This window comes from Mytilus californianus, unplaced genomic scaffold, assembly GCF_021869535.1.
Source record: "Mytilus californianus isolate M0D057914Y unplaced genomic scaffold, xbMytCali1.0.p SCAF_10, whole genome shotgun sequence".
Classification (NCBI taxonomy): domain Eukaryota; kingdom Metazoa; phylum Mollusca; class Bivalvia; order Mytilida; family Mytilidae; genus Mytilus; species Mytilus californianus.
The window spans coordinates 50,861,363-50,933,451 of record NW_026262582.1 but is presented as its reverse complement, the minus strand read 5'-3'; the positions used below and the strand labels follow the sequence as shown (position 1 = coordinate 50,933,451).

The window sequence follows — 72,089 nt, the reverse complement described above, 5'->3', positions numbered from 1 at the left end:
CCGACATAGCTAGATAATACTATTAATTATCTAATTACTACCACATGTTATATTAATTAGTATTGTAATTTTCATTGTTATTAATAAATGCTATATGAGTATTATAAACCAAATCTTGACTTCTATCCTAATTCTATCCTATTTTGGGAAAGTTTCAGAAATTCACATGTGACGTCACCCTTTTTTTGCGTTGATCTCTTTGGCTAACTCGGCTGTGAATTTTTATGTGCTGGTTTATGTTGTTTTATGTAATCGTTTTTATTCTGTAGTTAGTCACCACTTCGGTGTTATCATGTATATCTATTAAATAGTCATTTTTATAAATTTACTGTTTGCAAAAGTATGAATTATTCTAAATACTAAGGATTTTCTTATCCCAGACATATAACCTTGACACAACTTTTTGGAACTTTTGGTCCTCAATGCTCTTCAACTTTGTACTTGTGTTGGCTTTCGAACTTTTTTGATCTGAGCGTCACTGGTTAGTCTTGTGTGGACGAAACGCGCGTCTTGCTTATTAAATTTTAAACCTGGTACCTTTTGTTAGCTATTATTCGTATGTTTCTCTGTCCTATATTTTCTCCCATTTATTTTTATTATAGTCCTGTCATGTAATGTTGTCATTTTAATGTTATATTTAACATTGCCATAAAAGCTGGAGGTTTGGCTAGCCAAAAAACCAGGTTCAACCCACCATTTATTTCTTAAAATGTCCTGTACCAAGTCAGAAAAATGGCCATTGTTATATTATAATTCTAATAATTAATGTTGTGTTTCTGTTGTGTCGTAGTTCTCCTCTTATATTTGATGTGTTTCCCTCAGTTTAAGTTTGTAACCCGGCTTTGTTTTTTTCTCAATCGATTTATGAATTTCGAACAGCGGTATACTACTGTTGACTTTACATTCACGTGAAATTTCAAACTTGTAAAACAAATATAACAATGATATTGTTTTGATTAGTGAAATTTCCATTCTCTTAATTGAGAAATCACGCTTTGATTACTATACAAATATATTAGGATCTTATGAATAAACCAAACAATGTCGACGTAATTTCATTCCGAATACTAAAATCTAAACAATGACATAAATTTCAAACCATCATAATTGAATTTAAATCCTATTATACCTCTTTCCATGTGTGTTTGAACAAATTATTGATAATTGTACATGTTTGTTATTCAGTATGATATTTTTACTGTGTTACGGCCAGAAATCACCTTTTAATTGTAGCCAACAAAAGACAAAAATCAATATAAATTTAACAAGATTTATTATATTTTTTTTCCTCTAAACTGCTAACACATCTGAATGTCCGCTCCTATAGTCTTTTGTATACCGTAACAGAATCCAACGGAATATTTATATGTCAAATAAGTTCACAAAGTAATATGATGTTGTTAACGGAAATACAAGTATTAATTCAACAACTCAAGAGATCTTCCGAGGATATTTGAATAGTTTTGAATATTAGTACAATTCATCGTCTGTACACATAAATGTAGTTACCACGTAAACTTCTGGAACAAGTAGAAAGAAATCCTCTTGAAAAGATTAGATTACAGAACACTCTAGAAGTTTAAATTACGCAACGGAGATTATGATTGCAAGCCAAATAGAAAGTTTTGAATCATTTCATCAGTAACTACGAATTATTGGTCCAGTGATGTTTAATGTGCACAATAACAGTATGTTGTAAACCCAATAATGTAAACATCTTATAAGGCCCTACAAAACAAATCATAATAGTTAGATTCCCATACCTGTAACATAATGCTTGTATATCATTTAAACAGTACAATTAACACACAAATATTAAAGTCATAAGATACTTCAAATTTAAAAAAAGTTGAATATGTTTTAAATACTTGAATAGCTAAGTTTCGCCATTCAACAAGTGTACGTAATCATGTTATCTGATTAAAATATGCAGATATTTCATTGTTTTAAATTTTTGTCTATCTGTACACTAATTCGCCGAAATGTTTCCGTATGCAGTTACCTTATCTGCAACACCTTTCGTTATATCTCTGGCCATTGCACAGCACAAATGCGGGGAAACTATGATGAAAGAAGTTAACAAACATGCAATGGAAGGTATATAGTAATAATTAATTCTTAAAGAACAAGTTAAATAAAAAAAATAAAATGGGAACACATTGAAAGTATAATATAAAATAAACATAGCTCTATCAATTGACTTATTTTTTACGTACTCCAAGGTTCTATGTTGAGAGTTTATCAAATCCACACTCAGGTAAACTTCAGCAACAATCTCAAAAGTTAGTTTGCTTGCGATCAACAATTTATGAATGAAACATAAGTCTTTAATTCGTAATAAATTTAAAAAAAAAATGTGCGTAAATGTATATATTGACTTAACAAGTAGCCGTTGGGTTACCATTTAAAGCAATACTGATTCAACCAAAATGATTCAATACACGTGAATTTCCTCAAATTTGAATTCAGTTTTTTTATTTTGCTTTTCGGCGTCTTACTATCTGCATTCATGTCGGCCGATAGAATCATTGAACATACATTTCGAACGTGATCATCTTAAGTCTTTTATCGATTTCATGAAAACTAAGGAACAGTATTAAAAAATCAAAAATATTTGATTTAAACACAAATATTCTACTAAAATAGAACTTCCCGCAAAAAAGCAAAACAATTTCAGTAACAAAAACCTTAATCCGCAATTGTACTTTTTCCCATTGACAATAACATTTAAAGTGAATACAATATCCAATTGAAAAATTAAATAACACATGACTGCATGCGTCCGATCCCTTACCTGTATTTACCTACATCCGGAACGCTCAAAGCTGATTATTTGAAAGCCAAGTACATACATGTATAAGAATCGAAACAATTGAAGAGGTGTTTTGCCGAAAGGGATAGTAAAATAGCAAAATCCATCTAACGTCAAATTTGCCTGAGGGAATTGAAACCTAATGTTTTTTTTTATCATTTATAAACGGGCTTTTTTAGATAATTGATTGTAGGTTGCCTAACATCCAGTGGCAAATATTTCATGCATGTTCAGGACGATAACAAATTAACAATACACACAATAGGTAGGTCCTGTAATAGAGTCTGTTCAAGGTGAAGGTCGGCACAATTCAAATCGCCACTGGAAAATGAGAGTATTGTAGCGAGTCAGGGGTGACTAACCCAACAGAAAACAAAATTCAAATCTCTGTATTCCAACCACTTGGAAAAGTATAAACTCTAGACTTACTGACAAGGCTGAATATTCTACTAAATAAATAAGTTGTTCTCTTGCTTTAATAAAAATCCGGACAATCAGATTATGAATTCAGCTAATGTATATTCTGCTAATGTATATATCCTGGTGAAAAGAACACCAAATAAGTTATTGAAGTTTCCATTTTTTTATTATGTATTTAGTTCACATACTAGTACATCAAATATGTATTTCACAGTTTGTATAGCAATTATATTATACCGAAATTTTTTAGCACCTCTCTAATCCTCTCTAAACCAGTTCCGGAGTTCCAAATAAAAAATGTAGGAACTCTATCTTTTGAAAATATGTCACAGTTTCAAAATTGGTACACAAAATACATTATTAATTGTCTTAAAATTCATGGAAAATAGGAGGTTGTAATCTCAGTTTCATATAATACTCGATGTAGTACTATATAAGGAAATGTACTGATATATATACGAACTTTTACACGTTTGAGTCTTGCTATATGATTTACTAATTTAAACTAACATTTCTATATATATATAAAGTTTTAATAATTTCTATAGAAGGTAATCAGAAACCTTTTCTGATTAAGATAATTTAAGTTTAGAAAACTGATTCCTTATCAGTTCAAAATATGTAGTTTTAATTACTGTCAGGCCCTTCCTGATACAGTTAAAAATATTTTTTAAAAAAATACTGTCAGGTCCTTCCTTACACAGTATTCCAAAAAAAGATCAAGGCAACTGCCAGGTCCTTCTTGAAACAGTACCTATTTAAGATATCAGTTAGATCCTTTCTAACTGATATCGAATTTAATATGGTTTCCACACCTTATGGAAACCATAATACCTATTTCCAAATATTTCCTATTTATTCCTATTTAAATTTAAGTGTGTTTAAAATACAAACATCAACTAAATAACTATTTAACAGATTAACTTCAAGAAAACTAGAACTATTACAACTGAAGCATTTGCCTGCAAAATCTATAAAAATTAACTGAATACGGTTTGAAAGTTTTTGCGACAGTTTCCTAAATTTAACTTAACATGACTGATATGAACAAAATATCAAAATCTTAAGAGCCCGGCTCCTAAAAGTCCGCATAAATAAAGTTCTACATTTAAAACTAAGAAAACATTGTTCTTACCTTTCTAATAATTTCTCGTACTAATAAAATTTAGTTTAAAGTAAAGAAAATTTCGTAATTTGCCAAAAAATTTACGTAAGCCAAAATTTCTGCCTTAACTGGCCAAAATTTTAAGCAAGACTAACGTTTCAGCGTTGTTTTTACGTCACTCGTTGGATTTTGTGGGAAGTTGGAACGTTAGAAATTCCCGCGGAAGTTTAAAGAAAAATAATTATTTATAAAAATAATTCGTAAATTCAAATAAAAGATATTTTTCATCTTATCTTTATATTAGAACTTCTACTATGTTATTTAATTCAATTCTCCATGGCAACAATAAATACAGTTACGACTGCCCCACAGGAAATAGCGGCTAGTTTTGGGAGAACAAAACATGTGTGTGTTAGCGGCTGACACAAATCACAGAATTCGCCGCTAAAACAACTTGACAACTTATAAAAACTAAATGAATACTTTATATTCAACTCAAGGATCTACGAATTGCCGGTGAGTACGACTGTGAAAGCGTTAGATTAAAAATCGAACTAATAATCATCAACGATTAGCTTGACATGGTATAACTACTGCGCATGAACAGGAATTTACACATTCATTCATAAAGATCAACACTCAGAACAGGTGCTCGTAATTTACATTTCATAGTCTACAATGGAAAACTTCATATAACAACGATTCAATCAAGTGGACTGATATCAGGAATAACATTTCTTCATACAACAAACACAGTTTATTTACACTTAAAAAAAAATAGCGTATTTCTTACAGTTACACTATATGGATTGACACCAGCACATGTTTAAAAATGCAAATTAAGTTTGGAACGAGGCAGCAGACGACACTTTAGCCTTATGGAACAAGATGAAGATGGACAAAAGTTTCAACAATTTCAAATGAATTAACATAGAAGCTATATGGATACATAGAGTTTGTGATATATTACAGATGTTCTGGGAAGTATGTCATCCCAATTTATTTAAGCTATGAAAAGTTTCAAAGATTTAAACTGTGAAAAGTGAAAACTTTATGTGCAATTAATATTTCAAAAATGATAATATTACAGTGATGAAATTTCTAGTCAATAATAAAATTGAATAAAATATGTTCTATTTCTGTTATGTCACTGTTTGTGTTCTAAAATGAACAATTAAAATATGACTGAAAATACTTAAAGCTGCTTGTCAAAACAACACATTTCATATGGTGAACATTCAAATAAATAACATCATAAATCTATGCACAATTCAAACACTGTACTTGTCATATAACACACACACAATAATTTCAACAACAAAATTCTTATACATGTATGAGTAGGGGCTTGTGCCTTACATCTTACCCCCCAATAAATCATTTAGAAAATCATCGCAAATGTTTATAATTAAAAAAAAAAAAAAATGCATATGTTAATTTAATGTTTCAATATTTCAGGTTGAAAGTTACAGATAAACAGTTTAACTGCAGTCCATTAGAAACCAGATAAAAAGCGTTTTAAAGAGCATAGCAATACTACACTTATTATTGACAACCATGTGTCGTGAACGATTTGAAAATTACTCATGGAATTTAGGAATCTCTAAAATGGCAGACTTAAACTTTAAATATTTCAAAAAAATTACACCACAAACAATCTTACCGACCAACGAAAAGAACATAATTTCTAGCTTGACAATTTCACTTAGCAAATTTGTCTTTACAATACCAAATTCAAATGTCAAATAAGTTAAGTTCTATTAATACATTTTGTCATTAACTTTTGATACTAAAACAAATTAGTCAAAATTTTTACTAATTAACAATTACTGAATGTAGGCCAAAATTTAAAAGTTCTAGAGATAAGCAAATACAATAAAAACTAAAGCGAAGGTTAATTACTGTTTTCTTTACTGTCGGCATTCTTCTTTTCCACAACAGATTTCAATTTAGGTTGGTCTATTCAGGTTGTTTCCATATGGTTTCCTTCTAATAGGCTTGAATGGACGGTTGGACAGGTTAGACCTGGTTAGCTGCTGGTATTACTGCTGGGGTAGGGATGTCAATAAATGAAGATGGCACTTCAGGGCTGACTGGTGTGGTAAGGTGGTGTAGAAAGGTGGCGTTCATATAAACTGGGGATCCCAACCTAGACTGCAGGGATGGCTATGGTCTAGCATTAGTAACATGGTAGCTGCTGTTAGTTGGGTAAGGGTGAGTGGCTGGTAGAGCCGCTGCCCTTACTGGAGCCTTGGTCTGAATATGGTGAGTGGCTGGTAGAGCCGCTACCCTTACTCGAGCCTGGGTCTGATTAGATGAGTGGCTGGTAGAGCCGCTGTCCTTACTGGACTGGCCAGAGGTCTTGCACGGACCTTAGAAGCCCAATGCCTCTGGGAATCCATAGCCAGTAAGACCTCATAGTCAGAAGAGTCTTGTAAAGCATTAAAAACATGAGGTTGAGAACTGATGAACAAGTATTCAGAGTCTCCCCTGAATCCGTTCTCTGTGATGCATAAATTTCTTTGGTTTACATGTGGCATGAATGTGTCCAAATGTTTGTGTAGGGTTTTCAAGGATTCACATCTGTACATGCACAGGGTACAGAAGAATGGAGCCACTTCTAGGGCTAGGTGCCTCTTGTAGATATGGGCCTACATACGTGTTTTCTCAGCCACGTTGGCTTCCTCTGTGGGGGACATCTCAAGCATCTGTAGGCCAAGCCTCTTTTTGTCATACGGATTTGTGAAGACATCTAAAAAAATAAGGGCGGATAAAAGTCTCCTGTTTAACACAAGGACTCACTCGTAGTAAAAGTTCCTATATATTAGTTTGCCCCCCCCAAAAAAAGGTCACAACCATCCTAGTAAATGACCTATTATCCTGGTTATTTTATTTTTAGAACACATGACCTTTGTGGCAATTGTGTTAAATTCTGGAAACCCTATTTGATATTTTATGATTAAAATTTTAGTAAAGAAAACAATGGAAAAGTTGGCATAAAAGAAATTAGACTTTAGTCTAATTATAAAACAATGATCAAAGTACATACGACTTTGCAAGGTTTAAAGTTGACATACTTTAAAAGTACATGTGACCTCCCAAGGTCAAATATATAGCAATAATAATAACAAAATACACTGACTTAAATCCAAGTCAAACTTATTGTCAAGGACAATAGTTACACATGTAGGACATATATATAAGGATTTCAACAAACACATTTTCTTTAATTTGTGTGTGATGTGAACACACATTTTTAAATGGCAAAACTAATAACACTGTTTTGACTCTTCAAAAGAAGTCAGCCTTTAAACTTTTTAATCCATTTGGGGAGGGATTGACCATTATAGGGTTTCAGTTTGTCATGATTGACAACTTTCCTTTTGCTATGTGCATCAATTTGAATTTCATAATTCAGGTCATTAAGTTTCTTGGTCACTAGACAAGGACCAATAAAAAGGGGTTGTAATTTGGGACATATTCCTTCCCTTTTAATCTCATTACGGTACCACACCTTATCTGAGGCTTTATATTCATATAAATTGGTTTTATTGTCATAGTAGTCTTTTCGCCTTTTACAGTTTACTTCCAAATGTTTTCGTGCTACACAGTGTGCACGTTGCATTCTTTCTTTTATTTTTTAGGCATGATTGCCCCATGAAGTATCACCTTCATTTGTGTCCAGGGGGTTCCCTTTATTTAATAATTTAAATGGAAGTCTAACTTCCTTTCCCAACATAAGTATATTTGGGGTCAGGCATGTAGACTCATTCGGACTAGCTCTGTATGCACCTGCTAAACAGCCCAAGTTCATGTCCCAATTGGTCTGTTCTCCCCTAAGGTAGGATTTATCATGGATATTATACTACGGTTAAATCTTTCCGTTTGTCCATTACATTTTGGATTTCTAGGACTTGTTCAAGTTTTCCTTATTTCCCGAATTTTACATAATTCCTGAAAAATTTGACTTTCATAAGCACGGCCTTGATCAGAATGAATAGCAAAGGGACTGCCAAAACGACATATGACTTCATTTAAGATCAACTGTGCACATACAACATCAGTCTGGTCTTTAACAGGAAAAACCTCAACCCACTTTGTAAAATTGTCGGTCACAGTTAAAATATATTGATTGCCTCTAGGTGTGGTGGGTAAGGGACCTAGAAAATCAGTGGCTAATCTATCAAGTGGTGCATCAACAGGCATGGTTCCTAGTGAAGCTCTTGAGGACTTATTAGGGGGTTTATTTGCACAACATATGTCACATTGGCTAATCCAGATATCTATATCCTCCCTCACTTCATACCAGAAGTATCTCTGGGATAATTTGGCTTTTGTTTTCTTTTTGCCTAAATGGCCTGACAATATAGAATTATGCATCTTTTCTAAAATTTCCCTTTTGAGTAGGAATGGGACTAAAAAGTGGGTATGGTCCTCTACACCATCCCTTCTACTAAACTGTTTATATAACAATTCATTTTTCATTACAATGGAATCCCATATGTGCCAGTAATGTCGAGTCGCAGCACTGTTTTGCTGTATATCAGAATTTGTGGGTATGTGACCACTTTCCTTCCATTTACGGAGTGGTCCTAAATCGGGGTCAATTTCTTGCATTTTATGCAAGTCAGTTTCAGAATGTCCACCCTCCCAAGGTGTCCAAATATTTTGGTCCTTCTCCTGTTGTCTGGTTTTAACCATACATATGGGGGATGTAATGATTTCATTACTAGGGACTGGGTCATCTTTATTTTGACCTGTTATTGTCTGGTTTAGCATCTCTGACAAATTATCCAGAGAGCTATCCATATCAATTGCCCTTTTGTGGCATTTCTAACAGGGGCCACATTTTAGAAAATCCAAGTTATCAACTTGGGAACAGTCACATTCACGGGGATTATGGCATCTGGACATATCGTCCGCATTGCCATGTTTTATACCGGGACGATACTCTACCGAAAAATTAAATAGTGAAAGTATCTCTAACCATCTGGCAACTCTGCCTTTTGGTTCTTTTAAACTAAATAGCCAAATTAAGGCTTGGTGGTCTGTTCTGACACAGAATTTCCGTCCCTATAAATATTGTCGATAGTATTAAACAAAATGTCGGACAGCTTACAGCTCCTTGTCCGTTACGCAGTAATTTTTCTCTGCTTTATTGATGGTACGACTCCCATAAGAGATAACTTTTAATTGACCGTCTTGCATTTGGCTTAAAACAGCACCGATTGCTATGTCAGATGCATCAGTGTCAAGATAAAATTCACCCTCATCTTTTGGAAATGCCATTATTTCTGTACTTGTAAATACACTTTTTAATTTGTCAAAGGCAACTTTGGAGTCTTGTGTCTAATTGAACCCTTTGATTTTCTTGGTTAGTTCTGTAAGTGGTTTTACTAGGGATGAGAAATCTTTTACAAATCTCCTATAATAACTTCCCATGCCTAAAACTTGCCTTACTTCAGTGACAGTTTTGGGAGTAGGCCAAGTTAAAATTTGATAGACATTGTCAGGATTTGGTTGAATTCCTTTATTTGAAATAACGTGGCCAAGAAAAGTAACTTCAGATTAACATTAGTCACATTTTTCTTGTTTTAACTTTAAACCAGCTTTAGAAATTCTATTTAAAATATTATCTAGCCTCTCCATATGTTCTTCAAAGTTTTTACCAAATACAATAATATCATCTAAGTATATGAGACATATTTGCCATTGGAGACCATTTAAAACTAGCTCCATGAGCCTTTGACATGTGGCAGGGCCATTACAAACACCAAATGGCATAGTTTTGAAGTCATAGAGTCCATACTTTGTTGTAAAAGCTGTTTTGGGTCTATCTTCAAGTTTAACAGGAATTTGATGGAATCCACTTATAAGGTTGAAAACGGAGAATAAGTTGGCGCCTGACACAGCATCAAGACAATCTTGTATCCGTGGCAAAGGGTAGGCATCACAAACAGTCTTAGAATCAATTTTTCGGTAATCAATCGCTGGTCGTATTTTATCGTTTTTCTTCCTTATAAGAAGTAAAGGGCTGGCCCATAGCGAACTGGAATTTTCTATAACCCCCTGGTCAAGCATTTGGGTAACAATTTTCCTTTCTTCCTCTGCAAAGGCCAGAGGTACTCGCCTGGGTGCTTGTTTTATAGGTCTGTCTCATGAGCAGAAAAAGCAGTTGCATATTTATGTAAAAGATTGGCAATGGCTTACTGTTCTTTTTCAGAGCGACCTTCAGAAGCCTCAGTAAATAAATTTATTAAATGTGGAGGAACAACTCCACTTTTCCCCCCGTCCGTAGTACCTTTTTTGTGATATTACGGATTATGCCTTCATTGGCTTGCCAAGTTACTGGATTTGACTCAAATTGGATACGTCTTACACTATCAATATTTATTGAGTCTTTAGTGTTTTCTGATGAAAACAAAAGAATGGGTTGTTCTTCAACCTTTTCGGCTAATCCAACTACAGTATCTTGATTAATTTGAACCTCTTGATCAAAAGGGTTGATTAATCGGACTTTGTTTATTACATCATGGCATAAATCAACGAGACTAGATGCCATCATCACAGGATTATTTTCAATAAATTGGGAACTGGGTTCTATCAAATAATCTTGGGGTGGGGATATTGGATCATTTTCTGTTTTATCTACAAAAACATCAATGAGTATTTCACTCTGAGGGGGAATAGTAAAATTGTCAGCAGCTCTGACTTTTCTAACAGGTTCAGGTTGTCCTATCCGAATACATGGAATAGTTACTCCATTTAGCAATATAACTCCTTCAGTTAATTTAAGATCTGCAGGTCCCATCGCATCCTTCATTAAAATATCTAATCCCAACAAAACCTCATCTTCTATTTCAGCTACTACTAATTCTTTTGCTAGGGACAAATTTCCCAATTCAAGATTAAAAACAGCTTTTCCCTTTTCAACTAAGGGTTGGCCATTGACACTAGCCAAGGTACTTGACTTTTCCAGTTAAGGTCTATCAGATTGAAGATTTGTTTGAAAAAACGAGTAGAAATTACAGTTCGAGCAGCACCTGTGTCTGCTGTAAAAGTCACTTTGACTCCTTGAATACTGCCTTCTATATATACACCGTCGCAACGTACGACTTGTCGACCAATGTCCAATTTGTTTGATTGAGGAGTTTCATCTTTAACTTTAGATGAAACTTCCATTTCCTAATCAATTTCAGGTACAAGAGACTTTTCATTAGTAACATCTAATGATTTTTCTTCCTCCTGACTACATTTTTTTTAACTAAGGACCTATCATCTGTCACATCAGATGAATCATTGCCCCTTTTAAATTTAACTTCATCATTAACTACTTTAGGAGTTCTCTTGTCAATAGGAATACTTTCCTCTACCAAATTTTGACCTTTTAATTCAACCTTTGAGGTCTTCTCCCGGTCACCAGAGTCGACCCTACCTAGTTTAGTCTTGTGCTGGGGGACCATTATAAGAATAAGCCCCTCTCTGATCATAGTTGGGTCTGTTTTGAGCCCAAGAAGAATTAAATGGTGGTGGTTTCATTTCCATTTTGTCTTTTGTTTTGGGGTTACCAGTACAATTTCTGGCCATGTGGCCAGGCTGACCACAACGGAAACATATACGTGAACTCCTGGGGCCATTATTATGGTTATTATAACCAGGATGTGGAATTTGACTAGGGTTTGGCTTTGGAAATTGTTTATTTGGTAATTCAGACTGTTTAGATTCAAACATTTTATCAAATAAGGATATCAGTTCATCTTCTTTTATAGTCAAAGTTTTTGACTTTTGTTCAGTAACTTCTGTATTACTTGAATTTGGAATAGGATTTTGTTTGCAATCATCAGTGGTCAGTTTACCATTTAGTTGTCCAAAATTTTTCTTAACTTGCCTAACTGTCTTTTTATTATTTTCATCTGGATTTGGGTTTTTCAATGTTTCGGAATAGGTTATAACCTCATGAACAGCCTATTCTATTGTCTGGGGGTCTTTGTTCAATTCAATGTGTATACGGGCTTTGTAGTCTTGCAAGCCCAAAAAGAAACCTTTGAAGCAGGTCCTATTTTTGTAAGCCTTGTCATAGAGGTGCTTTAGTTCAGATGCAAACTTTTCAGGTGTTTCGCCTGAAAATTACCTGCGTCTACTGAATTTTAATTTGTAGGTTCTGCTGGATTCAATGACCCCAAATCTGTTTCTTAATTCCTTAATTAATTTTGTGTATTTGTCTAAAGTTTTACTAGGCAGTTGATCAAAGGCAAAATCACCTGCCTCGCCCTGTAATCTTGGAATAAGCTCACGAAGCTTTTCATTATCAGTCATTGAGTCTAGCAACAGCCTGAAACCTATTTAGCCAAACTTCCCATTTCTCTTTGCCTGTAAAGGCAGGAAGTTTAACGTTTTGTCCTGACTTTGGCCTAGACCTTGACTTAAAAATTTGACTGGTGGCTATACTGCCAGTGTCTGAGAGTGAGGACTCACTGTCAGAGTTTTCAATAGATTGGTCAGTATCTGGGGTTATGTATCTTCTTATTTTGGACCGTCTAGATTTTATCTGACGATTTTGTATTTTAGGGGTCATATCTGTGGGAGTTTTGGCCTTATGACTTGCATTCCCCTTGAGAGCAGTCAGAACAGCTGAAACTATCTGTGTGGTCATGTCTACAAAAGCATGGTTGTTTAATTCACCCAATTCTATTGAATCACCTTGATTCATTTGCTGACCAGGCATGTCAGTTTCATGAGCTTTATTTAGTTGCCTTTTTTGGAGTAAGCGTAAGCTCTTTCTTTGAGTTTGTTGGACTGGTTTAGAGGTCTTTACAGCAGTACTTGTGCTAGGTTTTGGTCTTAAGATGACAGTTTCATCTTCATGTTCATAATCTGATTGACCTGATGTGACATCATATTCTGTGTCACATTGCTCAGTTATAAATTCTTCAAATTCATCAGAATATTCAGTGTCAGTGGCAGGAGCCTGAGTTTTTCTCCGTACCATATTTCCTTTTAGTCAAGAGTACGTATCACTGGATTCTCTAATTTAAATGAATCCCACCGTGGATGCCAAAATCTGTAGCGAGCCAGGGGTGACTAACCCAACAGAAAACAAAATTCAAATCTCTGTATTCCAACCACTTGGAAAAGTATAAACTCTAGACTTACTGACATGACTGAATATTCTACTAAATAAATGATAAGTTGTTCTCTTGCTTTAATAAAAAACCGGACAATCAGATTATGAATTCAGCTAATGTATATTCAGCTAATGTATATATCCTGGTGAAAAGAACACCAAACAAGTTATTGAAGTTTCCATTTTTTTATTATGTATGTAGTTCACATACTAGTACATCAAATATGTATTTCACAGTTTGTACAGCAATAATATTATACCGAAAATTTTTAGCACCTCTCTTATCCTCTCTTAACCAGTTCCGGAGTTCCAAAAAAAAAATGTAGGAACTCTATCCTTTGAAAATATGTCACAGTTTCAAAATTGGTACTCAAAATACATTATTAATTGTCTTAAAATTCATGGAAAATAGGAGGTTGTAATCTCAGTCCCATATAATACTCGATGTAGTACTATATAAGGAAATGTACTGATATATATACGAACTTTTACACGTTTGAGTCTTGCTATATGATTTACTAATTTAAACTAACATTTCTATATATATATAAAGTTTTAATAATTTCTATAGAAGGTAATCAGAAACCTTTTCTGATTAAGATAATTTAAGTTTAGAAAACTGATTCCTTATCAGTTCAAAATATGTAGTTTTAATTACTGTCAGGCCCTTCCTGATACAGTTAAAAATGTTTTTTAAAGAAATACTGTCAGGTCCTTCCTTACACAGTATTCCAAAAAAATATCAAGGCAACTGCCAGGTCCTTCCTGAAACAGTACCTATTTTAGATATCAGTAAGATCCTTTCTAACTGATATCGAGTTTAGATATGGTTTCCACACCTTATGGAAACCATAATACCTATTTTCAAATATTTCCTATTTATTCCTATTTAAATTTATGTGTGTTTAAAATACAAACATCAACTAAATAACTATTTAACAGATTTAACTTCAAGAAAACTAGAACTATTACAACTATCTATAAAAATTAACTGAATACGGTTTGAAAATTTTTGCTACAGTTTCCTCAAATTAACTTAACATGACTGATATGAACAAAAGATCAAAATCTTAAGAGCCCGGCTCCTAAAAGTCCGCTAAATAAAAGTTCTACTTTTAAAACTAAGAAAACATAGTTTTTACGTTTCTAATAATTTCTCGTACTAATAAAATTTAGTTTAAAGTAAAGAAAATTTCGTAATTTGCCTAAAAAATTTACGTAAGCCAAAATTTCTGCCCTAACTGGCCAAGGTTTTAAGCAAGACTAACGTTTCAGCGTTGTTTTTACGTCACTCGTTGGAATTTGTGGGATGTTGGGTTGTTGGATTGTTGGATGTTGGAACGTTAGAAATTCCCGTGGAAGTTTAAAGAAAAATAGTTATTTATAAAAATAATTCGTTAATTCAAATAAAAGATATTTTTCATCTTATTTTTATATTAGAACTTCTACTATGTTATTTAATTCAATTCTCCATAGCAACAATAAATAAAGTTACAACTGCGCCACAGGAAATAGCGGCTAGTTTTGGGAGAACAAAACATGTGTGTGTTAGCGGCTGACAAAAATCACAAAATCGTCGCTAAAACAACTTGACAACTTATAAAAACTATATGAATACTTTATATTCAACTCATGGATCTACGAAATGCCTGTGAGTACGACTGTGAAAGCGTTATATTAAAAATCGAACTTATAATCATCAACGATTAGCTTGACATGTTATAACTACTGCGCATGAGCAGGAATTTACACATTTATTCATAAAGATCAACACTCAGAACAGGTGCTCGTAATTTACATTTCATAGTTTACAATTGAAAACTTCATATAACAACGATTAAATCAAGTGGACTGATATCAGGAATAATATTTCTTCATACAACAAACACAGTTTATTTACAACACGCAAAAAAATAGCGTATTTCTTACAGTTACACTATATGGATTGACACCAGCACATGTTTAAAAATGCAAACTGAGTTTGGAACGAGGCAGCAAACGACACTTTAGCCTTATGGAACAAGATGAAGATGGACAAAAGTTTCAACAATTTCAAATGAATTAACATAGAGCTATATGGTTACACAAGAGTTTGTGATATATAACAGATGTTCTGGGAAGTATGTCATCCCCATTTTATTTAGCTATGAAAAGTTTAAAAGATTTAAACTGTGAAAAATGAAAACTTTATGTGCAATTAATATTTCAAAAATGATAATATTACAGTGATGAAATTTCTAGTCAATAATAAAATTGAATAAAATATGTTCTATTTCTGTTATGTCACTGTTTGTGTTTTAAAATGAACAATAAAAATATGACTGAAAATACTTAAAGATGCTTGTCAAAACAACACATTTCATATGGTGAACATTCAAAAAATAAATTACATCATAAATCTATGCACAATTCAAACACTGTACTTGTCATATAACACACACACAATAATTTCAACAACAAAATTCTTATACATGTATGAGTAGGGGCTTGTACCTTACAGTATATTGGATAGGGACAGAAATTTTGCTTTGTAACAGGAAACCAGGGCCTCCCATCATAATGGAGCTACATATGTGATAAATGCATATACTTTTTACAAACATAATTTCAAACGTTGGCTAATTAGGCCCCCTTTTTCAAAAATCCTGGATCCGCACCTGAAAAAATGTACCGTTAGTTAAGCCCCTTGATGAAGTCAAATATACAGACATATACTATTAATAATCACAATTAAAGCAGTTATCACAGAGTCAACAAGTGATTTCAGCATATTGTCAATTTATTTAGAGAATTACAATGTGTCAAAATCAGGTCTTACTAATTAGTTTTTCGATTTAAAAAAACTTATTTCTCAGTTTCACCCTATAGATCAAACAAGTTAGCCTCTTGTTTTATGTTATATTTAGTTTTTCACAACATATTGTTTTCGTTTTGTTTTGTTTGGTTGATTTCATTTCGTTTTGTTCCGTTTTTATTCCGTTTTGCACTTTTAACAGGTACCCACTTTTGAGTCTTTTTCCCTTTTCTATATTTTAATCAAAAATAAAAAAGTGATAAAAACTGCACGTCATGTTTAATATTTATCAAATTTGAATAAATATCTAAACAATTAAATTTTAAAGCGAATTTTAGAAATTTAGAATTTCAATTATTTGGTGAAAATTACCAAAAAATTCAAAAATTTAGAATAGTGATATTTTAAAACTTTGTCCAAAAATAAAAAAAAAAAGGAAAACTTTTAAAAATTTTGAATTGGTTGGTGTAACATGGATCGAAATATGTATTATAATCAGCAATAGTCCAATATTTTGATTTTTGACAGTGTATTTAAGACGATTTGTAGACACCATAGTAGACAAAAAGATATCGTTCTTTTTTTTAACCTTCTTTTAAATTGTAAAAATGTTGTTAAAAGATGCTTTCATATATCGACTATCAAAGACACGTGTTTGGTTTTCGAACTTGTAATATGGGTAAATGGTTATCACAACATATTCAGCAATATTTTGCTTATATTTATCCATTTCTAAAATGATGAATATATCCATGACTATAAGTGTTTTTGTCAAATTCTATTGTCCATACTATACGTCAAAGTGTTTGTACAAATCGTATGTGGAAATTTAGCACTTGAACGTGATGACATATATTAACGGAATTTCCTTATCGTGAATACGGAAATGAAATATGATAGCATTACAATTGTTTGGAGTGTATTAAACAAAGCAAATTTGTACTTTGATTCCGGAAAATAGTGAAACGTACAGGGAAGTTGAAAATAATAATATTTTCTGTTTTTCAATGTTCATGAATGGTTAATTTGAGTAGTGAGTCTTTTTACATATTACACAGAAAAAAGACAATGAGTTCCGTGCTCTTGACAATAATATTATCAATGTCATTTTTACGTAAGTATTTAGATTTTTCAAGCTGGTCATATTCTTTCATTGATTTTTGTATCAAAGATTTATTTTTTGGTGTCGACTAAAGTAATAAAAATATCTCTTGTCAAATCAGTGTTTATGATGAATACGTGTGTATACTCATATCAACGTACAAATGAAAAAGAAATAAAGAAAATGTCATATCTAATACTTAGACGAATTAAAGATATTTCATATTTAGGATCAACAGTAGAAATAAACCTGCAATTATTTGGAGATAGATTTGCAAATCCAAATGGCAGTATTCATCTTAACTGCTCATCCGATACTGTGCCCGTTGGAATGGCTGCCAACCTGCAGGTAAACGAAGAGTCGTACAGTACTACTAGACTGATAGAGGGCGAATGTTTTTCAAGCGTCTTCGGTAGGAAATGCTCACTCGATATATGCAGGTGTTCAAAGAACGGATTATGGTATAGTCATATTTATAAAACTGCGCAAGAGGAGGGTAGTATCATCACAATTTCTTGTTCGATGACGTTCAAACAGCGGTCATTGTCAGACAGTATTCAAGTGAAAATAGTTGGTAAGCATATAATTGTTTATTCTGACACTTTAAGGTGGGAAGGATACACGTGTAGTTAATGTACACACTTACCCTTGTTCATAAATTAGCTCACCTCTCATTATGTGTCAATTACCCTTCTGGTAACGTATTTTTATATTCATAATGAAAGTGCCCAATGTTTGTGTATGCCCTATAATTAAAAATTTTGTCCTACACAATTCTGATAGTGTCAGGAATATGCCAGTTGGTATCCTTTCGTTTGATGTGTTTGAGCTTTTGATTTCGCCATTTGATTAGTGACTATCCGTTTTGAATTTTCTTCGGAGTTCGGTATTTTTGTTATCTTAATATTTTCTCATAGCCTACTATAGTATTTGACTCCTGTTAGCAAAAAACAAGTTTAACGGGCATTGATGTAGTTAGTTAGTTTATATCTACAAAATCAGAAAGTATTTTTGAGACAATTCGATGTATAATCAATAACAAAAAACTCATTACCAGACCGTACCGATACTTGAAACTTACTTGATTTTAAATTGAAATGATGTATTATACATTTATATTTTTGAATTTAAAATTGAACAGTCAAACATATCTGTATGTGTACAAAAAAAAATACTGTCACTGGAAATATATATGTATAAAAAAGAGTACTTTACGAGTTATGTACGTCCGAGGCAAAAAATTGAAACTTTAAGATAACAAGTATATGCAATAAGCCTTTATGCATGATAAGCTGGATGAAAAAAAAAAACCCAACCACATCGACGTTTTGATAACAGACTACAATATGTATATACTTCAATCATCATTATCATTGACCTCCTGTTATTTTTGACAAAACATTGCATATGGTTCTGCCGTTGGTAATTGATCTCAATATTAACTTAAGCAGACTTCGAAATAGAAAAGCGTTTATACAATAAATTTTAAATTAAGACTAAAACAAAGGCGATTGTTTTTTTTATTTTCTACTCCTCAAGATTAACAGAAGACAAATTTACAGTTTTGATTAACACCAATATAACAGTAATAGGAATTTTACGCATTTCTTGGTTTTTTGTAAGAAAAAAATAGTCACAAGAAGTTTCCGTATTTGGTAGCGAAAATATCAATTGAATTTCGCTTATTGGTGTTGACAAGTCAAAATGAACTCTTGAAAGTTCCTAGTAAAAAGCATACATTTTGACAACAGAAAACATTTATACGGTTTGGAATATACGTATCTAGACTTTTACAGTCACAAATATCAGTTATGTTTGTGTCAAGACAATACCAGACAGCTTTTAGACTGTAAAAAATGGTATTGAAACAAAAATTCAGACGGGTTTAAAACTGTTTTGTAACGAGTTCAGACTGTTGTTATACATGTTATTCATTGAGATACATTCAGACATACTTGTCCAAGACGATAAAAAAAAAACAACACCAAAAAACAACATGATGTCGATAATGTCGACACAACATCGATGATGACTTAAGAGAATCAAATCAAAATAAGACATATCTAGGTGATCGAATGAAGACCGAATAGAAAGATTTGTATAGGGTAGCTAATGGCTGAAATTTAATTAATCAATATTTCCCATTGTATTTAAATTACCACATCTACAATTACATTTGGTTATATAAAGTTGGCATGTTAAGTAACAACTAGGTAAAATATGGTTACATACAAAGACCGTAAAAATACAGACATGGCAACTATCATGTGACTGACCCTTCTCATGACATCTTTCATTGAATGATTGTTGATTGTTGTTGTCTGTCATACTTTTTTGTGTATCATGTATACATAAATCAGAATATTTGTTTTCCCATTGGAATTATTTGACATTTTGTTATGCCGGTAGCAGTGTTGCTCCTTGTTGTTAACATCCCAATCTTTTTTTGTGTCGGATGGTTTGTTGTTTCATTGGAAAAATCTTCTTTTCATGACGTTTAAATAAGGAATATCAAATAAACTAAATGAAATGAAAAGAGAAAAAAATATGAAGACAATATTTAAATATTGATATGAAATTTAAATTGCCGATACCGTCGAAATCGACATTTTAAACAGACGAATCAGGAGAAACTACATGTAAATTGTTTATATGTAACTATAACAGATAGACATTTGGAAAATACTTTTGTCAATATCGATCTTTTGTCTTCCTTTGTCTTCTATATCGTCGATATCGACAACCAATTGTATCGGGTGTTTCTAGTGTGAACTCATCGAAAGAACGAACCAGTTGTAGAAAATTTAACTGGAAATCGAACAACATATCACTATTTTTATATGGCTAAATTGCAAAATTTAATGAGGAACATACATGTAAACGAAAACTAAATGAAAAGAATAAAGATTATTATAGAGAAGTCTTTTAAATGTCAATTTGGAATCGGTTTGGTATCAGTATCGTCAATATTGTCATTCAAAACAGATTACACTACCTGCCTGCCTATCGTCCCTGATGGATTATAATCATAACAAGTTGCTTCCACTTCTCCCTATCCTTTTTTTGCTTTTGCTTTTTTGGCACGTACCCAGCCATGTATATTGTCATTGTTTCATCTCTGTTGTTATTTTGTTTGTTTTCCTGATTTTGAGTAGTTTTTCGTTGTAGTCTTTTCATACCAACATGTTTCATGTAGTCTTCTCAGACAGCTGTTTATGAAAGCATTAACCTTTTTGTAGCTCAGAAACTACAATTTTCTAGCAATCAGATTTTTAAAAGAAAAAGAATCTTGAAAAATTTCTTTATGGGCAACTGTATCAGTAAAACATTTGTTACATGAAAGTCAGACGAACGAAAAGCTGGCGATAGGAAATCAATGTCGACATTTATATTTGTTTTTAATGCACACAGCGTTGTCCACCGACATCGACAGCATAACTAGGTGATTTAGGCGAAGAGAAGATTGTCGATATCGACAACTTAAACAATGTATCAGAAAGAACCTTGCAAGATATAAGATTTGGGTTGCAACATCTAATCGATATCGACAGCCAATGTTGTGTTTGCTGCGACACACATAGCTAAACTTGCATCATAATAATATCGGCTCCAATATCGTCTTTGTCGTCTACTGTTTCAATTCAGACAATGTTAACACGTTTTAGAATATGTGGAGACATACTAAGACAGTTTTAAGACATATAGAAGATGAATTCTACATAATATGTACAAAATGATATATTCGCTATTCTGGTTATGTTTCGTTCGTTTATAAAGATCTTCTGGTGTGTACCTTTTTATCGGGTTTGGAATAACTTTTAGAAAACAAATGGATATGCACCAGATACGTATTTCAACAATGACTGTATCTTCAGTTATGCTCGAGGCTGAAATTTCGAACATCGTCAAACCCAATTAAAACGTCCGAAGAGATGATCAAATCAAAAATGATCAACAGAATAAAAAATCTGGACAAGTAGTCAGAGCTTTGCAGGAGATAGATATGTTCTTTAATTTAAAATAACAATTTTATAACAACAAATTTCAATCGACAACATCAGTATTTTCATGTCAGTTCCGACATAATGGCTACTAAGCTGGTAATACCACATATGACTTATAGTTCAACAGCACAGGTATTCTCCCAGTAGTAGTAATATCATTAACGGTATCTTATGGTATTGACCGTTCATATAAAAGTTTAAAATACAATTGGGCTTCGGACTCACCAAAATTATGAAGTGTTATTTCCGTATTCTACATAGCACATACTATTATGAAATTGGAAAAAAACGTTTCTAGTATGTCTTCAGAATCAGTGTTGAGGTTTTGAATTTAGTTTCACGGTCTATGTAGTTTTTGTCTCTATAAATTTTTGTTTACAGCAAAAACAGAATGGAATGAATGGACAAATTGGACTCTCTGTTCCGTACTTTGTGGAGGAGGGTCACAAAATCGGTCAAGGTTTTGCAAAAATCCTGTAACAGACTACGTTTGGGGCAATTGTGTTGGAGATGATATAGAAATCAATAATTGCAATACTAACCAATGTCAAAGTAAGTAATTTCCAAAAAATCGTATTGATATTGATAAATTCGATACAGTTGTAGATCGGAAAGGTTGACATATTTCGATTTAAAAGATTGTAAGAAAGGTCACACAGTCATGTTACACATGCGACTTTTCTCTATCGATCGCACAAAGATGCGAACTTCCAAAAGAGGTATAATTGTCTCTTTGAAATCGAAAGGTAAGGGAAAATAATAAGGGTAAGAGTTTTAACATAATATTTATTTCATAGGTTGTAAATTGGGCTAAAACATTGAAAGTTTTGACATTTAAGTAAATGTATTTGTTTGGCGTTTTAAAGTAATGAAATGAAAACTAAAATACTATGTTGATAATGACATAATAATAAAAACATGAAATCAAATGAATAAATCTTTTTTGAAAAAAAAGGTTTAATGTTTTGTAACAACGAAGGTTTAAATATTTGTCCATTTATGATGAAAATTTTGTTATCTCAAAGATAAAAGTTAAAGCTTTTTAATCATTTAAAGATCATGCAAAATAATATACGATACAAACGCAAAGACTGTAAATAAATTAATAAAATTGGCATTGGAGAGCTTTTAAACATATGCATGTAACGCATTTAAAATATCAAATACTGTCGATCCGTTTAGATGAAATAAAAAACAAATTAAGATATTTCAACAGTCTGATTTTTTCTGTCAAACTCATCCACACATACACATACATAAAATTGAGAATGAAAACGGAGAATGTGTTAAAGAGACAACAATCCGATGAATGAATGAGTGAAAAGGCCACCAATTGGTATTCAAGGCAGCAAGAAAATACCGCAACTGAAAGCGTGCATCAACTGGCCCTTAAACAAAAAGGTGAACTAGTTCAGTGATAATGGAGGCCATACTAAACTCCAAAACATATAAATGAACTACAATTAAAAATCAAACAAGACTAACAAAGGCAAGAGCCTCCTTACTTGGGACAGAAGCAAAAATACGGCGCGGTTAAACATGTTTTGTGAGATCTCAAACCTCCCCCCTATACCTCTAGCCAGTGTAGAAAAAAAACAAACTCACAGTAATATGTAAAGTCAAACACAGTTAAAAGAAGTCCGAGTCCGATGTCAGAATGGGTAACAAAACTAAAGAAAAGAAAAAAACAATGACAAAAGATCCATACATTAACAAAGGACTACTAACAGTTACTGACATGCCAGATTCAGACCTCAATTAAACTGATTAAACTATTATGTCTTCATCATATGAACATTAAACGCAATCCCCCTGATATGAGTATCATACCATCATAAAATATATGAAAAGAACATAACCTGTATCATGTATGTCAATAAATGTTCATAAACTTCATATACGTATATATTTAATTTACATTCACTTATGGAAAGAAAGTTTTCAAACTGGACTTATCGTTACATAAACTTATTTTTGATGAAAATATGTCCTCATTCTGATTGGCTGAGTTTCTACTGTATTCAACCTGTCTATCTGTCCTTCTGTCCGTCCATCCCAACATGAAGTTTACTCCGGAACTACAAATCAAGGATCTTTTATATCTTGTAGCAATTTCTCTGTTAGTATTCCATACCGTAGATTTATATCCATCGGTTTTCATCAACTGCCTCTGTACCGAAAGATTACTTATTCCTATACATGATGGTCACAACAAAATCAAACAAACACAAACGACATCAATTTTTTTTAATATTACCTTTCAAGTCATATTCAACTGCAACAAAAGAACTCCAATAACAATGATATAACATAAACAGGCAATCTATATAACTAGAATTATCTTTCATTTGATATAAAATATTGTTTTCGATGAAGACATTTCCTTATTTGTTCCTTCTTTTTTGTATGTTATACTGTTATTTAGACCATATAAATCGTTATATATAATTTCGTACGGAAAAAGTAATTTTATATAAAGAATTTCAAATTGTTTTTTTCAATATTAAAAAAAAGGAAATGCCGTTAACATCAATTTTAAAATAACCTACGATAGTCGTTTTACCACCTTGCTAAGAAACTTTAGCTTTGTATGTCTTTATGTGGTTGCATAAACGATAAGAATGTATCATAAAAAGTAAAAATAACAAAAATACCGAACTAAATACCGTAATCAAATAGCAAAATCAAAACTCAAACGAATTGATAACAACTGTCATATTCCTGACTAGGTAGAGGCATTTTTTTATGTAGAAAAAAATGGTGGATTAAACCTGGTTTAATAGCTAGTAAGACCTTTCACTTGTATGACAATCGTATGAAAAATCCAATATATTGACAACGATGTGTGAACAAAACAGACAGACATAATAGGTGAAAATGTTAAAAATAGGATAATTCATATAGATATCATTTATAAAGACTTGTCGTTTATACTCTTAAAAACAAAGCCCGTGATCAATCCCTAATACTGTCTTCTAACTTAGTAAGAAAACAAGACAATTGAATTTTTAGAGTAAAAATAATGATACAATGTACATGTACATTCATATCTATTTATTTACAGCCTCTGAAAGTAGGTATTGTTTATTCAAAATATTTATTAGATAGCAGAATGTGATTTTGTTTTACACATAAATGATGTCAATTAATATATGCAATGATTGAATAATCCATTGCTTAATTCTTTTATTTATCGGAAGTAAACGGGTATGTGTGTATGCGTAATGTGTTTTGAGTGTTAAAATGAAGAGAACAACTACAGTAAATGTATCATTCTTTCTAAGAAACTTTTAACAATCTTTCTGTAAGTATTTGATACCATGTGACTCGGTTTACATCAAAACGTTTTAATCAATTCATTTGTACCGACAAATTATTTATTGTTACACATGATGGTCATGAAAAAAAATAAACGTGGTAAAATTTGTCATATAACCTTTTCAAACCACAAACAACTGCAACAGAAGACCTTCAATAACTTGATATTACATGAACAGGCAAATTATCTAACAAAAAATATATTTTATTTATAAAATCATTGCTATTGATGAAGACATTTCCTTAATTGTTCCATCTTTGTTGTATATTATACTGTTATTAAGAGTACGGAAATCGTAATTGTAAATAAAGTATAATAAAATGTTATATCAATATATAAAAAAGGAAATGATGTCAACATCTGTTTTATAATAACCTATGATAGTCGTTTATCCACCCTGATCAATGCTGATAATACACATCAGCTTTCTACTTTATTTGTGCATTAAGATATATTCGTTCTCTGGTTGTATAAATGATTAGAAATGTATTGTAGTATATATCACGTTTCTATGGAATTGTTGATACAAAAACAAGGCCTCTGATCCGTATCTAATATATACATTTATCTATCCAAATAAGATAACTACACAATATGAAATGTAAGAGTACAATTATAGTTATACATTCAAAATGATTTATGCCACTGCTGGTGGACGTTTCGTCCCCGAGGGTATCACCAGCCCAGTAGTCAGCACTTCAGTGTTGACATGAATATTAATTATATTTTATTTTATTAAATTTCCTGTCGACAAAACATTAAATTTTTCGTAAAACAAGGGATTTTCTAATCCCAGGAATAGATTACCTTAGCCGTATTTTACACAACTTTTTGGAATTTTGGGTCCTCAATGCTCTTCAACTTTGTACTGGTTTGGTTTTATAACTATTTAGATACGATCGTCACTGATGAGTCTTAGGAAAGCAATTACAAAAAATGTATCCTTTATATCTAAGAAACTTTAAAATGAAAAAAAAAAATTGCAATCCGACATGTATTTTTTAATGAAGTATAGTATTAAGGAAAACGAGTAGATATAAAAGAAAAATGAAAAAAAATATCAACATAGTACATGCAGTAGACACATGGTGTATTCAGAATTGGTATATACTGTTACAATGTTATACCTTCGATCAAAATCGAAAATTGCAATGCAAGCATTGAGAAAAATAAACCCTACCAAAAACAAAGTCATCGTGAAAGAAATGTAATTTGTTCCATAAGAGCAACGACCTTTTGATAATAAACACATCATCTACTATAGGTTTGGATAAACTAAATAAAACTTTCCTAACATGATATTGAATTTATTATAAACTTAGTAGTAAAATCATATAAATTGTATGTGTAATACGGTCAACGTCAATCGTGCTGTATCAGGTATCTGTGATGATATCGACATCAGTCTTGATTGCAAAGCCTTTATCACACCTTTATACTGTATGACGTCACGTCATCGATTTCATTCACTGTTGTAAAGGGTTAATGAAAATCTCTTATCTATTTGACGTCATGTCACATTAAAATATATCTGCGTGAGTATATAATAAAGTGTATATGATATGGCATTTTCTATATCACACACCGTATCAACCCGAGACACCAATATAATGCTCAAAGATCAAATCGAGGGATTATATTGGTTGATGTGATATTGAAAAATCTATCTGATATTCTCAATTTAAACATCTCTGAATGTTACATTTTTTTGTTATATCTACTATACGGAACAAAACAGACTGTCATTATCATAGAAATAATACACACTCCCAAAACGTCTACACACACTATATTTATTTGTAAAATTAAGATTTAGCAACACGAGCCTAACCAACTACTTTGGGTGTTAACAATTTAACAGAAAGGTAGGTCGATCATATTTCAATTGTTGTCCTTATAATGTTCATAGCGAGTACACACGTGTTGATAAGTCTCTTAGTTTATGGCAAAAGTACGCGAATTTGGTTAGAAAATTAAAAGAAAAATATCAGTTGTCAAATTTTGAAGGGGTGACTACAACTTTGCTAGTTCGAACACTCGGAACAATAACATCTCTGTAATGGGCAGTACTCTATGCAAGAAATTATGATAGGAAACATAAGTTCTGGACTATTGTATACACTTGGAGATATATATACTCTATAAGCAGTCGTTGCAGAATTGTAGCTACATAAACAAGGACAATTCTAATTGTAAAAGCTTAAAAGTTTAAAGCATATCTATTGGCGTAAAGTTTGAACGCGTTAATGTTTAAATTGCACTCGACAATCATTGTCAATGTCTAGATGTAAGCCAAGATATGAGACAGAAATATATACTTATATGAAAGTTTCATAAATGTTCAATAGTAGCAATTCATTTATAATTAATTGACTTTATATATCAATTGATTTCAATAAAGACCACTGTTACCAGATACGAATTTGTAATAAAAACCTGAACAATTGTAGTCGTCGGGCCATTTGAGCACCCGCTTTCCAGCATTTATGTCTTTAAACCAGTTTGAGCCTTTCGGGTAAACTGACCTGAGAATGTGCTTTTGTTCTATCCAAGGATGCAAAAATGTGACCCGCAAACATTGATCAAATACATACAATAAGAAGGTTCTACTGAACGTGTTGTTCCTAAGAAAAGTAGATCAAACATGTACTTAGATATTTTCCTTCAAGCTTCGATTAACAATAGCGAGATAGGGAAATACATTTGTATACTTAACAAAAAAAGTTCTACAAAGCGATCTTTACGAAAATAGAACCAACAATAATAATGATATTTTTGCCAGTCAAACAGTCTTCTCTGTATAATTCTAAAGAACTAATCTTACTTGGTCCATAACAAAAAATCCAATTTTAAAGCTGATCGTGTGTAAAAATGCAGACAAAATACCATTCTAGGCTATGTATTTATATTTGAATGTTTGTTTTCTTTATATGAAAGATACTGTAATTAATATATTAATAAATCAGCAATGACGTCGAGGTACTTTTCATAATCATTGATTACTAATGCATTGCCATTGCTTCGTATTTCCCCCGGGAGATGCCCTTAATAAAATTTGTCCAGTAAATGTTTTATATGCAAAAATATAAATACGTTATTTTTATTTAGATCCGACTACTTCATTCGATATTCGGTCTTTAATCATCGGAATCACAGCTTTGGGGATTTTTATTTTGACAGCAGCCTGCTCTACAATCCTATCTAGAGGCAGACATTGCACAAGTAAGTAATAAATGCACCTTGATAACAATTATTATAATTATGAAATGAAATTTATAGTGAAACAAATATCAATTGGTATAGGTATAAACAGATTTGTATGGAAGTTTGCATTTTATCATTCTTTAAAAATTTCAAAACACATTAGTTAGCATTAAACATTACCCATTTGCTAGTTTACAAAATGTATTATTAATGTATTTCAAATGTAATCGTTATGATTTAACAATTTTACCAATATATCTGGAAAACCAACACCGAAAACGCCTTTACTTTATTGGAGAAGTTTAGGTGTTATGAGTACATCCCGTGAATGAAGTTTACATATGTGATCATGAGTGAGCGAAATATACGAATTGAGATACATGTACATATAAATTTTTCGCAAAACGCCGTGACAGAGGGTATGCTTCTCTGATAAGAGGGAAATTTTCAATAGGAATAATGAAAATCAAAATATCAAGCAGATCCTCTAGTTGTGGTTATAACCTTTATCTTAAATTCAATTGACATATGATATGCAAGCACTCATTCAAATGTAGGTTATAAAGTGACAGGACATCATCAATATATCTGAAAATTAATTAAAGAACATTGTAAAATGCCTATAACTATTGTGTTTGAAATGAAGTCTGTTTTATATGAGTGCAACATCAAGATTGCAAATTTGGCTGAAAAATAGTTATCACTGTGCAGTCGGGTATAAAAAATAATATAGGTGTTACTGTTAAAATATTAAGACAATATTGAATAATAAGTATGATGATTTTGATACGCAAGACTTATCCATCGTTACATTCACGACAGATGAATCAATTTCCCCTATCATACGTTTAAAATCAATTTTTCAGCTTACAATAACGTAACTTTTCAAAGGTTACTAAAAGGTTTATTCAAAGTTATTTTTTTTTGCAATCTCGCTTATTACAAGCCATAAGCATTGACTTTGAAGGAAATATGAATGATGAGTGTATATACGCCAGAGATGACGGCAAGTATTATTTTCATTCTCCAAAACGCATTACATATTAAAACAACAAAATCCTGAAGGTCTAGATAATCTTTAGACCTTGCAATTTGCTATAATATGCAGCTGCTTTAATGGTTTGAATAACTTTATTTTGGATCATTTCGAATGTAGGTGATTTATCAACACATAAAGAAGTATTTATGTGTATATGTTAGGTCATCAGAGTTGAATAATTCTTACAATTGTGAATGATGAATCCTTATTTACTCACTCTGTATATGTATGCCGCAGTTTTGTTTATCCCAAAAGTACAATTATATTGATTATAACATGCGGCAAACGTAAACTAGAACGAAACAGCAACTGTCTGTTTTGAATTTTCATCGGAGTCCAGTGTTTTTGTTATTTTTCTTTTTTCTAATGTACGAGCGGAATATTGGACGAAAAAAAAAACAGAAGTCAAATTATCGAACGGTTATTTTTAGTGTTTAATTTGCATGTTCGCATTATTTCATTACAACATCAACATAAACATACTTATTATACGTATGTTGTACCATAGTAACGGAAACCAATGAATTCAAAAGATAATATGTATTGGACATCTTTTGTCGATGATCTTACAGATGTTTCGTAACAAATTAAAAGCACCAAAACAAATGCGATAAAGGTTCATTGACTGTATACTTGTATTGCAGATACTATTCACATAATTGGTCCACATGAGCGATCACAGCGAATTCCCGTGTAAGTAGACAATATCTTAAGGTAACCTAGACTGGATTGCACAAACGTCAACTGACGTTCATCTTTGTTTCAATTTAAATGATTTTAAAGAATAAATAAACATAACGAATTTTATTAATACGAAGAACTGACACGTAACTTTATGCTTATTAACTTTGTGCAAACCAGTTGAAAATTTAGACCTAATGATACAAAATGCATTGTAAAAAACGAAACAGAGACGCCAACGTATGTGATGAAGTAATATAGTACAAAAGATTTCAACAATTAGCATTTTAGAACCATCTAACCTTTTGCACATCGTGGACACCATCAAATATACAATTGTCGAAAATGACAACTGTAATAAAAGCGCTGTTCCGTTGATGCATTGCTCTATTCAAACATTATACCACGAAGTTGATTCGTATTAACTTTCTCCGTTCCAAATTAAGTAATCATTTTGCCTTACGTTAAATCGCTGAAGCCATTGTTCTGCAAAGGTCTGCCCAAAATCTCGATTCCTAAATTCAATGGTTGTTTGCTGTCTGATATATATGTAATTCGTGAATGTGTTAGCAGAAGTTAAGCCGCAGCTATTCTCCTTTAATTGGTTCACATTTTAACTTAACTGTGGATTTTACATCTTTATAAACGATATAAGTTTATTAATTTTCTATGGCCCTGTGGCGACTTTATAAATGTTTGCATTCTGTTATTTTGCCTCCTTGTTTGTCCAACCTCATCTCTAAATTTTGAACTAAAACAATTATACACTTATTGCGTCCACAAAAAGTATAATTCATTAAAATAAACAGATCAAGTATTGTATTGGTGCTTGCTTAACGTCAAGTATAGAACACACATATGCAAACGAATGCGAAACTCGTCTGATAATGCCTCACCTCACACAGCCGCCGAAACTAAAGCATGAAGTATTTGAATTGACATTTGTTTTAAATATGATCGTTTCTATCAACAATAAAACATTATATATATTCAAGACGTATACTGAGTTTGAACTAATACAAGAGGTGATATTTGTATACCGGTTGACATAGCTTAATATAAAATATTGTTTTATTGAAATTTACTATCGTAAACTTAAGAAACCAGAAATTCTAAACCACATAACCCTAAATACATAAATATATAAATGATACCAAAGGAACAGATCAAATATATATAAAAGGTCAAATAATACAAATAGCAAACTGCAAAGGAAATTCAAAAAAATACCCTTAACAAATAGCAAAATAAAAAGCTCTATGTGATGGAAAACAACTGTCATATTCCTGACATGGTATAGGCAATTGCTTATGTAGAACATGATTGATTAAACCTGGTTTTATAGCACCTTTGCTTGAGACTTTCGTTTTTTTCGATACGTAGACATACTTGACATATTTAGCTCATTTTGCTATCATATATTTTCTTGGTACACACAGTTTATCATATTTTTACACTTATAATAGTATTATGTAGAAAGTAATTGGGGTGCCGTTGTTTTTGTCCTATTACACATTTATATATCTTAGATACCATTCTGCGCCTACGTCGGGTACCATATACCACATTTACGACGATACGAATGCAGGATATTTAGAAGTTGTAGACGATGATTTGCAATTCGATAACTCAGACAAAGATAAAGACTACGATGACAACATTCAACACGAATATGAAGAGATGGATTATTTATCTTTAACTTGACTGTCCAGTAAAAGAATTGAAGAACATTATCAAAGACACTGAAAAAAACAAGCATGAAAAGTCAAGTTTACCAAGTTAAAACGATTAAAAATGCTTTAAAATGATTAATAAAAAGCATGATAAGTCAAGTTTCAAAGTTAAAACGATGAAAAATTCGAAACAAATTTACTGAAGGCTGAATGTTGCGTTATCATGCAAACTATGTGCTTTAAAAGTAAAGAATTACCAAAGAGTGAATCAACTGAATAAAATATTATTCACTAATTGCTTTCTGATTAGATAAAGTTGTGTGTTATTCATACCAGATTGAGTTACATTTTAACGATTTTAGCATTTGTTATTCAGTTATATTTTACACAAATAAATCGTATACATATTAAAAAGGGTTTGAGTTGTTGCACAAATGTAGCCTACAAACATTAATCGTTTGGACCGAGAGAATCCAAGGATACATTTTGTCCGTAACAAAGGAAAATTCTTTTAACTTATTTATTTTCTTCGATTATTAGTAAGGTGACCGAGTAAGGAGAAGTCGCTTATTTAAAGAGTTAAGTTGTCATTCGGACTATTCGGCTATAAAGCACAGTATTGGTAGTTCAAAGGTTAAACTGAACATTGTGACTTGTCGTCAAAAAATCGTACGGTGCAATTTTTGTAAAATGAGCTTTGAAGCACATTAGTTTACTTGAAAGAAAAATCAACTTTGAAAAGTTTTGAGGTCTACATTGTAAAAGAATATCCGTGATATGATTTCTGTTATTATATACATTGTTGTTACACCTTATTTTAACGATTTTAAATAAAGTTTAGCAAAATTAATCCGTTATTAAAGAGTTTTTGTAAAAGTTTAACACTACGAATATCTTGCATTTAATAGAGTACGTTTCAATTCATTTGTTTTTACGCAAAATGTTAAATAATCAACATGTATATGATATTTCATACCTTTATTAATCAATAATAACAAAGTCATTTATCTCAAAAGCATAGTTTTAACAATTCAAGCCAGTCACAAGTCCGAACGCTCATATGAAGGATCAATTCAAAGCTCATATACAGCCTCTTATTGATACATATAAGCAATGGGGATGTGCTGTATCACTTACATTCAAATACTGGGATATGTTCTTTGAAGCAGTACACATTTTGCTGTCAAATGTTAGAGCAGAACAAGACAGAGAGACTCCTAGACATTTTAACGGTATATGGACCGACATGGCAACAGAAAAGATCGTTATAAAAGCCTCAATTAATTAAGAGGATAAAGTGGCACTGTAGGCATTACAAATCGAAAGTCTGCGCTTGTAAGATGGCCCTTACCATACATTTTTCTAGAATCCCTAAGTCGTGTAATGCATGCTGGAAAGGGCTGGAATTGCTGCAAATAATGGAAATTCACACGAGGAAACAAACCCAACAGCAATGAAAGGAGATGAAGAACATGTAATTGCCATTGTGAACCATCTGAATGAACAATGACTGACCCTTTGATGTGGAATCCCACCCTTCATGTCTTACCAATATCTCTTCTGGAATGCATGCAACAAGAGATATTCAAGATTCTTTGCCCACAGCTGTCGATGAGTGATTGATCATGTCTAGACATTTCATCACTAGTGTTCTTTCTTTAGGTCAGTCAAGGAGTTTTTATAGTCCAATATCAAAGTCAAAACTAAAAATGTTTGAAAACATGACCACAAAAAAAACTTTAAATTTTGATCGGGGGAAAAATTTTAAGGTCACATAAATTCAGAACCTGTATTTAGACGTGCACTGATTTTAGCAAACTGTAGAGATGATGTTACAATAGAAAATGTGCTGTCGCACCCTGTAGGTTTCATTCCAATTTCCCTTTTTCACGATGACGGCACCATGAGAAAATCATGCAAGTCTGATTTGGTGAAGCAATTAGAATTTGAAGAATCTTGTGCACTTTCCCTACCTTCCTTTGTACCATCACTCACAACTTACATTAGAGATGGTATGACATTGGTTCAATTTATTGATGTTATGAAAAGTAAAACATTCGGTGACCTTGCAGCTGACTATTAAAAATATGCCCCACTGCTTTTCTATAGCGCACACAGTAGAAGATGTTTTTGACCGCTACGACATGATCAACTCTATAAAGTCTGCTGAAAGGGAACGCCGCACAAAGACTACATTGCTTATATGTATCAAAGTGTATCAGATTATTAAAGGAAGAAGTATTCCTGAATGGAAGAAGTTTCTTTCTGTTAAAGAAAACAAACAGGCTCTCCTTAATTTCTTTGGTAATTTTATTTTTCACAACTTTGACAAATCCCCTATGATTCCACCTGATTGTGAGCTTTACTTAGCCGGAACGTTTGTAAATCCAGAAATTTTTATACCAACACTGTTAATGACTGTCGTTACTTGTTTAGCACTCAAAAGGAGGCCGATACTCGTATGATACTCAATGCCTTAAACTTTGACACGAAGTTTAGAGAAATGGGAAAGAGCGGAAGAACAATCATACGGACCTCAATCACGAAAGTGATTGTTCTGTGTGTTCCCTTCTACAAACATATGACACATACAAGTTGTGGGTGCATACGGGGAACATAATCAGTGTAAAGGATCGGCGAAGATTTTTCCTCATTCACCAACTATGTACCTGTCTTTCCCCAACAATTTGAAACTGGGACAGCATGTTTTACGTGCTTCGTTTCAAACTAAAATTTGGACCGCATTACACATTACTAAACCCCCTAATCCGTCACCCTTAGAATACAGTTGGCAAGAGTTAAATGATCCGTTACACCCCATGAATTTTAAAGGGCATATGTCAGGAGAATTCCTGCAGGGTCTTATGTTTTCATGTAAGGGAAAATCTCCATGTAAAAATTCATGTGTTTATATCCAACAAAACCTTACATGTTCGGAGCTTTGATCCTGTAAAGGGTCAGAATTATGTAGAAATTTCCAATCATGTTCCTTGACAGATGAACCTGAAGATACTCCTGGTTTAATTCTGTTGTGTGGATCTCTTTGATTGGATTTTTTAATTGTAACTGTTACCGAGGTATTGAAGTGGTTTTTATTTTTAATGAATTACATAAATGAGTTTTTGTAAAATACGCCTTCATGATAGTAGGCTTCAGGTAAAAATAATATTTATCAATTATTGCTAAGGTTGAATGGCAAGGTAACTACTGTTAATTTTTCAGAATATGTGTTGATCTTGTATAATAGAACAAGTGTTTGAAAAATGCCAATAAATCGACTTTCTTATTCCTTTTTTTTTTTTTTTTTTTACATTTTCGAGATTATTCATTGTTAATTGATTTGAAAAAATGTCTGTATCTGAAATTTAACCTAAATTGTTGTAGATGTCTTAAAATTTTGAAAATATGGAAGAAAAAAATATTAACAGAATTTGATCTTTGACCTTATTTTATGCAAAACTGTTAGCACATTCCTTTATGACGACATCAATATTTCAAATGTACTAATTTTTCCGAATCCAATGATATATAATATAGCCATATAGTATGTTTGACGATTAAATCTTAAAAAATATGTTGTGTTGTCACCGTACTTTATGATATGTTTCATAAAGAGTAAAATGGATATTGCGTTATTTGAACTCGAGTTTCTAATATAATATAGATAATGATAAATGGATATACAAGCTTTTGACGAGTTGAAAATTATTATTGAAATTCAATAACGAATGTCAAGCGATAATTAGTTTGTTCGAGTTGGTAAATGTAGATTCTTAAATTGTACACGTGGATTACCGGATTTTACAAATCGACATAGTTAAATTATGTACTTATTTAGGTCCAGTCACGTTGACGACTAAATGCTATAATTTGACAATTGAGACAAAAGTGATGGATCTAGCTTTGCAATTGTGATTTCACATTTCGATATAAAACCATTCAAGCAGATTTGCATATGGCGTCTATGTATCCCAGTTGAAATAATAGTGTTTGGCTTGAACTTACTATACAAATTTCTTTGATAGAGGATTGCTGCTTACAAGGAAGGTACACAAATAAGAATTACAAATGTTGAAGTAAAGATTTTTCATGAATTTTCGCACCCCATCACGAGTTGGTTGATCGTTGCGGAATATCTGTTTCATAGATGACGACGAAAATGTTCCAATCGTCGTAACCTCAATTCCGCACTCCTTTTCTCAAAAAGTGATCTACTGAATTAGGCTTGTCACCGTTCAAATTTACATGAGAATCAAGACGGATGTCACAGCTGTATAATAATATGGTGACATCTTAGTCGTCCGAAGACATCTTGATTCCTGAAAAAAATTTAGTATAAGTATAAGTATATTGTTTTCGATTAAATTGTTCCACAAGGTTCCATACTACAAAAAGGAAATAAACAAAAAAAACCAAACTCCGAGTAAAATTCCAAACAGAAATTCTCTAAGCAAATTGCACATTCAAAAGCGCAAACAGATCAAACGAATTAATAATAACTGTCATATTCCTGACTTGGTACAGACATTTTCTTATGTAGACAATGGTGCGTTAAACCTTGTTTTATATCTGGCTCAAAGAAAGTTTGTTATTGATTTTTGGGGTTATTGTCTTGACTGTCAAAAAACAACCATTGTTCCTGTTTCAGAACAATCATTTGTAAACAAGTGTATAAATCTCTATGAAATTGTACCATAACTTAACATACCAGAAAAAGAAGTTTAGGAATAATTTTTGGTTTATGGCCTTACCCGTTTGCAGATTAGAGGCCACACATATTTTACTTTTGTGCTTTCGTAGCTTTTCAGTTTTTCTCTGACTTACATGTATGATAAAGTATACATTGTAAATTTCTTGACCAATTTCAATAGGGTTTAATTCAAATTCTTGAATTCTTGGGGTTCTTTAATATGCCTAATCTAACGGTGTAAAAAGAATTTTTGATTGTGAACCCCGTATTTGAATAAGTCCGAAATTGAGGTCCAAAGGATCCAAAATTAATTTGTGTTTGATTTTTATTTTAATTATTGCGGTTTTTTTTTATGATTATGTCAAATCTAACCATATGTTTTAAGATATTTCATTTTTCTCGTTTTTCAATTGGTCCAAAGGGTCAAAATTTAATTTCGTTTAATTCAAATAAAAATGAAATAATCGGGTTTCTTTATTATGCTGAATATAACCATATATCTAGGTTTTGGATATTGAAACATCTCATAGTTAAATGTCAAATTTCAATTTTTTAACATATTAAAGCACATATATTATCAGTTAAAAAAAAGCTATGCTGTGTCAAATATTAAATCATAATCCTAATTCACAGCTCAATCAAGCTTGAATGGTGTGTCCTTACACTCCAACAGTAAGGGATAAAAAGTTTAGATTCAAAAGACATAATTTTTTCTCGCTTCGCTCCGCTCGCCTCAATTGTCCAGACCTAAATCCTACAATTCAAAATGTTCGGAAGCAGAGTATTTTTCATCTGAAAATAAAATTGAATGAACTTAAGGTAAATATCAACGACATCATTACCGGCATATTAGAATTTAGTTACCTGAAGTAGCAGACAGCTTCCACACTTAAGATTCTAAATCCACTACTGACGCAATTTATACTTATGAAAGCAATATAAATTTAAAGCATTTTTTTTTGTTATTATAAAAGTGTGTATGTTGGAGAGAGGGGTGGTGTGGGTAGATGGGACTGGAGATAATTGTTTATTTTTGTTGAAAGAAGGGACTTAATTTATTTCCCTCTTTCGAAATTAGAATTTCTTCTTCCGGATATGGGAGTTGACTCATAGGTAAGGATGTAAAACGTGTGTGCTATGTGCATTATGACTTAATTTAGATATTAAATATAAGAAAAGGACAATCACTCATATTTAAGTATGACGTCTAATTTCGCTGAAGTAGTGCACTTTATTGTTTAGAGACCAGCTAAGCTCTCATCGTGGTGCGAGATTTTCTCGCTGTTTCAAAGACCCATTTGGTGACCATGTGCTGTTTTCTGTTCTTTGGTAGGTTTTTGTCTCGTTGACATGTTCTCCGTTTTCATTCCGAATATTATTTTTGTACGTAGATCTTGTCTAGCTGAACATTGTTACATCTAAAATATAATATTTTTTAAGATATAAGGTAAAAATTGATGAAAAAAATTAAAACATTTGTAATAAAAGGGCAATAACTCCTATACGAGGTCGTTGACAGTTGACAGTTTTGACGTCATGTAGAGCTCAAAATTCCAAACATTCGTGTCTGTCAGATTTTCTCTATTGATACATGTTAGTACGGTTTTAACAATAATAGACAAAACTTGCAGTGTACCCCTTTGTTTTACATGTAGCCAGATCGGTCATCTTGGTTGGCAACTGGGGTCATCAGACATAATTTAAAAACTACAGAGCTCCAGATAAGAATTCACAAATTGGGGTTTTTACCCACCATTTTTTTATGTAATTGGGTGATAAAGTTTTTTAATTGCATTATCAATTCCAATTCACCACTCAAGCGAATATCAAATTGGGTTTTCACCACCAAGATCCTTAATGTATTGGGTTTTTTCATCAACACAATATTGAATATTTAGGCATGTTATAATCACATTATATCAACCCCAGATGTGTTTCCATCTTAAATGTGTTTCTTTCTTTGTATATGTGCTTAGCTGTTTTATTTGGTTTATTCACTGACGAGCAATTATACATTTAATTTGTGTCCCGTTTTAAACGTTCTGTCAGTTTTGTATTTTCTCAAAACTTATGTAAACTGCAGCTGGTGTCACTAGTTGGACAGTAACTAATTGCCTTTCTATATCCCATATGATCACCCTACAGTTTATAGTTGGGGTAGGTGTTGCTAAGTGTTTAGATTTTTATGTAATATATGTGAAATTTAGGTGCTGTAAGAAAGTTTTGCCAGTCCTTTCACCTATTTGCCAGATCTACTTTTCAATAAAAATAAAAAGTAGTTCACAGATTTAAGATATACCCCAAAACCTTGAGATTTATAGGGTGGTTTAATGATGGAGACCACATTCAACTTAAATTTACAAATAATTCTGCAACATCAAGTAAATAAATGACAATGTTATACTGCACTTGCTAATAAGACAACTATCTTAAGCATACAGAACAATTAGACCAAAACAAAGAAAGTGTCAAGCTGCATAATTTGACGTAAAAAACGGATATATATATGTGTATTCATTCATCAACTAAAATGAAAAAAATAATATATAAACTGTTTTTGTATAATTCAATTTACATAAATCTGGGTTAAGTTGTCCCTTATCAGAACTTTTGGTTTCCGATGCTTTCCAACTACATATCATGTCATAATTGATTTGGCCTTGTACTTTTTCCAACTGATTTCGTTTTTGACGAAACCCCGTGTTTATCGTTCTATACTATAGCAATGTTCTCGTTAAGGTACGCAAACACGCCCGTGCGTTCAATGGACGCTTCCTAAAATCACTAGCTGAGTCTTGTTATCATCATAAATTTCCCTCAGCTATCAAAAAGAAGCCGAAAACATGCTTCTATTCAATATTTTTATCAGACATTTACTTTCGTTTTAATTCATTGTATGTTATGATAAATCCCGAGCAATTCGAAAAAATATGACAGCATGTCACACGCTAATTGAATAAATGCTGAGAAGATCGAAATGTTTTCATAAACAGGTGTACCTTTTGAGCAACGAAATATTTCAACAAGGACCGATTACAGCTACTTGATGCAGGGCTCTATTTTAAGAGCGAAAGGACATTTCCAATTATAAATATTATAAAAATAGATTTACGCGACGACTGTAATCATATAAGGGTAAATAACGCAAACGATAGCGAATAAAAGCGTTAAGAACTCATGGTTTTGGCATATAATTGGGTTTTCCTTTGAATTAATTGGGTTATTGAACCCTGCAATGGGCAATTGCATTGGGTTTTTAATTATTTGTATTGCGTGATAACGCAAATACGCAGCTTATCTGGAGCTCTGAAACTATATACCCTAATGTTGATTGTGGCTAAGTTTTGTTGAATTTTGTCTAGTAATTTTGAAGAGAGAATTTATGTAATAGTTAACGGACGACAAACAACGACAAAAGACGACGAAAAACAACAAAGGAAAAGTGATGCGACAAGCTAACTAGGTCCTATGGGTAAGGTGAGCTAATGAAATGTACAAATACTGTAGGAACAATTTTTATATAAAAAAAGATTTAAACAACTTAAATTCTCAAGCTTTAATGATTAAGGATAAATGTTGGTCTTGAAATGTACAGCAGTGGACAATTATATCTACAGCTATTGCCTTTAAATCTTTAGCGCTTGATCTTACTTTTTTTTATCTTACTTTTGCAGTGCTTGACATAAATCTCTGTCTGTATGCGACCAGCAGTCCTCAGTAAACAATAATGTTTTTTCATGTTCATTTAGACACCAATCTGAATAAAATACAAATATTGTGTGCCAAAGCTTTGCAAACAGGAATACGAAAACGCTCCATTCTATTTTCTGTTTTTATGACCACTTGTGATTCTCTAGTTTTGTCTGATTGATACACACCTTCAAACAATTATAGGCTGACATTTCATAAGCTGATGTAATATTTACCAGAACAGAATGTAAAACTGAATGGCGTCAGATCCTGCTAACAACGCTTAGACACAAGATCGGCATCTTAAGCAGATCAATTAAGCACCGATTACTCATCTTTTGTTGGCGGAAGCATATGTATTTTTTTTTGCGTTTAGAACAAATTTTTAATTTAAGAAAAAAAAAAGAAAAAAAACAACAATATAATCATTATTTTTAATTTCATAATTTATTTTTCCCCTCATTTTCTGATCCACTTCCCTTCTGCAAAGAAATAAAGTCTGTTAAGAAAATTTGCGAAAAAAAACATGCCTCCCCTAAAAAAAGACTTCTTTAACATAGCTCTATATACAAATCGATTCCCGGAGTACGGAAGTGTATATATGAACGGCTTCCATCGAAACTTTTTAGATTGCAAGTTATCCTCTAGTACTGTTGCAACTATATACTAAATACATGCACGGGAAGATAATGAAAAACTGCGTGCAAATGTAATGATTCTAGTTGAAGTGTATCCATTATCTACTTCTATTCATGGTTTATTAGCCTTTCAACACTAAGATTGTGAGGAGTTCAAATCCCGCACATGGCAGGTAAGCTCGACTCCTTGCGAAGATGAACTGTTCTCTGCTGGTAATTCCGCTTCCAATATAAAATGACCTCCAGGAAGTAACACGATTGTGTTTAAAGTGGCGTCAATACCAATCAATTTGCCAATTAATCAATCAATTAATTAATTATCCATACGGTATAAGTATGCATGCATGAATAACTCTAAAGCTATTGTTTAAAATGACTGTGACATCCGATTAAGACATTTTATTGGGTGTTCTTGCAATACAAAAATATTATATCATATTGTCGCTGCAGCAAGGAAATTCTTCAACAAGCTTTTGAAAAGTTGATTTAAATCTGCCTATGAAATGTTTAAAACGTTGATCATTGTTAAATTGCACTGTGTTATTTTCCCCCTACATGTATACAATGCACTTCCGGAAGTTTATACGAGGCTGTCGCTGCTAGTTTAGAAAGAGAACTGGCATTAAAAAAAACAGAAGTTCCTCTGGTTTATCACGTACTTGAAGTCAAGGTGCTCAGTACACAGTCGACCACTCATAACTTAAAAGCTTTAACTGTTTGTTCATTATTGTAGACCCATCGATTGAACCTAAACTTTGTAATTCATATTTTGACAATTTTTCAACAATATGAGATTTGATTTTTCGTTTTAATACCGAGGTACCAACGTGACAATAGTTATCTCTATTTAACATATCAACCATTCTCAAAACAACGTCTAAAGATTTGAGTCGGGTTTATAGTAATTCCAGAGAAGCAATTCAGAATCAGTTATGACTTATAAATAATAATGGAAGCGTATTAGGGACAAAACAAATTGACAATGACCGATATTTGGCAAACATAAATGTTCCGTAGGAATTTATTGTACCACTGAATGTATTTTTTTTTACTTTTCTGGCGATAGCCACGTGGTTAAATATTCTGCATTGCCCCTATCAGAGCTTTGAAAAGATCTATTCATATCAATATTTAAGTTCAGGAAAAAATTCAAAACATAATGTCACATTCAACTTTATCACTTACTGAATTCTCGATCGATTTATTTACTTGGGTCGACATAAGCGATTTCTAGGTATCTTTTTATTAGTGAAATAAGACACGGAATTTCAACCCTTCCATTTTTTACATTCAAATAATTGTAATACGATTTCCCTTACCTGTAGTCTGGACAAATCAAACATACAAACTATTAGTCCCATGCATACAATTTCCTTGTTTCTTGGCAGGGGAGTAGCTGCCGTTAGACACGTTAGGCACGTGTCTACACATTATTTTTTCAAAAATATTTTTTTTTATAAAAGAAATAATAAACAACGTTGTCTGAAGATGCACGCCAGCGAAGTAGTCGAAACTCTTTAATTATCAAATGTCATGTGTACACAAGTCTATCATCCTTAGTGAATGGAGTATTGGTTATAATTGAATGGCATCGTATTCCCCCTTTATATAGAAAATAGACTAGAACAACAAATACTAGAATAAACCTCAATTTAGACACATAATTTTTGTTAATTAGTTGTTGCTGGCTTTCAACTAGCTTCCGACTTGGTCTTCATTCTACCTACATAAAAACGTGCCAAAGTTTGACGTCCGTTTGGCTGTTTTGACATCATGTAATGAAATAGATAGAACGAACTTATATAATGTTACAAGCACATAATATAATGACACAATCACCTCGTATGAAGATAATATAATGGAAAATACACATTATATAAGGAAAATATACATGCTATAAGGAAAAATGCACATCATAAAAAGGATCTTTTCACATCATATTAGAATATTTGCACATCATATAAATATGGATTCATATCATATAAGGATATTTGCATATAATATCAAGGTTTTTGTACATCATAAAAGGGTAGATGCACATTATATAATGAAAATGGGCATAACAAGACAGTTTTGGCGTTCATATTAAACATTAAAAAATCATTTTGCACTCCAAACATGGTTTATTCTACTACTTTCGACTGTTTTGCGACAAGAATTAATTACAAGAGTGTTGATAGTAGTTAAAGAACTCGTTAAAAGCAACGAAAGATTAGAAGTAGAACACCTAATAGAGTTCAAAATTAACGATACATTACGGTTGTTTTTTGTGTAATTTAGGGAACCACAGCATAGTGGAACCTTCAAATGTTCAGAGGAGGCCTTTTTACTGCGCTATATTAATGAAATGATTATTTACTATATAACTCTCTGTGGAGCGGACGATCTTGATTGTACAATCTAATTCTTAAGATATTCCGTGTAGTACATGTATTTACGTCATATCATCACCATATTAGTGACAGCTCTGTCAGCCGGTACGAACTCAAAACGCTTGGCGAGTACTTGGTTTTTTGTGTAATCCTATAAATGAATGTATGCCTTACTTTTTTACATGTTTTATTAATTTCTGAATTATTTCCGATGTGATATTCGAATATACACAATAATCAGATATTTATTCAATTAGAATCAAGTGATATTTTACCAAATTTCTCTTGCTTTTGCAATATGATGAAAAAACATCTCTTATACCCGTACGACAGTCTTCTTAATTTCATTTCGATGATGGACGATATTTTAGTCTTTTTTCAGAAGGTTTATAACCTTTAAGATTTGAATGATGTTGAATTTTCCTGTAGTTGCATAGCATATGGATCATAGTTAACCATATTTGTTTCACCTAAAACTTGACCTTATTAAACTAAACACCATCTCTTCTTTGCCTTAAAATGTATCATCCAAAGTTTCCCAAAAACATGTAATTTCACCCAGCTTCTTTATAGTTTCTACATAAAATAAAAAAGAACTTTAAAAAGTATACAAATGGTATATGAATAAAAGCTTGCAAGTATTTGTACGTATGATGTTGTTAATCATCATTTTTTTTGTAAGAAAGAAGTGTGTCGGCTTCTAGTTTAAAAGATTCGACATTTTATCGTGTCTTAGTCTTTTATATATTTCTAAAGTAACAGTTATATTAACTGTTGAAGGACGTATGTATACTGGCACTTTTATTTGTTTCCATCTATTGCATTTCAGCTCTCATGAATAATTGTCTCACTGGCATGCATACAATATAACTCTATTTTTTTTTATCAAATTATACTGCCAAATTCCTGTTTTCTTGTAAGGTTGTTGAGTTGGTCTCTAATTTATATAATCTGCCTACTACTTGTTTTCTTATACCATTGATGGAACACCAGCCTTTCTCTGAAATTGTTTCTTTCAAAACTTTTGATTTTTTAACCCTGTATACCACAATTTTCCATGTAAAAAAAAAAATCGTTTAAAAGAAATAATTCATTATAACCATGGTAGCATACTCTATAGATTTATTACTGTCGGATACCATTCGGCATATTTTTTTATAAAAGTGAACAAAATGGTTAAACATGCTACACAGAGGGACAAATGATCAGTATGCTGAAGTTTCTAATTGACAGCATATTTGGTGAATTTGAAAGTTTTGTTTTTCGGCATTCCTAGGAACGAACTGTGGGCCTCTCCTTGCTGACCTCTTTATTTTAAAAAAATCGGAGTTCCTTCAGACACTTATCACAAACAATAAGATCCAAGAAACAAGATCATTTGATTTCTCATTCAGATACAATGATGGTGTCCTTTCCATGATCAGTCGAAACTTTTCTGATTAGGTTCATAAATATATCATGCAGAACAAAAGGAAAGGAAACAAAGGACATCTTCATCTGCCTCAATTTTAGATATATACCTCGAATTTAAAATACGCAGTCATCTAAATACCAGAATCGATCACAAACGAATCAATTTTAATTTTTAAATTATCAATTTCCCCCACCATAGTAGGAATATATACCATCTTCACCTGCATACGGGATACACATTTCCGAACTTATTCAGCATTCTAGAGCTTACAGATACTACTCAGACTTTGTGAACGTCACCAGCATCTGAGCCGAAAGTTGATGAACCAGGGGTATGTCAAAGAACGTCTTGTCGTTTCTATGAAAAACGTTCATTGGAAGGTAACAAGACCTTGTTGATAAAAATTCCGTTTCAACACATCATGCATTCATTCTACGTACTAACGTTGTTTATCATCTTAAAGGGGCACTAGCTGTCAAATTCATTTTTACCAATTTAACTCAAATTATCATATTAGATTTATAACGATCATTCAAATTATAAAAAGTCTAAAATAAACGATTTACAGGGCATGGGATCGATAAACTTTTCGTGTGTATTTTAGTCTAGACGCCATCTAATTAACTATCGAGATGACACCGACGGACACATAACACGATTTAAACATAATCATAATTTTAAATAGATACACATACCTCGTGCAAAACCACTGGAATGTTTGTAAAGACGTAATTAACAGTCAGACAAAAATGACATGGTTGTGGCCAAAATTATAGATATCGAAAGAATGTTGAACCTTTGTTTATTCTATGTACATGTCAATATTATTTAGCTGAGTTTTAATTTATTGATAAGACAATCAATTTTTTAACTAAAAAAAAACATTATTAAAGACCAAACAGCCTATTGTTGATGCGCATCAACTAACGCAACTTGGTAGTGACATAAAAGCTCTATGACGTTGTTTCTAGCCATGAAAAAAACGTCAAATTATAACGTCCTATTTCGCGTTTTTCACGGATTCCAACATGGTGTACGCTTAAAACTACGTCTTCCAAGAAAAGAGGAGTTAAGCGTCGCACTGATACTTAGTGGAAATTAAACACAAATGGACACAAAAGATACTACACTATATATCTGTAACCTCCGTTCAAAAAAAAATAATAGTAAAAATATAAATTTTGAACTCGGCTTTTTGCATTTGCGCCGATCTGCATTTCACTTTTTTTCTTTCACTTACGCCGATTTTGTCTTTCATTTGCGCCGATTGTGTACAGGTATATTATAGGTGAAAGTTATTTTTTTATTTATCATATAAACCTCTTCCGTTAGCCAGTTGTACATATGTTATGAATTGTCAATTATAACATGTATATAACTGTTGTCCCCTGCTCACAAAGGGGAGGTGGGAGTAGAATTTCGAGCAGGATAAGTCAATTTAAAAGATATTTGTGCACTCTGTTTACATCCACTAAAATCACGGAGTAAAATTCTATTTACAGCATTTCAAAGCACCACAATAAAATCCATAAAAATGTAATACTAGTACAATGAATTATTATCTTGCCGAGAATTTATATGCCACACATCTGATATATAATTCTTTCTTGTCATTTTATCTTTTCTATACTTGTTGTACTTGCCAATAACGAAATCCATCTTTTCTTTCTCGTGTCAAAACGAAGTTCTCGAACAGTATGACCAAAATTATCTTAAACATAAGGGAACACTATTTATATCCATATATTACCATGCAATATACATTCTAGGTTTACTACATGTACATGTATTTACTCGTATAGCAAATAAAGTATCGGGCTAGTGATAAAAAAATAAAATAGGCGCTAATGAAAGAATCAAATCGGCGCAAATTAAAGATCGAAATTTTTTTTAAATCGGCGCAAATCTCGTACGCCCGTGTAACTTTACACTGGTAGATTTATATGACTTACGCTTAGAATTTTAACTTAATATGTGATTTTCAAAACTGAGTTTTCAGAAGGTTAGGCCGATAAACAATACTTTCTAGAAGTTTCGATATACTGGCAACGTATGCATGATGAGATTAACTTATTTCTTTAAGATTCTCGTAAATTAATGGTGATCTTGCAATGAAGTTAAATTTTATCTATACTGCTTAATTGACAAAATCTTATAGTAAAAATAAAATGATAAAGGTACATTGTATTTTGTCTTTTGTTTCATTTCAAATTGTCTTAAGGAGAAATGATAAAAATATAAGAATTAATATACTAAGTGAATGTGAATTAAAATAAAAATTTACGGTTTTTAAAACTTAACTTGTTGTAAATTTAACTTATGACAAAAACAATTGCTTCAAGAAGGAGATCCAACATAAAATTTCTCACTTTCAAAAAGCTACAATGACCGGAAGGATTGAAAATAAATTTCGATTTTCAATGCCGGCAATCCGGCTATACATACAATCTTGTCTTTGTTTTAATTTCCAAAATGAGCTATTTAGATTCATAATATTTCATCCTGTTTTGAGAAATACTTTATATTTTTCAACGGAAAATTATTTCTTAGATTCTAAATCAATTTTTGAATTAAAAACTTATTTGTATTTTATATTTACTGTCTCGTTTATTCAAAACACGTGAGGTAGTAATAACGGGGATCGTATTTTATGATAGGTTAAATGGATGTAAAACGTTTTAGAATCAAAAACTTTAATTCATATATTATACCTATAATTTTAATTTTCTTATATTTTAAATATTTGAAGAAATAATGAATCCACAAACTAGATGGAATAATTTGTATACGCTCGTCTTAGTCGGGACACATAATGGTATAAAGAAGTCCGTCCGTGCTAATGTCTGTCCGTCTGTCAATAGTAGCGAAAGTGTGCGCTAGGGCGAAGTTCTGAAATTGACGCGACAAAAAAACCCACACATCTAGTCTAATATAGTCAAATAGTCTGTAAGTAATCATCTTTCATTTCTCTTTTTATTTTCAATGATTTTGCTAATGAGATGGAGAGGACAAAAACAGACTTTCCTTTCTAAAGCGTCGTAAAAGGTTATTTCGAACAATTTTTCATTCCGACGGATGGTGTTTCTGAAGGTTAATTTTGTACGGCAACAACATCATGAGATCTGATACTGATACATACATGTGATCGCTTGTATTACCGGATAATAAAGTAGGTGAATATAGTTGTTATTCTTGATTCTTGAAAATTTAAATGTGGGTTTCAAACGTCCAATTTGCAATTTTTTTTCAAACCGTGCGACAACAAGGAAAACTTGTACTATGACGTCAGATTCAATGTTCTGAAGAACGACAACTCTTTTCTTCAAAACGAACGAGAAAAAAAACATGAAAATTAATCATAACTTTTTTGAAAGGTCGGTGACATATACATTTTTTTGCTTTATTTTGAAGAGTACACATGGCACTTTCTTTCTTGAAATTTTTATGAAAAAATCACTGGTAGATATTTTTTAATACTTGAAACGTTTTTCATTCTTGCGTTTTATTTTTGGTGCGAATGAAATAAATCATATATTTTAAGATCAAAACAATAAGAATCTTAAAGTCTTGAACCTGTATTTGATAGACACAAATCTACTGTTTAACATGAAACAAGAATTATGCTTGTAGGTTTGATATAATGGTATTTTTTGAGAGTTTAAATAACAAGCAAATATCATGTTAATATTCGGGAAAACACGAAACTGAGGTTACTATAGTGACAAAACTAAGTCGGTGACCCCCAATTTTTTTTATCATATTTTGTTCCTCAAAACATGAAATACCTTCACATAAAATTTTAAGGAAAAATCACTGGTAGAACTGAATAGGCTGTTTGGTCTTTAAAAGATATTATTTCAATTCGGTAATCTTTTTTCGAGTAAGTTTTTTGTAGGATCGAAAACTACATCAGATTAAGTTTAAATTGAAAGTCTAAATAAACAACATCATTGCAAGATAAGCTCGTGCTTTTACACCGTCCAATCCTTACTAAAATTCACACTATCATAATTTTATATTAGGTACATAGGTTTTCAAAAGAATATTTTTAGGGCACAATTATTTCATAACATGTGATCAAATTATAGATATAATTTTATATATAATCGCTCATGTAAACGATGTCTGACTATGCTTACCATAACAAATTAAAAGCATGTTCAGTTCTTAATATTGTCTAAAATTTATATGTTCAAACGATTTTTTTGTTTATTTTTTTTGCACAATCTGTTCCTTGAACTCTATTAATGTTACAAAGTTATTTCGTGCATACGACATGTAGTATCTATTGTTCTAGTAATATCATTGATCTTCCTAAAAAAAACCTAGTTCCTTCTATTACAAATCTTGATGTCCGAATTTCTGCTAGTAGATACTGTTGTCATGGTTATACTGGATTTTTATGTTTTCTTAAGGTATTCTTTATTCTTCTGAATATCAATTTATATTAGCACGAGGGTCATTGCCACTGGTGTTGGAGTTTTTATTCCCGGAGGGTATCACCAGCCCAGAAGTCAGCACTTTTGTGTTGACATGAATTATCATTGATATGGTCATGATTATAAATTAACTGTTTACAACACTTTACATGATATACTAAGGCTTTTCTACATCAGGAATAGATTACCTAAGCTGTATTTGGCAAAACGTTCAGGAAGTGTTAATCTCAATGCTCTTCAACTTCGTACTTTTTTGGGCCTTTTTAACTTTTTTGTATTCAAGCGTCACTGATGAGTCTTTTGTAGTCAAAACGCGCTTCTGGCGCAAATACAAAATTTCAATCCTGGTATCTATGATGAGTTTATTTATGCACATTGTACATAGAAGCAAGAAACAAAACACAAGGTAAAGTTTCATCGGTTTATAAAAATGTTTTACAAAGATCTTACATTTTTCAGAAAAAGAATAACCACAGAATAAAACACTTGATCTGATAACAAATGCAAAATGATTACAAAGTCCATTTTACGACATACTTCATTTATTTGCAAGTGGAATGTACTTATTGAACATATATCAAATATCACAGAAACAACATCTAATATAGTCAATCATATATTAATGCATTACTGTTCTTAACAATTAACAACTAGATAAATTCCCTAACCGACGACTTTAGTGGTACATTTTCCTGCACAATTGTATTCAGACAGTCTTTATGCAATATAAGAATCTAGTAAGAAAGGAGAAATTGTAAGCAACAATTATGAAGAATCAGACGGCTGCAAAGATTATATTAGGCTCAATAGTTATCGAAGGTATCAGGCTTATTCATTTTTAAGCATTCCTTTATGTATTGAAGACTTATAGTCGATTCGAGAAAAAGAACAATGCGGGTTTCAGTTCACCTGGATTTACCATATTACGTCTATCTTTAGCAATCTTTGAAACCACTTCTGCCTCGGAACATTATTTCGACTACAATGACTATCCAACTCGACAATCTCAGGATGCCTTCGTTGACAGTTTCTGTGAAAAGAAAATATGATAAATAATACATGATCAATTTTAAGATGACTTACAATTTCTGTATGTAGCCTAAAGGGTGTCACGATAAAATCTGATATAACATTGGGGATTTTCTATCTGATTTTGTAAAACATTTACCATGATTGTCTTAAAACTACTTTCATATATATGCATTTGATGATATGCTTGTCTATCATGTATATGTGTGCATTTTTTTCTAATGCTACAAGAATGTTATTATTACAGCAGAACATATCCATACCTTATGTTTGTACATTTATAGTTTTAACAATATTCGTTAATAACTACGTATCTGGGATTTGACAAATTCCGCAATTCATTTTAGTTTAAGCATTACTTAAAACAAACGAAAAATATCACCTCATAAGCATAACTGCCTAAAACAATCGTATAGCCAAACCTGTAAACTCAGTGATAAAACACTGTTTGAGAAAATTGTTTGTAAATGAACAATCCGAATATGTTATCATTAAGTCTGAAATAACCTCTTCTTAAAGCCCTTTCTCTTTTGCCCTGTCAGATTCTCTCTTTTTATAAAGGTTTTTAAGATAATAAACAAAACATGCATTTTTCCATTTAAATCTATTTTTAGCCATGTCGGTCATCTTGGTTGGGAGGCAGATTCAATTGCTTAACAAGATAACCCTATAATGATTGTGACCAAGTTTTTTAAAATGGGGTAGAATCGTTTCAGAGGAGAAGATGTTTGAAAAAGTTAACGGATGACGGATGACGAACACAAAGTGATGAAAAAAGCTCACTTGACCCTATGGGCTAAGTGAGCTAAAAATAGGAAGATATTCCATTATTTTAAATTTAACAACAAACTTGCTCTTCTTTGTGCTATCGACAATAAACAAAATCCAGATTGCGCAGTAATGTATGAAATATTCCGGACATGTAAACAACATTGTTCAATTTAAAACTACTCTATTCAAAAACCGGTAGTCCGAGTTGTGCTAAAACAATAAACAGCAATAGATATAAAGTGCACTCTATTACAACTATATAACATTAGCAAATAGGACTGTTTCAAATCGTAACAGAGAGCGACTTTCACTTATGTTATGTATAATCATTTTCCATATATAATTTTTATAATTTTACCAAAGAAATGACCATGACAGATTTTCCCTAAAAAAAATCTAAGATATAATTTGATCCGTTCTAGCGAAGAACCATTTCTATGATGAATATATATACAGTTCTGGATGGAACTTAGAACTGATTGCACTTTTCAATTTAAACAGAATATATCAAAAATTAAGACCATATTTACTGCAGAAAACCTTATATAGATTTAGAAAAAATAATGAATACATTGTCCAAGGTAATTGGTAAAGTTATATCTAGTGTGCTTAATAAATACCCCTTTTTCGACATCTGACATTTTCATATCTTGTTGTCCGCCTTAGGAACTGCGGAGGTAACGTTATCATCTGGAAAAAAATAATACGAAAAAAAAAAACTTTTCATATCATACTACGTTTAGAAGCTTACCATTTAAAACATTGTTGTATAATTTCTGATTGAAAATGATTGTTTTTCAATTAAAATATTATGTTTTAAACTGAAGAAACAATGATTTGGATATAAGAAACCGATGTCAAATTATATGATATAGGACCATTCAACAATTTCTTTTGAGTTTTTGAAATATTTGTTATGTTCATATTTTAGAAGAGGGACGAAAGATACCAGAGGGACATTCAAACTCATCGATCGAAAATAAACTGTCTTAAAAAGAAAGCGACAAACAGACAAATAATAGTACACACGACACAACATATCAAACTAAAGACTAAGCAACACGAACCCCACCACAAACTGGGTGTGATCCGTAGGTGCTCCGGAAATGTAAGCAGATCCTGTTCCACATGTTCTTATTCTACTGTTGTTCACTTAAATGAAATACAGTTCTGTCATAAAAAAAAGTTAATTTATCGCTCAGAAAAAAACTTTAATCACAAAGTAGAGTAGACTAGCCCTTGGTCTACAATAAAGAAAACCAACGATTTATTGAGATATCCTTGCCAAGGGCTTCAATAGCTGAGTAGTGTTAGTAATGCATCCTTAAAGATCAATAACCTGACCAAAGGGCAAAGAAGAAAAAAACCGAAGGCCACCAATGGGTCTTCAACACAGCGAGAAAATCCCGCACCCGGAGGCTGAATTAAGCTGTCCCCAAAGCAAAAAAAAAAAAACTGTACTTGTTCAGTGAAAATGGACGTCATACAAAACTGCAAAACATATGAATGAACTAAAATTGAAAAGCATACACGACTAACAAAAGCCAGAGGCTCCTGGTGTTGGACATGCGCATGTTTTATGCCATCTTAACCCTCCCTTATACCTCTAGCCAATGAAAATTAAACATACACTAAGCAATACGCACAGTAAACGCAGATATCAGAATATAGTAATAAAAGAATCTACGCAAAATGACAATTATACATAGATTAACAAAGGACTACCAGCAGTTACTGACATGCCATCTCCAGACCTAAATTTTACTGATTTTTTCTTCACCATATGAAAATAAAGCACAATCCCTTCCGTAAGGGGTTCAGTATTATACCATAATATACAATATGAGTGAAATATAACCCGTATCAATGCGTGTTCAATTGATCAATGTAACCTGACTCTCAAATTCAGTAAAAATAAGTTCATATTTGATTCCGCTGAGAATACGGTTAGTACCAAAAGCCGAAAGATACTGTGAAACATGAATCGATTAAATGCTCATAATCTTTACAGTGGTAACTCGAACTTTGTGTTGCGGTTTTGTCTGTAAACAAGAACGTACTAGGTTCTTGAAACATCTATAAAATACTACCATTGCTATGTTTAACTTAATTATAACTTGATAATCATACATACCACGAAAAAAATTCCATATTAATGAAATACAGACTCCAAAAAAACCTCCCACGAATGGAAAGAGGATGTAATATCCCCAATCTGAAAGAAAAAAAATCCAGTCACCTTTCTTTTGGAAAAACTGATGTTTGTCAGCACGAATAATCTACTACTCTAAGTTTTTGAAGAACGAAATGTACAATAAAAGCGATAAGCAAACGGTTGTATTTAAATAGGAATGATTAAGTTTACCATGCAGGTCCACTTATACAGTGGAAGTTAATTTCGTTTTGAAAAAGGTAAACATTCTTCTTTTTTATGTTTAAATAAAAACTTCAATATTTTAAACAAAAGCTAAATTTCAAACCTTTGTGTCCCTTTATCTTTGCAAGTGGGTTTCGTGTTGGAAAAGACTGTGATAAGATGCATAACAAAGCATGGGTTTAGTGTATTATACATAACATGAATGAGTTGAATTTTCAAATATGTTGGCCTCGAGCATCACTGAAGAGAAATTTACTGTCAAATGCGCATCTGGTGCTGTAAAATTAGTACCGTTTATTTCATTATTTCATTCCTACTACTGGGTGGATACCTTTGTTAGTGGACTGTTAGTCCAAAAAGTATCACTAGCCAAGTAGCCATTGGTTTGGTTCTGGCATGCAAGTACGGATATTGTTCTGAATGAAATTATCTGTTCAGAAATTAGAAATCATTCTAAATTAGGGAATGTATCTCCTTCATGCAAAACTCTGATTTCTTGCCCGTTTTTTTGTGCTAAAATTAAAACCCTTTTAATTTATCAGCTCTTCAACGTTAGTAATAAGTTGGAATTTCAAATATTTTATAATTGTAGATATGCGCATCTAGTGCAGTTAAATTAGAAAGTTGATTTACAAAATATTTGTCATTTATGTATATGCCACCAATTTGTAACAGTCTTTTGATATTTGAATAGAGCAGCGAACATCCTTCTTGGTAGAAATTGTCATAACAAATACTTATGTTTATAATATATCAGTGTTCATTTTTGCATTGATATATAGCAATTCAAAATTGACAATTACGTATGTTCTATCCACAAAGGATGACCTAAAAACAAGGTACGAGTTAGGGCAGTATCAATATATATTTCAAACTATTTCGTATTTTCATAATCATTTGTTGAATGGTATGTACTTTAATAAAACAATGATGCTTTAGTGTATATATACTGTAAATTTAAAATTATTGCTGGGTTTTCATAGAAGCGACAAAAATGACAGGAAAGGGGGATGTAACGTAATAATAATACCATTCTGAGATCTGATGTATACACGTATAAATGTATGCAGATTTCTTGAAATTGCAATAACCAATCACACATGTTGTGTCTATTCCTCAAAATTAGCAATAATAAATGCATGCAATACATGTAAGTACCTAATTTGGATTTTTATACTACTATCGTAGCAAAGTTTAGCTATTGTTGATTGCAACAAAATGGCTTGACATGGATCATAATTGACAGACGATATCACAGAAGCCATCATAAGTTTAATTGAAAGTGGTCGACGAGCTAGCTTTATTTTTTCAAATCCACAATTACAAAGCGTCGGCAAAAGCGCGGTTTAGAAAATCTTCCTCAAAGCAGAAGAAAATAAACTGTTATCAAACGAGCAGACACTTGTCAAGGATTGATTAAACGTCTCGTCGTTGTAAATACAATTTATCACTCGTACAACTGCTCAAGCGTCCAGACGAGTTGTACAACGAAAATGTCATGCATCAGGATACACCAGACGATCTGTACGATACAAAATTGACATTATGGGTGTAAATCAAAAAAATTTGCTTTGTGCAGGAGTAAACTTTATTGGTCAGTAAGAAATGAGTGGAAAAAAAATATATTAATCGATGAAACCTGACGGTACAATTATGAACAAAGTCAAATGTAATTTTGAGACTGGGATTTTAAGGTTGTGTTTCATAGCGATCATCCACAAATCTTAAAATAATGATAGGGGATGTCTTAAATACTATGAAGTTAGTACATTACCTGTGAGAAATGGTATTTAAACTTTGACACGCATACAGAATAATAAGTGGTTTTAATACATTTTGGCAATGAACCTTGTCTATTCCTAGATTGTGATGCATCCTGTCATCGATCAAGGGTTTTTGAAGAAAGGAAAAGACAAAATTAAAAATCCCAACCATACTGGCCTGCTTTATCCACAGAGTTAAGCGCAATCGAGACTAGCTTGCTTCTAATAAAGAAATTAATTAAAATAGACTTTATCTAATTCGTAACGTTGAAGACCTTTAGTCTGACTTATTCTGTGTCTGGTTATTTTATATTCAAAGAATATATTTAAGCATCCTTCGTCGCTGCAGAACAGTTCTAGTTCAGGTTTGTTTTTACTTGGCGTCAGTTTAGTAAGTTAACTTTTGTATGGCACCAAATGCTCATATCTACGAATATTGTCTTGTGTACCTTAATGGATGTACGTGCTTAGCCATAGCATAGAGCCTAACATAGCTCATAATGATATTTAAACAGTTATGGACTTGTTTATCTATTCACTGTAAAAAGATGTAGACAATGTGTTGATTCAGCGAACATACGTCTTCCTTTTTTTAAATCTGGCACATATATTGTTTATGATGTTTTTGTGATGACTTTACAGTCAAATTAAACCATTGTTGTATTGGTAACTATCAACATGATTAAACATTAATTTGATTTTAATAACACCAGGCAATGTTTTATTTTTATGAATTTATGAGGTCAAATAAGTGCAAAACTTTAACTTGTTTGACGAAATTAAAACAATCAAAAAAAAAAATATTACACTTTTGGGTTTCAATGCTTTTCAAGTTTTTGTTCGGTTAAACTATCAAATTGTCGTGGTTTTAGGATCATCGTTGATTGTGTAGACTATAGCTACACGTGCTTTTTGCCTATCAAAACACCTTGTTTCTTTGATGATATTTTTAATTCCTTTGTGGACACACTTTCTTCATTTTCAAGTTTCAATGACTTGGTTAGAGATAATCCTAGAAATAGTCAAAGTCAGGTATAGAATATAAAAACACAAAAGAACTGCAATTTGCTTATTCTGTAATTTGATACACAATTTCACATTGACTCTCATTTTGAACATGTTCTAAACAATTTGTTTAATGTTTATGTGTTTGATTTGATTTGCAAACAGAAATGTTTCTCATGAAACTGTCATGTACAGTTTAGCCTTTGTTTTAAATACTTATAGTCTGACCCTTAAATTACATAATAAAGTCAAGTGTACATATATTTAAAAAATAAAACATACCTTTATCAATGTCTTTTACATAAACATGAATCAACACTAACGCAATCACAAATAAAACAAATAGTGAAGTGCATATCAATAATCCTGATCCTGAAATAAAACAGTCATTTACGTTTGTATTTCGTTTCAGTCATCATCATCTTTCTAATTGTTTCATTTTATTGGTTATTCATTTCTAATCGTAAATATATCATGTATATCAAACGAAGGCTTTTGTTATTGGTGAATATATGCAGATATTGCAGGAGTTAGTTATCATTAATGTTTGATGGGTCGTCAGTTGATCATTGATTAATAATAGTATAGTAGCATTCTGCATAAGAGTTACAACTCATTTTACATGGAGCAACACTTCAATACATGTGTCTTTGTCTTAAAATACTAGTTAAACATTTGTTTTATCAACAAAACAAATAATTCGTTGTTACCATGGATTCATTTAGGTCAATCATCCTTGCATAAAAAGTGCATATTAATGTTTAGTTTTTATATTGAGAATATACGTTATGTTGTAATTTAAATGATTTGCAATTTTCGTACTATAGAATAATGTGTTCTTGACAGCGGATGCGTATACATAAAAGGCCCCAGAATGTATGTTATGCATCATCACCAAATACAAAATATATCAAACACAAGTGCTTCCACTTTAATTGTAGACACAAATCGTTTCAAATTAGCAGAAATGATAAAATTATGAAGATTTCAGTACTTGAAGATGCATTTCTGATGCTGATATCTGATTCCTATACAGTGTAATGAATATGAAAAGAGCTCAAATTGATGTAACGAAAGTATTCATATTTCCAATAAAAAGCTAAAAGTTTACATTTTAAACAAATTTATGAAATGCTCTTTTTTCGGTCAAAAAAGGGATTTTACCGGGCTTACACATTTTAATCATTTTTTGGACGTCATGATGATATCACTTAAGATTTGTTTTTGATTTTGTTTTCAAGTATCAATAAAATTAAAACGATAATTATGAAAGGTTTTCATTTTTTTTAAGTTCCCGGGCTCACAATTATTACTCCACCAACGGAACAACTTGAAAACAACTTCCATATTTCCGACTGTGTCTGTTTGTTTTGTTCACGCATCGATGTCAATATAATGGAATATGATGCAACTGTCATACAAGCTAGCTATAAAACCAGGTTAAATCGACCATTTTCTACATAAGTAAATGCCTGTACCAAGTCAGGAATATGACAGTTGTTACCCATTTGTTTGATGTGTTTGAGCTTTTGATTTGGCCATTTGATTAGGGACTTTCCGTTTTGAATTTTCCTCGGAGTTCACTATTTTTGTGATTTAACTTTTTTCATATAATGATGAAAATGATGAGTTACAGGACAACAACAGTTTTACAAAGCTTTTAAGTACAACGTGTCTCAAAATTGTAATTGATATTGCATTACAAGAAGTTGGTTTTGATTTTTAAATGAACGCTTGATAACTTTCGTGAGTTCGAATTAGTTCAAGCGTTTGTTTCGAGATAACCCTTTATACAGAACAATGAAGTCTTAACATTTAAAAGCCAGGGTGTTTATATGCTCAACGTTTCCTGAGGTAGTGAACAAATACGATTCGTAATAGTTTTATAATTTATGAATGATTAATTTTATTTAAGTATTACCGAGCACCTACTACTGACCTGACGATTCCAGAGGCTTTTTGTTAAATACCACAAAAAAGGAAATTTAGTATAATTTAAAAAGATAATACTCAATGTTTAAACACATGTTTATATTTCCAAGCAGTGGCTCGATGGGCAAGTCTCCGATTGAGCTATCAGGTCAAGCATCAGAACAATCATGATCCATCATTTACGATACATTTTTTTTTATTTCCTTTTAAACAATGTTTAACTTGCTTATTATATGTGTTATCATTAAATGTTAACACATGACATGGGTAAAATATATCTGTTCCTACTGTGCTTTAATTTGGATAATGCACAGCAAAGGTGTGCATTAACTGCCTCAGATATACTGCACAGTTCAAAAGTAATCTCACCTTTAAGAAGCGGACCCTGGATTTTGAGAGGGGTGTTTTTCCATAAAAATGTTGACGATTTTATGCTAAAACATAATATGTTTTCCATTCAAAGGGTGGGACATAAAATACTCTATAACATTTTGTGTACATTGTAAATCTAAAATCGGTGTTTTACAGTCAAACCAGATAATAATTAACAAACTAAGGACATCTTGAAGGCAACATATAGTATATTTTTCAACAATAGATATGTGTCTACACAATATGTCAATTTCTAATTCGTCACTGATTTATATAAAAATTGTAAATAAAATTAATAACAACGACTAAAAAAATGTATCATTAAATCGCAATTCTCCAAATAATGTAACATTTTTTTTACAATTTAGGAAGTAGCCGAAATAAGAAAAAAGTTAATGATTTAATACTTACCAAGTTAAACTAAATAAAAGCGTAATTTCCCCCTTTCTTTATCCTGCAAGAAACTTTCCTAGGATCCGTAGATTGCGGAATATCGTCCGCATATTTCCAAAACGTTCACATAAATTGATGGCGCCATGTGTTAAAAAAGTTAAAGGCCAATCAAATCGGTACATCATTTAATCTGCACGGTCATGATGACCCTTTAACCCAAACTCCTACGTCGTTCGGATAAATTTGGGTCAACCGAGCCGTGCAGATTAAATTATATATACCGACTTGCTTGGCCAATAACTATAACATAACATTTGAATTACATTGAACGATAACACGTGTTTATATCCCCGTTTTTTTGTAAATAAAAGTCTAAGCTATTCCATAATACAACTTATAAAAAGTATGTGGAGTGTTTTTCTTCACATACTGTTATTTACATGTAATATAATATCATATCCGACACTTACCGATTGTCGCAGCTATACGGTAACGACACCCTAAAATGTAATTATTTAGAAAATTAAATTATTTTCAGTAGGGACTATGGGATTTTTTTTACAATAAAAAAAAACCCATCAACATCATATTCTAATTAAATTATATCTTGTGTAAATAGAAGTTATTGCTTGCCGAAGCTCGCATAAGACCTTAGTTTTGTCGAAAAATTCAAAGTTTTGTAAACAGGAAATTTATAAAAATTTTAAAATGAAAGAATACTAGATAGGGACATTTTATAGAAAAATAGAAAAGGCCACGAAAACATACAGCGCCTGGCTTCGACAAACTAACATTATCATGTTAAATACTACCAAACAGTTTAACCCTTGACGATTAATTAAATCAACCCAAATGATAATATATTAAAAGCTATAAACTTAGTAAAATTGATTTTTTTTATGAAAGCATAACAGTTTTATAATCTGTCTGACCCCAGGCCCCATACTATCATTATCTTGCATATACATAATAATTGGCTTCTTAATTTTTCGTGGTTATCTGAAATGATCTGTTACTCTTAAATCATGTTGAAGTCAATTTATTGTTCCGCGCGCAATATTACACCTGTATCGCTTCTCAACGTAGAAAAGTTAATGTCAAGATGAGTCGTTGTTTTGATAAGTTTTAATGTTGTGTTAAATAGATTGAATATCTAGATTTGACAATCCATTGCAGGTATAGAACCACTTATGCAGGCCCGGTCGGAAAGAACATACAAGAAAGTAGTACATATTTTAAATAAAATAGTTCCTACTCAAAGCTGAATCTTTGTCAATAGGGGGAATATATGGGTAGTTTTGGTATCAAATGAAAGCTTGGGGACTTGGGAACACTGTAGAAACCGTGTTCAAAGGTTTGTTTGAATAATAAAGAAGAATATGAAATTTTAAAAGGAGGGCACATTTGGCCTGTTTTTCAGATCAGAAGTTCCTGTTTTTGTACTATCAAACTTCCGGGAATCAGTACGCTCTAATATGCACTTAAAGGTATGTTGATTTTTTCAGCACAAGTCAGCATAAGGTATAGTTTTGTCATGAAATACCTACCACTTTATTTGAACTTATAAAGACAAAGTAGCCATTAATGCTTGAAATTGCAGAATTTAACATAGAAAGCAATGGGACTATGAATTAGTGGTTTTATACCTGCAGCAAAAATTAAAATAACAAAATATTTCATTCAAAACATTTTCGTCGCACTTTGAACTGCTCACAGTATTAATATCTCATGGCATTCCATGTTCACAAAACCACCGAGGTAAAGACCATGTTTTTAAAATCAAAAACATTACACTTGTATCGACCAATTATCTCGCATTAGAACAGTCATAAACCATTGTTTTCTTATATTATAGCATATATAAATGTAAAAATAAATGTCAATCTTCAACAATGATTACGCTTTAATTGTTTTTTTAAGATATTTGTCTATGTTAAAGCCCTCCTACTTTTATTCTTGCCAGCTAATTATTTTCTAAGTTCTGTAACACAACAATTAACGTTTATTACATATGTAGTCTTTTCTATTATCTTAGAAATTTTGAATATCAAAATGAATGAACAGATGCAGAAAATAAAATGCGAAAATAACCCCTAATAAAACTTAAAATATAACATGACGGTTACATGAAGAACTCTCTAGAGTAAATAGGTAAATAAAATGACAAATCTTCACTAGGGCCGGACAAATTTAGTTGTGAGAGTACATACATTTCATTTATTCCAATATTTCTAAGTATATATTTAGCCACAGTAGATTATCATACTTCCTCTGTTATTTGGTCTCTTATGGAGAGGTGTCTCATTGGAAATCATTCCACATCTACGGGTTTATACCTTTAAAATTTCACATAAAGATAATTGTTCATCTAAAACACATAGGATAACAGTTACTCATAATTGATTTTTTTTGGAAGAAAAAAAAAATTCAATAGACATTGGAATCACCAGGCTGAAAGTAATTTACTCAAAGTATGATGGCTCGTAATACATAGTTTACCTGTATTGTTACATTACAGTACAAAGAACTCTATTCGGGAATATATGCTAAAATTTTGAAAGGGGGCGAAAGAGATAAACTTGGGATAAAGAGCTCTTGCTTTTGTACTCAAGCGTTCATGCAAGTTTCTAAATGAATTGCAATTTCCAACAATTTCGTATTATACATGCAATTCGAATAGTTCATGTGAAAATACACTGAAACTGTCATATGTATTCTTATAATATCATGATATGTATTATAAAAATGTTTCGTTCTTTCATCAAGTTTTCTACACTATACAAAGAGAAATTTATAATGAATTGTTGCACTTACCTTGTGTCGTATCCTCCGAACGATGATTGTTATGATTATTTCCATTTGTGTTATTGTTGGTATTGTTCCGAATTCCTAAATTACAAAAAAATGTGGTTTCGAATAGCCGTACATTTTGTTGCCATGTGGACAGGATATGTTTACATGACATGATTTTTATTTGTATTAAATAATTTGATCTGCAGTGGCGTAGCTTGCATGTATGCTCAGATGCTCAAGCATCCACATCATTTTGACAAAAAAAAATAAAATAAACAAAAAAAATATATAATTGCATATAATCGCATATGTTCGCAGCAGATACACACGTAGGTCTCCGAATGTTACAGGGGCAAGGATATGAGAACAACGCCAAATCACTTCCGAAGCATGTGTTCTTCATTTATTTTATGTAACCAAGATGGAAAAGCAGAAAAGTGTTCTCGACCTTTTTCATAAAAAAGTATACGTCATCGGCTACTGCAAGCGCAGAGGATGATGATATGCAGACCCGCGGACAAGTTTCGTCTGAAATTGAACCAAGCGGAGCAATGGCTTCAACATCTGACGAAACAACATTGTTACCACCTAATAAACCACCATATCCTGATGTCGCTTCCTGTGACATGAAAGACGAAATGATCAAAACTCAATATGTCACAGAGTGCGATAATTCCTGGGCTTATAACTACCTGTTTCCATATAGGTACAAATATTAATTTTATTTTCACATGTTTTGGCAATATCACCACTATAAAGGCTAAGTGATCATAAATCAAAAACTCTATGGGGAGGCTCAAATTCCGGCAAAAGGGGGTCACTGGTTCTTATATTCCAAAGTTCCTTAAACAGTAGTGCCACTGTAATAGGTACGTTTCTGAGCTGTCAAATATAAAAAAAAAGGGGGGGGGGGTGACAATAAAATTATATTGGAAATATATGAATTGTTGGTTATATTGAAATTCAAATCTATACAGCCTCAGGTATGCCAAATATATATAAGTGACCCCATGCTTACTTAGGGGTCAGGGCTTAAGGGGAATGTGAGTATCATGTATTGAGCTTTGCTTTAAATTTCCAGTCTTGTTTATGTTTGTATTTAAACAAATGGAATATATAATGGCACAATCCATGATTTAAAGTTTTGGTTAAATTGTAGGGTTATCTATGGTCGGGAGTGAAACTGAATGCATTTTGGTTTAAAGAGAATCCATGGCTAAGACATTCGATGTTTACTGACGTACTCTATTTCGGAAGTTGTACTGTCTTCGCAGATAAAGGTGCCAAAGACAAACTGTTCATTAATCTGGTTACTGATGGGTTAATCTTTTTGATATGTTACTCGTCACGAAAAAGATGGACTGTAATTACAAAAATTTTACATCTGTTAAGGGAAGAAAGCTGAACTTTTTGTTGTAAATAATCTGAATTGTTAATTTTGTAAATAAATTATCATTGGAACCATATTCAATATTTTCAAGGTACTTATTTATGGAATTGAAACAAAAATCCAACTAATGTCGGATCTGGGGGTAGTACACATGCATTCAGGGAAAATGTGGGAAAAATATAATTTTCTGCATAAAATGGTCCAAAAAATAATTTGGGATTCGCTTCGCTCGGCGACAGTTTGGCATCCACATCCATTCAGCCCTGGCTACCCATTGATCTGAATCAGATATTACACTGCTATATTCCTAATATGAACAGGAATCTTAACATACATTAATTCTCTATGCTTGAACACGAATTGGTTGAGAAAAAGGCGATTGGGCAGATGTAAATAAGAGTGACCACACATATTTTTCATATCAATGGTAATACTTGATAACAATAACGAACAGATAACCAATTCATTGAATTTGGTAATTTAAACACACAAATCAGTTATTGCGGTAAATACAATAATGATGATGTAAACAATGTGCAAGTGATTTTATTTTCATTACCTCCGTTACCTTTCTTTGTTCTTCGTATATTATCACAGCGCCATATGCAACTCGTTAATAACTGAAGAACAGTGAAGGAAGCAACTGCTACATATCCAGCTTTAAAACCGTCTTCTGTTGAAGAAAATTTCAAGATATCAATTAATTTGAAAATTAAGAAATATTTATCATGTTCACTCTTAATCATTTACTAGGTAACAACATTTCCAACTCAAAAGGATGTATTTTACCTGTCATTACACTGCAGTTCATTTGTAATATTTATTTCTGTTCTTTGTTTCTTAGTCGTGTTTGTTTTTCTTTTCCCCATGAAATGTAAAGTAGTTCTTTGGATTTAAAAAAAATGAGTATCCCTTTGGTATCTTTCGTTTCTGTTTTAAATCAAGAGACACATCTCCCTCAATGCTATGATTCCTTGTATGCATTTTGTTATATATAAAGTCTATGTTGGTTTAATGAGATTGTTAATGCCAGTGAACTGTAAGGAATATGAGACTTGCTTTTCGCTCATTACGGTGGTTGATAATTACGTTTGATTTTTAAACTAGATATCATAATGATGAGTGTGGCCTAGTTTGGTTAAATTTGACTCAGTAGTTTCAGAAATAAAGATTTTTCAAAGAGATTACAAAAATTTACGAAAAATTGTTAAACATTGATTTTAGAGGGCAATATAAACTCCTTAAAGGGTCAATTATCAACTTTTGTCGTGGTGATTTATTTGTAGATATTGCTTTGCTTCACAGCATTGCTGCTTACAGTTTATCTCTATATATAATAATATTCAAGACAGTAACCAAAACTGCTAAATTTCGACAAATTACTAATTCAGATGCAGCAACCCAACAACGGGTTGTCTGATTCGTCTGAAAATTTCTTAACCTGATAAACAATTTTACCTCACGTCAGAATTGCTCGAAATGCTTTAGTTTCGGACTTTTGATAAATAGATCTCGCGCATTATTCATTTGTTATTGATGACACATCGGTGCATATATTCCATGAAAAAATGGTACCGTTTATGTTGATGTATAAAAGAATTTTACATTTGTATATAAAACATGCCGTTTGGAATATTGTTTGCCTAACCAATCTATATTTGAAATGATATGGAATACAGGATGGAAGCAAGGAATGTGTCAAAGAGACAACAAGCTAATCAAAAAGTAAACAACCTCAATACTACCAATTGATCTTCAGCGCAGTGTACAAATCCCACAAAAGGCGGCCTACAGCTGGCTGTCTAAAAGTAATGTATACGCAATCAGCAAAATCTAACCCACACTACAATCCGAAACATATAAATGAACCAAAATTCAAGCACACAGGACTGACAAAGGCAAGAGGTTCCTGACTTAGGACAGTAGCAAAAATGTGACGGGATTGAACATGTTTTGTGAAATCATCAAACATCCCCATATATTTCTAGCCAATTCGGAATAAATCAAACACACCAATACGCACAGTAAAATTCAGTTTAAAAACGTCCAAGTCTGATGCTAAAATAGTTACAGAAACTAAAGGTTCCAAGGAGCATGTGTCGTTCAACGGATTTACATTTGAAGCTTGTAATAATGCCACCATCTTACTTTTGCTTGTCGAGAAAAAATCAGTACAGTCGAGTACAGATATAGGCTATTTCAGACTTTTACTGGTTTGAAGTGATTCTTGAACTACTAATAATATTCTTTTTTACTCACAAGTTCACTTGGTACAGTAAATAAAATGGTAATAAATTGTATAATAAGGCATTGAAAAACAATGATATTAATTGCTTTTGTGTATCAAAATGCAATGGAAGTACTTAAAAAATAGCATGGTCATACTGCATTTATTTGTGATTTCGATATCTTTTTTTTTTAAATTCTCTACCATATATACAACTTTGCCTCAAAATCTCAATGATAATAAAATCATATTCCAAATAAAATTGACATTTTAAAGTCATAATGCAAATATATCTGTTCTAACTCTTATGGGTTTTATTTAGTATCAACACACGAAAAAACTATGTCAATTGGACCTACTTCGAAACGATAACCATGATAACTGCAGTTGAATCTTACTAGATAATATTTGTGTTTGCTATGGTCATTCCTTATATCGTCAATTTATCGGATATTCAATTGTGCCAAAGTATTGCGGACTTGTATTTCTATTGTAACGAGTTATAATTTTAGCTTAACACCAGCAAGGATCCTTTAAAACAAGATCTAATACAAAAGGATGTTTACATTTTAATATATTTGGAGGATATACAGGCTTTCATTAAAGAAGACTTAGTGATGTCATAGATTTTAACGAACGTAATCAATGCATCACTGGTAAATTATTAAATCAAGGATTTCGTTACCATAAATTACATAAAACTTTTGCTAAGTTCTTTCATAGATACAAAGATTTGATTAGTAAATTTGGCTGTAGTTGTAGAAAACTGATTAAAACGGTATTTCACATCTTAAATTTTACGGTAATATTGTACTTAAAGCGCGGAAATCACTATGTGATCCGTGTAAACTCATCGAACCTTTAAACAAACTTATTAGTAAAGGTTATCTTACCAATGTTGTAATTAGATCTTTGAATATAGTTTACATTGGCACTAATATCGATTTTGTCATCAGCAAATTAAAACATAACTAAATTTGTATTTTTTTCAAGCGGGATGTATAAAGACGCACCCACGTTCGTTTAGATCTATAAAGAGGTTAAACTCCTAACTATCCTACTGTCTGTCGATACATTTATTTTTGGCATTGCACTAGTCATGTCTTCTTCGACTGTTCATGACGTTAAAATACTAAATCCCTGGGATGTGTTTTAGTTGATTTTAGTCTCTGATGCATGATTTTTTATTATTAATTGTTTTGGCTTTTAACTAGCTGTCAGTAACTGCGAGTACTCTCAAATTGTACGTTCTTGTTTATTTGACCTGTTGATACTAATTGTATTGCTTTTTTGTTATTTAATGTTATTCAGGTTTATATCTGGTCTATATACCAGCTTTGATAAGTGTTTGGTAAAACTATAAATTTTCACTTCGTACTATGAACATCAAAATTATTTATTTTGTAAAAATATTTCCTTTCTCTATTGGTACTGTACACGTATACCTAACAACAAAATTATTTTCATTTACCTCTGTTTAAAGTTATTGCAAATGGCTGATATTTTTGTTCGAGCATATTGTTTTTCTTTAATTGTTTAACATTTCTTACCGATATAACATGTTACTTTTATTATTCTTCCCTTATTTATTTTGTATTTACATTGTGTCATAGGTCAAATTTATTCGTTCAGTGTATGTTCAATGGTGTTAATATGTCCTTTGATTTAGTTAAGCTATTTCAGTTGATATTTTATAGTGTGTCTTTCTATGTTGTGATGTTACACTTTTGTTTCAGAAAAAGGGTGAAGTTTGGTACCATTAAAACGTTTAACCCCGCTGCATTTGTTTGCACCTGTCCTAAGTCAGGAATCTGATGTTCAGTAGTTGTCGTTTGTTGATGTGGTTCATAAGTGTTTCTCGTTTCTCGTTTTTTATATAGATTAGACCGTTGGTTTTCCCGTTTGAATGGTTTTACACTAGTAATTTTTTTGGGGCCCTTTATAGCTTACTGTTCGGTGTGAGCCAAGGCTCCGTGTTGAAGACCGTACTGTGACCTATAATTGTTTATTTTTATAAATTTTGACTTGGATGGAGAGTTGTCTCATTGGCACTCATACCACATCTTCTTATATCTATTTAGTATGTAAACTAAAGAAAACTATCATGCTGAACTGGCTTTAAATTAAGTTATCACTAATAATGAACACTGCCCTTTCCTGGATCTTGATATGTATATATTTAACGGGAATATAATATAAATATCAGTATATTTAACCAGAAGCTTGTTGCAAAAAAAAAAAATACGATAAAAGATATGATTTTTCATTTTCTATTGTTTATTATACATTTTAAGAAGGTACCATTTTCTTGCGATTTCAAATGTTTTGGCAATTCAACCATTTCCAGGATCATTTGTATAACACATCTTTTGGGAATTTTCGGTCCTCAATGCTCTTCAACTTTGTACTTGTTTGGCTTTATCACTATTTGATCTGAGCGTCACTGATGATTGGATTAGTTTTGATTACCATTGATCAACTCACTGGATTGTGTCAAATGTCCGAACAGGTGGTAATTAAATTAACAAATTTAGGTATGTGGAATGCCCTCAACGGCGATTTTCGATCATCGACGATGAAAAATTATTTGATAATTATTACATAATTATACTCTTACATGTACATAGATACTCGTGTATTGTCGGATTTATCAAATTTCGATAAATGTACTTAAGTTTAACTTAACAATTTCAAAGTCCGCCCTTAAGGCTCGAGCTTTAAAATTCGATACTTTAAATATGTCGATTGCATATATCCGATAATGCACTAATACGATGTAAGAATCTTTAATAACGAATGAATTGTCCGTCAAAAAATATTACACAGGGGTTTTTGGTATCACGGACGTCGTGGTAATAAATATTATATTCAACGTTCAAAACATGTCGTTATTCTCCTAATATCCGTACAAACCTTTAAACAGAAAGGATATACTTATGCTACTATTGTCCGGTCATTGAGGATTTTAGTTTTCATGATAAATATTGATTTACTTATTGAGATCTCACAAATCCATTTTAACCTCGTCGGATTTATGTGTCGCAAATCCGGAACGTTGGCCCATTGTCAGTCTTGAATTTCTTTTTCTATTTTGATTCGTTTTTCATGCTTACATGTCTTTGAGTTAAGCGTTGCACCCATTTTTATTATTAGCCAGCTGAAGCATGCCTCCGGGTGCGGAATTTTCCTTTCTGTAAACATTTACAAGAAGAAAATTTGCCTAAATACTAAACAGAGAGACAAAAAAATACCAGACGGATATTCAAAAATCATAAGTCGAAATAAACTGACTATGCACTTATTATGTTACTTACCTTTCATTTTTAATGTCTTTGATTTAGCTAAGGAAAAACAAAATAAAAACGTAAGTAACGATAAACTTATCAGTATATAATAGTATATTAGTATCAGGTTCTGTATTGCGTCATGAAATAAAAAACGTAAAACTAATATTGCAGCTAGCAACCAACGACAATTACCAGATTAAATGCTCTTTGGCCGAAACTGGTTAACAGTACATGAGGTAAGGCATTTTTGCTAACTTTGGATAATCTAGTACCGGCACAAAGTAAACGTAAACAGTGAATTTGCAAATATAAATTGATACGGAATTAACTAATATAGTTGTACTAAGAGTACGCGCAATTAATGGTAGTTAGTTCAAAAGCCAACTGACACATAAACTATGTTTCATAAAACGAAAAATATCAAGTTGGCTTTGCATAATATCAAAGACCATTGTTTTAATTTTTAGTGATAGATAAAAGTCCTTGTTCATGGAAAATAGTCAGTTGTAGATATGTGTCCATCATGTAAAGGTATACTTACAGACAATATGTTCAAGATTAAGAATTTGAAAACAAATATATATACTGTAATGCTTCAAATACAGGCAGATTTAAAGTACTAGTACCTGAACCAAGAAACACATTCATCTACAAAAATCTAATACGAAATATTTTTAGCGTCCTTATCACAGAACAAAATTGTTAGATATGACAAATACTCTCCGAAACATCTGTTCGAGCTATAACCATCTGTTTTGTCAGCAATTAAACGAAACAAATTTCTGAAAGAGATGCTTTCAAACTATATACAATATACTTTATGGCAGATGCGTATTTAATCATATGACAACGACGGTTATTCCTAAGTTTTAAAATTAGACAGATTTGAAAAATTTTCCAAAATTTGTTGTAAAAAATGGACACAGAGATTAATAATACGTTATACAATCTGTGTGAATACAAAATATTTCATTAAAATGTGGAACCGGTCTCTCTTACTTTTTCTGAACAGTTTTAGGTTTGGGTTTTGTCGCACAGTCACTTGTGTTTGGTTTTTTTTTTCATCTTTTGACTCAGTTTGAAGTACTTGAATTATTTATATTGCTTATTTTAATTAGTGTTATATTTCTTACGTATTTCAACAGACACCGAAAATCTAGGATCTTTTTTGCCGCGTCCATTTGCACAGGTCCAATTTCTGTTAACATCCGTTTCTTCGACTTTTACTTCAAATACCGTTGTATTTGTACTGTTGTCGTAGTCAATATGACCATAACCAGCTACACTTTCACAAGAAATTGTAAAAACAACATGACAAAATGCTACAGTATCATCCTTTGAATTGTAAATAAAAATTCCATTTCCAGGTTTGTCAACCATGCATTTAAAAATAACCATGCCTTCGCTGAAATCCCATTCAAAATCTATTGACCTATTTGTAGCAGTGATACCTAAAAAAAGAAATAAAAATTTCAATTGGTTTAACATGTTTAATGTTTTATTTATTGTTAACCTTAGTCTAATACACATTTTTTTGGTAAAATTACTGAATAGCAACCACTCTAATTTAGTCATTCACTGTAAAGTATAAACTCATATTAGATATTAGATGACAAACGTATGCAATAAAATGCACCTTTCTGATCAGACAAACATCTATTTTAAAGGGGCACTAGCTACGAGATATGAACAAAATAGAAAATGATTTTGTTTGGTTCAATCATTTATATAAGTGAAATGATGAAATAATAATTCGTTTTTACCAACCAATTTAGTTTATTTGGTCAAAATCAGCAAAGAAACATTGCTGATGAATCATTCACATGCAAGTGAATAATTCGGCCACATTGAATCTGTATTCATGTGACCTTCAATTTAACCCAATAGCTTAGATTACAAGGAGAGGAATGTCAACATTGAAAGTGATACAAAGGTGAACCATTTCGTTGACTGATTCTATCCACAATACGTTAAAATCATTCTTATACAGGTACAACGATAATTAACTTTTTATCTAACCTATAAAATAAAATCAAACAGAACTTGAAAAAACCTAATGCACGATGTTGCTATTTATTTATGTTTATGATTATGTTTATATCAGGTTATATGACAATCGGCAGTCTCCGGTGGTCATCTCAATAGTAGATGAGATGGCGTCTAGACTAAAATACACACGAAATTCAGATAAATATTATGAATACATGCTTTATTAACTGTTTATTTCAGACTTATTGTAATTTAAATATACGTTCCAGTACGTTATAAATCAAATATGTTACTTTATGCTATGGTACAAAAATCAGCCAAAAAAATCGATTTGTTTCGGTCCAGATGACTTCTAAAATGTTTATATCATTGAAAAATCTCTAAATTATCTCCCTTTGGTGCAAAAAATGCCATTAGTTTGCATTAAAACTGAAATATCTTTTTTAACTCATCGGTGACATTTTTTTTTAATTATTTTTTTTAAATAAGCTGTACTTAAACTATATAATTGTAAAATGTAAGCGATTTCTGTAATTTAGTTCTTTTTATATTTTGATATGACGTCTGTTTCGCCTATTAGTGCAACAGAAAAAAAAGTACCTTACCAAAAATGCATGCTTCTTTCGAAGGCAGATTGTGAGCTTAAATGAACGGTAACCCCATTATTTTATTTTATTTTTCTATTAAGTATATGATCAAGTTCATTTATAGAAAAAAAATAGCGAAATCCTATATTAAAAAAAAAAAATGATTTATACCCTCGACCCACCTTAAATCAAATCGATGTACATGAATTTGACAGCTGTGCCACTTTAAAGAATAAGAAGTGTTAGGATTAAATACAGTTTCCATATGATCAATGAGTTTGTTGCATAATCAATTAGGTCTTTCAATATTTCTAAACGATTCCTGAAACAACTTTTTTATTCAAGAAGTTATTCATTTTAAAAGAAGTGTAATTCAGAATGAACAATTGTTTCCTAGATGATCAAACATTTTGTAGTATCAATTTTGATGTTAAAAGAATAGTTGGTACATTTTAAGAAAAAAAAAACAACATTAGATTTATAAAACAATGTTTATGAAATAATGAATAACGCATAAGAGTACAATATTACAGTTGAATAAGACCCGTTATTTTGGCCAATTTAATTGCAACCATTCTAATATTTTCAAACCTTTCAAAATGATGGGTAAACGAGGTTGATATAATCTTAACACTTGTGCAGAAAAGTCACTTTTGAGATTGAATAATTTGATCTGATATCTTACATTTTAAAACAGGTTTTGATCAAGACAAACAAACGCCAAGGTCGTATCCAAAACAATGTTATGCCTATTAGCATCTCGATACCATACATTTTCGACCAAAATATTTTTTTGAGTATATATTCAAAAGTTAATGACAAAGTCTAAAGCAAAAAAGCTTATTGTTATGTTGATGTTATTTTGCACTAAAAGCCATAACTTTGCAAATAAATAATTCGATATTCAAAAATGTATGTAATGATGTGTCATTGCTTAACATTTTGTGAACATTAGAAATTATGATAAAGGTTAACGCGTTCTACTTATTCTTAATTACAAGGTATGCAAGTTTATGTTCCTTCCAATGTCTTTCTGTTTTTTTGCATTAGGCAATGTGTGTTGCCTCTACTGTAATTGTATTTCTACCTGTTCTCAATGTTCTATTCTTACATCTCGATGTTTAGTATCAATAAATTTATTGAATGTTATAATAACTAACACACTATTATTAAGGATTAATGTTCTTAAAAAACATTTGTAGCTGTGGGCGTCGCAAAATAATACACTGAAAGTTCTGATACTTTATTCATGTCGCAATTGTCAAATAAACATACAGTGCATCGCATACATTCACCCAGTTGTCTAACATTATACAAAGTTCATGGACTAGTATACGTTGTTTCGCAGGTTTACGTAAGAACTGAAAGTAAACAAAAAAGAACCATAAATAATTTTCAATGCAAAACCCTGTTGCACACCAAATATATAAACAAATCGCAGTATAACCTAACAAATATCCTTATGACTATGCGAATATATCAATTATGCATATTAAAAGACATTTATTACATTAATAACGTTCAAATTACCTCTTTGGGCCATTAACATGTAAAAATTTGTGTAGCATCGTGATTCGTTTACAGGAATCTGATGTATCGGGGAAAGAAACGCCGATTTACTACTTAGCTTCTAATCGTAATATGTATCTTACTC

The 72,089-nt window shown here is 31.8% G+C and overlaps 2 long non-coding RNA genes across 2 annotated transcripts; both read right to left on the bottom strand.

Annotated features, from left to right (window-relative positions):
* Window positions 1-48,927: 48,927 nt before the first annotated feature.
* LOC127718856 (uncharacterized) lies at window positions 48,928-55,832 on the bottom strand. Its single transcript, XR_007989983.1, has 4 exons — window positions 55,748-55,832; window positions 52,455-52,535; window positions 50,941-51,010; window positions 48,928-49,550 (listed from the first exon to the last, which is right to left on the bottom strand). It is a non-coding gene; the product is annotated as an uncharacterized LOC127718856 (long non-coding RNA).
* A 12,054-nt stretch (window positions 55,833-67,886) lies between these two features.
* Window positions 67,887-71,877, bottom strand: LOC127718858 (uncharacterized). Its single transcript, XR_007989985.1, has 3 exons — window positions 71,711-71,877; window positions 68,993-69,310; window positions 67,887-67,913 (listed from the first exon to the last, which is right to left on the bottom strand). It is a non-coding gene; the product is annotated as an uncharacterized LOC127718858 (long non-coding RNA).
* Window positions 71,878-72,089: the final 212 nt, after the last annotated feature.